The sequence below is a fragment of the Lichenostomus cassidix genome, chromosome 4 (genome assembly GCF_008360975.1).
Source record: "Lichenostomus cassidix isolate B80296 chromosome 4, HeHo_3.0, whole genome shotgun sequence".
Lineage (NCBI taxonomy): Eukaryota > Metazoa > Chordata > Aves > Passeriformes > Meliphagidae > Lichenostomus > Lichenostomus cassidix.
In genome coordinates, this window is record NC_139484.1 from 50,729,687 (window position 1) to 50,801,775 (window position 72,089).

Here is a 72,089-nt window from a genome sequence, read left to right on the forward strand (position 1 = left end):
CCTGTAGCATTTTCTAAATCTTCTGAGTCACTGGATGGCTCTTCAAATGCATTAGAGGAATGTTAATAAAATTATCATATCTATTGCCTTGTATTCTGCATTAGCTGTGAATTGTACATGTGGAGACTGAAGATGACTTCATCAACTGGAAACAGATCCATTAGAACACTGGTCCATGCTGGTACAGCATAACCAAGCTACTGTGAAAGGAAAGGGAAGTAAGCCTTACTACTTTATTGCTGTGATTTCTTTAATCACTGAACTAAATATATAGTATTTTTGTTTTGAAAATACTTTCCTATGAACATTCCCTTAATTTTATTACATCAGGGTGAGCTATATATAGCCATACTATTTATCTTGCTAGTAAGAACTAACAAATCTGAGAAATTTACTACATGAAAGTGAAAATAGCTATGCCTCATCCCAGTTTATTTTCATTCTTGTATGTTTTCCTTTTGAAATTAATAATTTTCATTTGTCTTTTATAATTGCAATAAACAACATCGCCAAATGTAAAAATCACATTTCTCTGCCATCTCTTGTCACTTGTTGCTCACTTCAGATAGTTGGACATTAATTTGTCTTAGCACATGCCATGCATACTCCTTTTCTTTCTGGGAGCTGTGCAAATGACTGACAGCAACAACCAGATGAATATATTGGAATATGTGGGTCTGACACTGCAATGAAACACTTGTAATGACTAACAACAGAATGACTGATTTATTACCTGTTTGACCTTAAAATAGGATGTGGGCATTTGTTGGTGTTGTTTGGCTTTTTTTGTTCTTGTTTTTAATTTGATAGTCATACTGCATATATATGGTACTTCATATAGGCAGCCACATTTGAGAAAACTTACAGTTTATTTAAAGCATTGCTTTTTAACTCATGCCCTGTTGAGATGTCATGAGTAGCAGATGACTATGACATGCCATATTAATTTCATAACAATGGTTTATGGTTTATATATATACACTATAGAATGGTTTATGGAGGACCCTAACTCTTGTCTGTGCTGAAGAGACTTCCAATTGGACTTTGGCCATTAATTTTTTATTGTGATCCAAAGGGAAAATTCTTTTACCAAGGCTAAAATAATGATTACCCTAATTTCTGTCACAGCAGTGAGCAATTAGTCTATCTATAAAAGTAAGTATTTAATGAGAAATAATATAAATTACTCAGCAATGATTGAGATAAATAAAACAGAATTCATAAGAATTCATGAGAAATACACTTCACAACTTTCTGCATAGAAGGAGAATTAATCTATCTTTGAGTCTGAATATTTAGATTGGCACTATTCAGCATAAGTTCAAATAGATCCAAATACTTCCAGACATCTGAAACTCCATTCCCAAACTTTTGAATGTCTTCAAAATTTGAAGTGGATTCTTTTTAAAACAGACAGATGAAATCAAGAATGTTGTATTTGCCAACATGGTTGGTGCTTCCAGGAACAAGAGCTTTCTTCTACTAAATAAATTTTCTAGTAAAAAACTTTCATTTTTTCTCATGATCAGTAACAAGTGATGTTACCTTTTGTAGGTTTGTTTTCTCAAACTAAAGGGAATAAATGGACTAACCTCCATTGTATCTTGTTATTATTCTTATATAAATTGCTTTTTAAAAATTTTTATGAAAAATTACACATTTAAAAAATGGAATTGATGGACATATATAGATAGAACCAGTACAGTTAAATCTGCCTTACAAACATTAAAATCACAAACAGAACATAGGCACTAGGCACTAAGAGATCTCATTTTCACACTAAGATTTTACTTCCCTCTTTTCTCAATAAAGACATTTCAAAATACAATGGAGCATATCACTTGCTCATTCAGCTTGATGGTGCATTTATTTATATGTGCAAGATAAATATGATTATTATCATTAAAATAATTTTTAAAAGAGACAGCTAGTAAGGGAAGGTGTCAAGAGGATGGAGCCAGGCTCTTCTCAGTGGTGCCAAGCAGTAGCTCAAGGGACAAAAAGCAGAAGCTGAGGCAGCACCTGAAGATGAGGAAGAACTTTTTTACTGTGCAAGTGACCAAGCACTGGAATAGATTGCCCAGAAAAGATGTGGAGTTTCCCCCACCTTGTCCTAGGTTACAATATAGATGTATTCAGTATTCTATTACCACCAGCTGTGGGCCATTAGCTGTTATCTCCTGCTATGACTCACCCCTGATAACAGACAATGAGCCATCAAGAACCAACCCCATGACTCATGGATTTATCTCATCTTATTGTGAGATGCTCCACCCAAGAGGGAGGAGCCAAGCATTCCCACCTGGATATAACCTGGCCTTGGAACTGCCCAAGTCAGCCCTGTCTACTGGGTTCCCAGAGGACAAGAGCTACCACTGGACCTTCAGGTGGAGACCAGACCTTCCACAGGATCACTGCTTCAACTGAACTGCTTCATTTGGACTGCTACCACCACTTTAACAGGGTGTCAGGTTGTATCTGACTTTGTCAGTGCTTTTCCTTGTATTATTTCACTTATTTTTGATTTTCCTATTAAATTTTAATCCTGACTTGTGATCTCCCACTGGTTTGTTTTCAAACTAATGCACAGCTGAAATATTCAAGAACCATCTGGACACAGTTCTATGCAATGTGCTCTAGGATGACCCTGCTTGAGCAGGGAGGTTGGACCAGATGACCCATTGTGGTCTCTTCCAAATTGATCTATTTGGTGACCCTGTGATTTTGTGATTTCTTTAATTTATTTTGGGCAAAGTAAGATTCTTACCAAACTAATGTGCAGACTTCCTAAGAAGTTAAAGTTGCAGTTGATAAACTTTTCCATATTTAAATTGCAAAGTAAGGACTGAAAAGAAATCTGTAGGTAGTGGATTGTATAAAATTCTTATATATTCTACTCTTAAGCTATTTCTAGCATAATAAAAAAAAAGATTGCCATGCCTAGAAACAGCTGAAATACATTTTTTGTCACAGGTGTAGAGCTGGAGGGGAGGCTGGGGGAGAAGTGGTGGTTTTTAAGGGATTTTTTTAAAGTATTTTGACAGCAAGCATTCCATTGCAACATCCAGCTAGTCAAAGTCAATTAATTTTGACAAAAATGTTTATAGAAAGAGATGGTTTTGCTTCCTTATATTATAATTTTTGTATTTGATAAATACAGTTGACCTCACTCAATTGGAATATTCACAGTGGAAATTAACTGCTTTTATTTATGTATAATTTTTATATCACATTTTACCTTTTTAATACTGTGTTTTTGTATGTTAATTTTTAGGAAAACAAATATTTAAATATTTTCTTCATTATAAATGTATGTAAATGTAGAATTTTCCTCAGGATAAATTCTGATCCATTCTGCCTACTCTGTCTGCAGAGGTCTGAGTGACAATAACTGGAGAAGAGACTGTGCATCATGAGGGCCTTTAGGCCTGAGTTTCAGCACCAGCAGAGGCTAGGATGTCTATATATTTCCCTGGAAAACTGCAATTTTATTCATATTTAGATGCTTGTATGTAGGTGCTGAGAGCATCAACAATATAATGTCAGCATAGGGAATAAGATGACATTCTCATGGGACCATGATCTTTTGTCCAGTCTGATGGAGAACATGTCAGATCTTTTTCCCCTCAAGGCTTCATTTCCTTTCTACTACGTTAGATTTGTGACTGACAGCAATGGGATTGTTGCCAAATATTTTAAAGTAAAGTTTGCATATACACACGCAGAGAGATATGTGCATACATATGGAGGTATGTAGATGCAGCAATCATAACTTTTTTCTCATTTGACTCTTTGACCATGATCACCTAATGAACTTTAGTTATTATGCTTGCTCTCTTCTCCCTTTCATACTTTTTAAATATAATGAAATATTGCTGTAAGATATAACAGATATCGTAGTTCATTTTTTTTAATAAAATGAAAAATAAAAAGAAATTCATGAAAATTCACGAAGGAATTGTACTTCATATATTATGACTTTGATATAATCATCAATTATAAATTTGTGTGGAGAAAAGGATACTCAGGAGTGACCTTATCACTTGCTGCAATTACCTGAAAGGAGGTTGTAGTAAGGTGGGGGTCATACTCTTCTTCTCGGGAACCAGAGACAGGGCGAGAGAACACAGCCTCAAGCTGTACCAGAGGAGGTTCAGGTTGGACATTAGGAAGAATTTCTTAATGGAAAAGTTTGTTAAATGTTAGAATGGACTGCCCAGGACCATTCCTGCAGGTGTTCAAGTAATGACTGGACATGGTATTTAGTGCTAAAGTTTAGTTGACAGAGGGGTGACCAGCGAAAGGCTGGACTTGGTGATCACAGAGGTCTTTTCCAACCTAAATGTTTCTGTGATTATGTGAAGTTCTAGAATTTTGATGCTGCATTACCAGATCAGTTTGGTAGTTCTGAATAGTATGTACAAGCTGATTAGTGTTCACTGGAGAAGAAATCATAACTAGGTTGGTTGTGAGAATTCTATCTTAAATTAAACTTCGTGAGTAGGACTCTTTTATATGGTTCTAAATTAGTTTTTAGACTTTAGTTTAGTTACCATTTGCTTAGGAATTGCACGCTTGCAGATGCTTAAGTGGCATCTGTTACCTTGCATAGCTTGAAATATATACACTGCACATTGAGCTGTGATAATTAGGGAGCTATAATTCTTTAAATCTCTCTTGAAGTTTCCTTCAAATATATTTTACAAGTTAATAGATGGAGACATGTAGCAGACTTGCTCAAAATACAGTTTCCTTTTGAGAAGTGACTGTTTAAAATACTACTCTCTTACTGTGTAATCCAGCTCCCTGTGCATAAGATGTTCATATACCTGCACCATTGCATTCTATTTGATTTAATCGTAACGATTTTGTTTGTCTTCTCCAAACCAAAATTGTTGGCTTCCAGTACTGATGTGTATTGTGATAGGCAAATGGTAAAGAAAAATTGTGCTCCAAATATTTTACAAGCTAGAATTACTAGTTAGCCTTAGTTAATATTAAGTTCCTAATAGAATTAAAGGAAATAGATTGTCCCTTACCAGTGACAATATTTAATTAAGGTGCATTTTTCTTTTGCCAGCAAACAAGGGAAATCTGGTAGATGTAGAGCCCAGATCTGTCTTTTCTGCTGAAGTTGAAGAGAGTGCTGAAGTACATACCTTAACTAGCTTTTAATCAAATCCATGTATAATTTACAAGTTCATTTTCACTACGAGGAGAATAGAGGTTTTATCATTTTACTATTTGCAGTTTCTGCCACTTCTGGCACCACAATTTGCCATCTTTTGTTTCTCCGTGTCCAAGGAATGTTTTTTTCCTCAGTGCCATCTGCTATGTACAAAATTCCACTGATTCCTCAAAATTATTACAAGACATTAATGTAAGAAATCATAATTATGCCATCATTAAACAGAGTTAAAATTACACCAACTAGTCTTTAATGCTAGAGTTGATGTGGTGATATCTTTTGTCAAGAAAGAATACTGCAAAGTCCTTAGCACATGTACTAAACTGCATGCAAATAATTACACATTTGTTCAGAATATTTCCCAAAAAACCTCAAAGCTGATCTGCAACCAGGATTTAGACTTTTCTTTGATGTTAAATAGCTATATATTTATAAACTGACTTTTTACCTTTCATAAAATTTTCTGGAGACAATTATGAAAAGAACATCTCTCAACTGGGTACCCCATTTAGGTACTTAGGATTGTCAGGGACTGAAATGTTAAATGCTAATGACTCAAAAGTTTGGCCATTTGCAAAAGCAGTGGGTGCTTTGCTGAGGCCAGGTTTGCACCCTTAAGCTAAAGGGAGTAGGAGAATTTTTGGGTATGTGGTGATGAAACCTCTGCATAAGAACAGTCCAGGTGCAAAGGGGGTGAGCATCCACCACTGGGCGATGACCACAATAAACCAGCCTTTGTTTAGATAATCAATTGCAGAGCTCAACTGCTTATCAAGAACCTCAGTTAACCCTCCTTCAGGGGCAGGTTGTGACAAGGATTGATAAAAGGAAAGCACACAGTGAACCTGTGCTCAAAGGACTATTATTGTGGTTCTTTTTGGCAGAGAGCCTTGGTTTTTTATTTCTTTGGGAATCTACAAACTTTTATTTTCCAGGGAAAACAGTGCTTTTGATTTTTTTTTATGATTCAATCAGTGATTTTCAGGCAAAGGTTTGCTGTTTGGGAAGAAAGGTGGCAGATTCACTGGCATCATAATTGGAAATGGTTGTCTCTTTTTGGTTTTTGATTGTTGAATTGTCCTTGGAAAGAAAATACTTTGATAGCAGATATATACATGTCTGCAAGAATTCTCCACCTACCAACAACAAAAACCCCCAAACCTTTGTGCGTTTCTTTGTCACATTTGAGAAAGATCAAAAAGCTCTTAATTGCAGATCCTCTTAGAAATATCAAGACTAAAATATTGTGTGGCTTTGTCACGTGTTGCAGTGTGCTAGCAGGATTTCTCTATATGGTTTATGTTCCAGAAATTTCGGCCTAGCCGAAGTCTGTAAACTTATTGGTGTAACTCTCTTCCCCTCCTTATCTCCTCCCCTCTGGCTTTCCCTGGTTGGCTCTTCAGAGCTAACCACTCCCCTCTTCCCTCTGCTCTTAACCCTCTGCAGAGCTTCGCTCGGGGTTCGCCTTCTCTGATTTCCTGTCCCTTCACCCTCCCTTTTTCTCCGTCCCTCTTCGCCGTCCCTGGACCCTCACCTGTGGACCTTAATAAATTTCCTGGAAATCACAGACTGCGATCCTACACTTCTTTCATCGCTGTGCCTCTACAGTGACTCGCGTCCCCAGCAGCTCCACCGCTTGCCGCAGCCACGTGCCCGCCTGGCGTGTTTTGGCCCCAGGCGACTCCCTCCTTATGCAGCGTGGGGTGGTCGCCTGTAAATAGTGAGACTGTGCTGCTGCAGTCATGCTTCTCACTTGTAAATAAATTAACTCTCAGATTTAAAAAAAAACAGAAAAATTAAGAGTCAGAATATAAAAATTGATCTTGAAAAGTGGATGAAAAATTAAGTAACCAAAAGAACTGAAAGTATAAATATATATCTCTTAAAATTTATTAAAAAGAATAAAAAAATTAATAAAAAATAAATAATTTCTTTTCTAGCATTCACTCCAGAGATTTGTAAGCTCATGCATATTATAAGATAATACAGATTTCATGCAAATGTTTTCTCTGCAATCTGAACAATAACAATAAATATTTTCTGGGCCAATGTAAAATACCTGATGCTTGTGTAAGCACTTGCTCTGTTCAGTTTCCTTTCTGACTTATAACATTGGATCTGGTTCCTATTATAGCTTAATTTGCATAATTCACTTCAAATCCCTGGTCACAAATATTTCTGCAAACAGCACAGTATGCACTGTGTGATAGGAGTTTGTAGTGAATCGAAATTCAGGCAGTATTTTCTTCCATAGTAAGATTACAACTAAAAGGACTTAATTTCTCAAGGAAAACAAATCATCAGGGAAATATTTGCATTTTACAGTTTATTTAAACTACTTTATACCCCAGAGAAAACAGAGTACTCTTCTTCCCCACAGGTCTTTAAAATTCCAACATATAACCCTGTAATTTGAGAAAGAATAGATCACTGCCAATGATTATTCATAAGGGTATGTATCATTCAGCATCTTAGCTCATCAAAATTTATTTCCCAATTTTACAGGGAGTTGAAACTCATTCATAGTCCTATATTTTCATGCTTTAAAGTTGTGTTTATTCTGTGTTTTTCATTAATACTGTGAAGGGGAAAAATATGAACATCACTTCAAGCTATAGAAGACTTGCATAAGAAAGAACATGATTAATTGGTGGAAATCTAGTACATAATTTTTCTCGTTTGACCAAAAAAAGAAAAAGCTTAGACAGGAAAGAAATACAACTGTGCACTGAAAACAGACTAAAAAATAGTCGTGTATGCTTAATATTATAGTTACTTGCTGTTTTTATTGAGAATAACTATGTTTCTTTCTATTTTTGTCTTTTTTTTTCAGGTGAGGTAGTAACTTGATATATGTAATACTTGAAAAATTCTTCACAAAAGGTATAGTAAGGTCATACTAAACTCACACGCAAAAAGGAGAAGAAAAAAACCTGGCAAATGTTCATTAATTACATGATTGATGTAACAGATATTTCTATTTCTGAGTAATCTATTGATTTGAGACGGGTTAAAACTTCTGCCACACTTAAAAAAATATACAATTTTGAAAGATACAAAAGACCTCTTATTGTTTTCTAGGTTATTAATAACTGCATTAATGCCTACTATTTCACAAACATTTTAAAGTGAATAAAGATTGACACTACACATTTCCTCTTGAAGAACTTGCTATACCTATTGTAATGTTTCTCTCTATCCTCAAATTCTTTGTTTAGCCTTGTAAACTGAGACTGCAGAAATTACTGCAACAATAATTTCAAAAATATTTCAATGAAAAAGGTTTTGTTTTCATTTGTTTATAATTGTAACTTTAACCATTTAGACTTAAGGTCTCTTGAGGATAAACTGGTTTTTTTACAGAGAAGTAAAACTGTTGTTCCCTGGGAAAATCCATTATTTTGAAAGTATTAAAAAGCTATGAAGTAAATCTTTTTGCAGATGTGTATATGGCAGTCTATACTAGCACCAGTTACGGTAGCAGAAAAGTATTTGAGATTTGTAGCCCTAAGTCTGATTGATGTTCACAAACATCCAAATACTGGGTAACTTCTTAAGTATACAGCCACCATTAAAAGGTCATTGAACATGATTCAGCCCAGGTGGTAACAAATATTTTTATAGTACTGTTCCTCCTAGGAGAACAGCATGTCTTGTTGGGCACAAGAAAGTCTTCTGTGTTTTTGATGTTAATGAATCAGCCTCTGTAAGTTGCTGAAATGGAAACAGATGTAATATAAAAGAGAAGGAAAGACAGGCGGTAAAAGACTCGCAAGAGAAACAAAGCTAAGGGTTAATTTAAATTATGGAGAAAAGTTAGAGATAAGACAAAAAATAATCCAATGGCGCAACAAAGACAGATTTTGCCAGCAGGTGTGCTGTGCAGTGTTTCAAAATCTCTGTATCCTGATGATCTAAATAAGAAACTTAACCAAAGCATGAAGTGCCTTCTCAGAGGTTTCCTTCCCATAGAAACAAGGATTCAGAAAGAATGGTTTATACCTATCATTGATCTTGGCACAAAGTCAAGACAAATAAAGGGTGTGCTTTGAAATCCCTTCATGTAATAGATACAGACAAACTGATACCCTTCAGTCCATTCAACATGAAAAAATCAGTTGTGACTGAAAACAATTTTAAAGGAAATATTCAGCTAGGCCCACTCAGAATCTGTTTGCTGTCAACGTATATTGTCAGAGCTCTCTCAGAAGAAATTAATGTCATCTTTTACCCAGATTTTAGCCTAGTTTTTCAGTTATTTTTGCTATGTAAATAAATTACATAGTGTTTAAAACTTGTCAGCACAGCAAACACATTGTTTTTACTAGATTATAATTTGCACATGTTGTCTAACATAGCTGACGTGCTTCCTTGGGATCTGAAGGAATCACTTTGAGGTTGATCTAACTTGGAACACTTGTTCTCAATTCTGTCAGTACAAAAATAAGCCAACATCAAAATAGGTATCTTGTTTATTACTCAAATTATGTAAGTCAACTGACAGTTGCTGAAGCCATCATTTACATCAACAACTATGAAATGCTACTGTAGTAAGTAGTTATAAACTACTGGTACTATTAAACATAAAGAATCTACTAGACAGCTATCATAGAGATGTTGAAATAATTAGCCAATTTGAATACTAATAATCTGTGGCTATCTGAACAACTATTTTAAGTGTTTCCAAAAACTGATTTGGTATCTTAGTTGCAGCATCTTTTATAGCTGTACATTGAATTTGGATTTAAATCCCAATTCATACTTTCATGCTTTCTTTTGCTAGATGGAATTTTTGTTTGGGGTGTTTGCAAGTGGCTTTCCCACTTGTTTTGACCAGGAAACAACCAAGAAAGATGACACTCATCTTGTTTTTCTGTGGCAGCTGCTCTTAAAATCTTTTGGTCTGTATTTGTATCGTGAGGAAAACAGGCAACAACCTAATAGAAAGCATAGGAAGAGTTTAGTAATGAAAAACTTTGATAAATAAACTGCATTAAGGTTTTTTATTTGCAGTCTTTGTGAGGAGCTGATTTTTCATAAAGAGAAAATGTCATTGATCTCTTGGATTAAGGCCTCAACTCACCAAAACAATCTCATTTCAAGATATGGCCATTAGCTAGATGAGGAAGGTCATGATACAGGGTTTAAGGCAGTAGAAAGAAAACAAAAGTATGGCAAATATCCTATATAATCTAAAATAAATCTGTAAGATACTGGATGAACGGAAAATAAGAAAAGTAAGCAAAAAGGCTCATGCTTATGTTTTAATAAAGAGAAAAACTTTAAAAATAATCATTATTTCCTCTGAAAAAAATATTGTTAATGATTTCTCTTGAGTGAATTTTGTGTGGAATTTGTCAATAACAAAAAAGTCTCATGAAAAAGATTATAGCACTGATTGGAACCCTTCACTACTGCCTATTTATATTGTATAGAACAGAAGATTAAACTGGAAGAAGCACTTCATTTCGTCTCCCTTTACAAAATGATTATTTTTCTACTTTACCTCTCAGGCTTATCTTAAAATCTTTGAGCCTTCACAAATTAATGTAACAATCTGCACAGTAAGTACTCTGTTGGATGAGAAAGAATCAGTGGGGAACAAAATGGTGTAGTAGAACTGGGAAAAGGTTTTCCATTTATAAGATCCCTATGGAATAGTATATTGTTTTGGTGGTGGTAGTTACAGAGAAATACAATCACATGACCTGCCTCAGAATACTATTTTTTGCCACTGCCTAATGAAAAGTAACATAATTTAAATTTTCCTACTCCTTGTAATGCAACTTATGTCTATAATTTAAGATTTGGATTTGGCTGTCACTTTCCAATTTTGTCTTTCACAGATCCTAAAGATTGCCTTTAATTTTCCTTTCTTAGTATTTTATAGTCTTACTGGGATGGAGCAGTTTTGTCCAAAAGCAATTAAAAGTAGAAAGTAAGATTGATATTTTTATATCTTGAAAAGAAGATGCAGTCTTTTATTTTTTTAGATTGTTTTAATGACTGTAGATTTACAAAGAACGTGTTACAAGGGGTCAAAGTCATTTTCATATCTGAGACAAAATTAGAGAAAAAGTAATTTTTTGGTATTTATAAACTTAACATATTTAACACCAACAGCTCAAATAAATCAAGAGTGTGACTCTTTATCCCAGGATACTTATTCCAGTCCACCTACAAATTACCACAACCTGATCTAGATTTCAGATTTTTCTTTCCTCATGACCTTTCTTCATGACCTTTCTCATTTTTCCAGGATAATTTCAAACATTGTATTGTGTTTTTGTCTAATCTTTAGAGCTTGACTTTGTTCCTAAGTGACCAAATAAGTTTTGGTCAAGATTAGATCTATATTACAAAGCAACAGAAATTTTTATAATAGAGCTGCTTGAAGAAAGATAGATCATCCACAGATATCTAATGCATACTTGCACTGCTAACACAACATAATTATTTAAGAATCGTAAACTAAACATCTAATTTGTTGGGGTTTTTTTAAGTATCAATAAAATTCTTTATAGCAGCCCTGTAACTGTCTGAAATGTAGGACTTTGCTGGAACAAGTATATTATTTCCATTTTTACTCACAGAATCCCAAGATGGAGTACAGTTTTAGGATTTATTATTCAAGCTCTTTCTGAGCCCTCAGAGAAATCTTGTCATGTAGTATAAGATGTCGTATCTTGTCATGTCTGTAAGACATAATTCTTCTTCTGAAGTACCTTTTGGTTCTACAACGCTTGTGGAAACATTACTTTCCATAACATGGCTTCTTAGCACTCAGGGTATAGAATTTATTAATTTTAAATTTGTTTTCAATATGTACTGATAGGATCCTTTCACTTCCTTTTCTTTCTTGCTTTCTTTGTTTTTCTTTTTTTTTTTTTTTTAAATCATTGTTTCTACTTTATCGTTTTGAACTACAGAAGTAGATCCTGAAGTTCCTACCTGGCTCAGGAAAGACAATTCTATCAGAAGTTTGATGGATCTTGTTACTGCTCAAGGACACTCCGCTAGAAGGAAAATAAATGATCAAAAGACAAATGGGAAATCAGTCCAGAGAAGGCATGGAATAGGATTAAAAATAGGGATTGAAGGGAAAAGATGATATGCCTCTGAAAAATTGCTATCTAAATGACAATAATATAATGGCATACTGTTAATTGTGAAAGGGTATGCTTGATCGAAATACAGTTCTAAACTTAGTAAACTGACTGTGTTATGGATTAATGAACTGTCATAAAAACATATTTCAATAACTCATTTAAACTTTGCAGATTTCAGAAATTCCTATTAGTTAGGATTGCCTACTAGGCATGTGTCCTATCTGATAAACTGCTTTAAAATTGATTTCTTGCAGCTCTTACCAAAGAAGCCAAAAAAATCTACTATTTTATTTTTTTTTCCTAACTGTAATAATGGAATATAAACACCCCTCTGTCAATCTCCAATTTCGCTTTGTTCTCTGTAATGATAGAGGCTGTTTAGAATAGATTTTTTTTACAGTAAAAAGCAAACCAAAATACTGCAAAGAAAGAATGTCTATTTTCAAATTCAGAGTAACTCAAATGCATTTGCCTGCTGAATGCCTCCTTATTCTCAAACTTGAACTCCCTTTTGAACAGAAATACTTTCTAGCATGACCCATTTTGTCATTGACATGTCACTTAGCCTCTTTGAAATGACAGTTTCTATATGCCCTTCATACTGCAGTTATTGCAAAGCCCTTTTATTTTATTCAGAGCCAGCATCATTGTTTTGATTCATTTTTATCACTGCTGGCCATCCCTGTCAAAACTTCGTAGACCTAAAAGTAATCTTAGGAGGACTGGCAGAAATAAGATGGGAGTCTCATACAATTTTGTTCTTCACTTTGAAGTATTTGGCCATTCACTTGAGATGCATGATTATCTAAAATTCTTCATGCAAATAAAGACTGAATTCACAGAGTAGCTGTCATTATCAAATTTACTGGTAAGCCATTTTTACAGGGAACATACAGAAATGGATGAGAAAACAGGAAAAAAAACTTTCTAAAATTTTAGTTATGTTGAGGATACTTCTGCTGTCATGTAATATTCAACTATTGAATATATTGGATATGGGTGTGCATGCAAATACTTTCTTTTTACATACTTAAAGACTTTTAACTGTCTCTGTAAGAATGTAAGAGTACATAGTAGTGTATCAGGAATAACTTTGTACTGAAAACTTCCTAGCCTGAAGTAAAAGTTTCAGAGAACACCTCATACTGTATTCATTTAAGAAGCTCAAGCCCCATTCCATAACAACTTATGATAATAATTCTTAGTAGGAAAAAACCCAGGAGAAAGTGCAGGATGTTCACAGTTCATGAGTGTAAATACAAATAAGGTCACATGCTAAGAACAAACAAAACGAAAGAAAAATGGGCTCAAAAAGAATGGGTTTTAATTTTGCTAGTGATCATAGAATGATAAAATGCTTTGGGTTGGAATGGACCTTAAAGATCATCCAGATCTAGCCACCCTGCCATAGGGACACCTTCCACTGGACCAGATTGCTCAAGCCCTGTCCAACCCAGCCTTGGACACTTCCAGTGATTTTACTGCTTGTCTCCATATTAAATACACACATACACACCACAGTAAAAAAATTGTTCCACTCAGACATTAAGAACTTGATCAGTTTCAAGTATATGTGTAATTCAAGATTGGATGCTTGTCCAAAGGTGTGAATAAATACAAACTATATTCATTAAAAAGAAATGTTTTTTAAATGTAAAGAACTCAGGTCAATGGAACAAACCAGAGACCTTCAGCGCATCCAAGTACTTATTATGATTTAGATATGAAACATTAGATTTACTAGGAAATATCACTTAAAATGGTTAATATTTTTGTTAAAACATATTACATCTTCCAGTGAGATACTATGAAGTAGTTGGATACTGTACCTAACTTTTAATGAGACAACAGGTCTTTCATCTTACTGCCAGTAAAAGATGCAGACTTGTAAGTAGCATTTTTCATTTTTTAACTTCTTTTTTTTCACTGCAATTACTCATAGATTTCTTACCTTCTGCTATCATCATGTTAGAACAAAGATGTGAAAAAAAAAGTAAAAATTGAATGTGACATCCCTTCATCTGTTTGGAACTAATAATGCCTTCACAGCAAACAGTTGTTTTGGTACATGCTGGATACTGATGTAAAATAACAGTGGATGAAAACATATGGAATAGTTACCTAATTTGTGTGTGCATTTCCTGACATAATTGGGTCATTCTTCCAAGGTTTCCAGAATAAATTAATTCAGAGGGAAACTGTCAGATTATTTTTAAATAGGAATGTTTGCTCTATAAACCAGGAAATAAAAATAGAATATTTTGTTTCTTTGAATAAAATGGTCATAGTTGAATGATACTGTAGTCTTTTTATTACTGTCATTTTATTAACTTTCTATGCCCTAGAAATATATTCAGTTCTCAGTAGAAAGCACTACAACATATTCCACAAAAACTAGCCAAAACCTGCTATCCAGCACCTGAATATGAAATATTATAGATAAGGAGTGTAAATCTTCACCTAGGCAGGAAGAGCCCCAACACCTCCATTGCTGTGCTGTCTCACAGGGTTTCTGTGCCTCCTCCACACAAGCTCCCCCTCTAACAGCTGAAGTCTGCTTGCTGTGCTCCTGCTCACCAGCTCTACAGAGGTGTCCACCTCTGCAAAGGTCTAATAACCCAATCTTCCCTAACCAGCAGTCCAAAAAATATAGCTACTCACCTACTGGAGAAGGAACACTGCAGGTTCTTCATCCTCAAGGTACTCTTTACAAAGACCTGTATCTGTGAGGTGGGAACAAATGCACAAACACTGCCAAGCTGACGACACTATTCACCATGTGTGATCATGTGAACGCAGACAAAAGGCTTATGCACAAGGATGTCCACAGTTTCTTAATACTGTCAGGCAGCTGTGTATAACTAGAAGTCTTTAAGAGACGGTAAAAACTTTGCTTTGCATTTAGAAATGTAATACTCTTCTCTGACTCCAAGGAGTGCAAGTGTAAACTTTCCCCTAAGGGAAGTCACAAATTTTCCAGGGAAGATAGGTGTATATTGAGCATATTCCTAAGGGTGAAAACGACTTTTTAGCAAATATAATATTATTCTGTACTCCACTTTTATGCAGATTAAGACATTTTTAAAATGAATAGACAATTATCATAGCTTTCTTAATTGCTAGACTTATGAAATTAATTTACAATTCTAGCAAACAAACAAACCAAAAGGCAAAAAACTCGATTCTTTTCTGTGTTTAATTTATTTTTCATTTTATTTGTTAAATGACATAAATGATGCAATAAATACATTATAAATTGGGTAAGGATATTATTAGTAACTACCAGAGAGTTGAAAGAAATAGACTGGTCTAAAAATCTGAGCTCATTATCTAAAGGAAAAAATAAAATACCATAGAATACCTTGAAGCGTCAAAATGAAGCTAAAGGTATTTTGATTACCATCTTTGCTATTTATGAGCAAATAAATGGCAGATGCATAAAGACACATTAGGAAATGCATTAAGACCCATTATTTTCTGATGTTATCAGTGTTGTAGGTCTTCTGCACTTTTTTCTGAAGCAAGCATGTAGTTTACCTTGTGTCACTTAGTTCAGGATTTCATAACCATGTTGTTATAAAACAATGGCAGATAATCAGGGCCAAAGAAAAGAGTCATCATTCTACTCTTTACAAATAAATATGTGTGTGTATATGTTTATATATGCATATATCAGTTAGGGAATTCTAAATCTGTAATAGAAGTGTTTAGAAGATTGATAAATAATGGCCAGTTTTAAAAGTTTTAAAATTTACTTCAGTAAATTAATTTATTTACACTTTTTATGTTAGTGTTTCTCTTACATGTTTTTGATTATTGTCACTATGTGGTCAAAACTATTAATTCTCAAAAACCATATCTTAACTAAATTAATACTACTATTATAATGCTTTCAGACTACTATACTGTGGGAAAACCAAAACAAGTCCTTGGGTCGCAGATAAGTCATCCTGACCAGAAGTAATTTTGTAGAAAAGTGCTACTTTCAAGTGTTTGAACCTATTTTCCACCCTATTAAGGAATAATTACCTGAAATGTTTGAGAATAAATCTCCAGTTACTGATTTTATATGAGGGAGGTAGAAAATTAAGAGTATTCATAATATTTTGCTGTGAGAGAAAGATCTTTTCATCTCTACAGGCATGTCAGACAAAAAAAAAAAAAACAAAAAAGCAAAACAAAACAAAACAAAAAAAACCCCAAAAACTAAACATAGAGAGAAAACAAAAAATCCCCCAAAACCCTCAAAACAATGCGCCAGAGATGGGAATAGTTCAGTACCTACTACTTGTACTTTTGATTGGAATAAGATTCCAGATATTGTGGCAACTAGGTTGAAAAATGCAGATCAGAAATTTCACTATAGCTCCTTTCCTACTCAGGAAAACTCCTGAGCACTTCATTAAGGGTAGAACTGGACACTTCATTAATAATAGCAATTATATGTACTTCAAAAAAAGGTTTTGTCAGTTACTGTATTGGGTAAAAGGCTTGTTTGGTTCAGGTGGGAATGCCCAGGTACCTCCATGGGGGCAATTTTAACACTGTGGATCATGTGCAGCTGTCTGGTGGAAGGCCCCAGAAATGAGTCTGGGGGTGCTTCAGTGGTCATTGGTGGGTGGTATCTTTGTGTGACTTGTGATATCTGGGACAGGCAACTGTGCCCTTTAAGAACTTACAGAGAAAGGGACTATGGACATGTGAAAATTAAAGAACTGTAATTTCTATCCTAGGTATATATCAAACACATATCTCAAACATCATTCAACGCAGAATTATAAAAGTATTGATTTTCTATCTCAGGATCAAGATACACAGATAAAAGAAAGTCCATAACTGCATATTTTTAATACAGTGTGCACCGACTAAAGTCGGTGAGAATATGTTTGATAATTTCAGAATTGGAATATACTGCTTCATGAGTTCAATTTCATCTATGGATTTTTTAAATGTCTAATGCTTTCTGGACACTTCTGATGAGTGTGTGTGTATGAAGAAAGAAATAGACATGTATATATGAAGAGCTCTCTTACCACAACTGCACTTCACCTAAATACTTCAAGTTTTATTTCTGCAATGCTGGATAAAAAATGTAAAATTACATAAAACTTCCAAAGCTGTAATGAATTGAAATTATAATCTAAATAACATATACAGTTTCCTTGTGACACAAAGGGATAAATACAGAAGTGAAACATTAAGGATTCCAGACATTTTGTAAGCATATTCAAGGAATTAGTGTCTCTAGGGTTGGAAGATATTGGTAAAAGTGAAGTACCTCAGTGGTTATTCAAACCTTTTATTTCACATATGATGGAAAGAGTCTTATGCTGAAAATGTCGAATTTAGAAGGGAAGCTAAAATTAGCCCTAGGCTATGCCTAGAGCTTGTAATATCACAGACACACCTTTAGAGCAACCACAAAGTTTCCAGACCTCAGAATTGTGAAGAAAGTTTTCTAAGTGCTAAATAACTGCAATACAGCATTATAGTGGGTCAGCTGCAGACTGAGAGCCTGAGGCTTGGTTTATATTACAAAGTTTTGCTGCCAGAGCTGTATCAGCCTGCACTACAACAGCAACAGCAAACAAAACAGCTGAAACCCTCTGTGACACCTGTAGACTGGCAACTCTTCCACATAATAGTGTCTGCAGAAGAGAATTTATGGCTGCCCACAGCAATGCATTGCTAGGCATGTAAGAAGGTAGAAGTGATATATTTTAGTGATAGAAATGTGCTGATGGTTATTAAAGTGTAAACGGAGAATAAGTGTACGTTGGTGTGGACAGAGGGTGACCTGGTCCTCCGGGATTCCCTTAAGCTTTGCTGCCCATAGAGTTTGCAAAGCTCACTCTGAAAACAGTTTCTATGTGTGAAATGTGGTTTTTCCCAGTTGTTATAGCTGCAAGTCCAGATACCCACCCAAAGCAGTCCTCTCCAAAGCAGAGCCTCTGCCTTCTGCTAGCAGTACCAGGCCAAAGAGGGTGCCCTGACCTTCTAAAGGGACCAGCACCTCCCGACTGCCCTGCAATTCTGCTTCCGATCACACCGTTGAGCTCTGATGAGACAGTGACAATTTTTGGGCACGTGTTTTTGGGATATGGAAAACTATAAAATTTGGGTTACCCAGGACAGCCCAAATTGTGGTTTGGCCATACAATAACTCATCTCATGTTTCTAAAATTAATTTTGCCAAAACCATCTCACAGTTACTGACTCAAGCTATTATCTAAATGAAAACTGTGGAATTTGTATTTCACAATCTCTGATAAATTTGGAGATAATTACAGGCAAACCCCGCAGGTTTATTTTTTATGAAATTTTTATGTATTTTTCAGTACACCAGTAGCATAATTATACACTTCATTTCAGCTACGTTACAGTTATTGAGCTATGAACTAAGCAAAGAGTCCCTGATGCTGTGATTACTTCAAAATAGCAAATATCAAAATACATCTCTGGCAAATATTAAAATACATTCTGTTAAACATGAAGTTTTACAATAATAGGAGGAAAAGAAAAGAAAAGAAAAGAAAAGAAAAAAGAAAAGAAAAGAAAAGAAAAAAGAAAAGAAAAGAAAAGAAAAGAAAAGAAAAGAAAAGAAAAGAAAAGAAAAGAAAAGAAAAGAAAAGAAAAGAAAAGAAGGAGAAGAGAGGAGAAGAGAAGAGAAGAGAAGAGAAGAGAAGAGAAGAGAAGAGAAGAGAAGAGAAGAGAAGAGGAGTGAGATGAAAATTTTCAATTACCTTCATATCTTACTTTGATTGCTAAGAAGTCAAACTATCATTTTCTATTATTATACAAACTATATGGGAAATAAAATCCATAGGCATAATGAAGGAAATTAAGAAATTATTATGACTAATGCATCCTACAGTATAGAAATGATAGACTTCCTGATAAACAATTTTGATTTCAAGTGTTGGGATCTGGGGGGAAGTGGGGTAGGGGCAGAAAATTCTGTGGAGAAAACACAAGTTTCATCAGATCTTTTAAAATTATTCTTTCCCTATACAGTTGCAGTGACTCTAATCAAAATATCCTTAAACCTGAGGAGTTAGTGAACCTGACTAGGCTCAGTCCTGTGCTCTGTACATGTATGTCTTGGCCATCAGACATGTAGCTCTCTACTTCAAGACAAGCTCAGTCAGGAAATCCTGATGGGGAAGCCTATAGCTGTTCCCATTAGGTACCAGTGATTATGCTACCTATGTATCTATCTCATAGCAAAAAAGCATTTTCTCATGTGGACACTTTTACTTAACAGTAAAAACTATTGATAAAATTGTTTTCTACTAAGAAAATTCTAGAAGAGCTCTAAGTACCAAAATGCTGGTGAACCTCTCTGTGAAGAGGATCAGGGCAGCCTTGCTCTGATCAGAGGTGCTTTGCTACATGATGCTGTCCAATTTGGGGTTCCCAGAATATGAGGCAACATAGGATTATTTATGCTATTTCTCTTTTTCAGTCTAATTTTAACTCTCATAAATGTTATCAATATCTTTTGGAATCTACAATCTGTTTTTTTTACTCATAACAGACACTAGCCATAGTGTATTAAAATAACCATAGAGAACTAATTCACCTGTAATATACTTTTCTGCAAAAGAAAAGAAAATAAATTATTTCCAAAAGAAATAAAAAAATGCCGTTAGTACAATTTACTGTACAAGTAAGATATAGCATTAAAAAGATAACCTTAATATTGAGTTTACACTTTTAATATATCTTATAAGTGATTTAAAGCATATTGATAGTGAACATCATCATTCGTACTTTCTCAATAATTGAGTGTGGGTGGGAGAGAAAACCCAATTTTTGGTTTAGCAGCTATGGGAAAACCTCCTATCCTCAAAAATATGTTTTCTGGTCATATTCACTTTCTGAAGAACTCCATTTCTGTACCACATCAAGACACTTAAAATATTATTTTTCTTACTGTCTTCTAGTTTCTAGTCAGAAGATATTTCCCAGCCTTATTTTTCATGGTACAAAAAACACTTAAATGTTAGATACAGCGTAGTTTTCAAGCAGCTCATCATGTGAACTTGCTTGTGAGGTAAGCATTTTAGTTTTAATCTGCACATAGCAACATTATTAGCATCAATTTAAAGCTATAGTTGGGGGAAAAATACACAAATAAACCCTTAACTGAAATAAAAATAAACAAATAATTATTAGTGGGAAAGATGATTATTAATTACCATCAGCTAAACTTTGAAAGTTGTGTCTTGAATAAAAACAGTCAAAATCAGACAAGGATATTCAGTATAAATTCAATAATCTGAGATATCTAGCAAAGTCAAAATGCAAACGAAGCATGACACCATTCTTCCCCATTAGTTAGCATGGATATTTTCTTCTTTGCCTGCAGTTAGTAGATGGGCAAAAATATAAACTATAACAAATTTTGTGATGCTTGCCTAGGAAGCTTAAAAAAACCCACACTGCACTAATGCATTTCATCTGTCAAATTGTCACTACTTCTCTTTGGAAAATTAATAGGAAACTAAGCAAATCTCATGCCTTGTTTGAGGAGAAGCATTATTATTTCATTTCAATTTCCTTATTTGCAACAGTATACAAACACCCATCTGAAGCTCTGAGTATCTGTAATGCAGTAATAAAACCTCATCAAACCTGTATGAAATTAACGGCAAAAGTCAATAGAAGATCTCATGAAATATCAATAAGACAATATAGTCAGAATATTTCACAATTTGCTGGCATTACTTCTTAATAACTTTCCTAAATGTTGCTAATGTATACAATTGATAATGGCCGACTTGTTCTCCTATTTTGCAGTTCCAGCTGGACAGACTGCTTGGTCCAGCAGCCCTATAGCTTATTGGAATTGTACTCAGCTGATATTACTTTTGCCTTAACTCTTTGTTCATTGAGCTATAATAGAGAGAGTTCAATATAAACCCATCTCTCTCTACAAAACTATCAAGAATCTTCAGCCTGGAAGATGTGCCAAAATATATTCTAGGTCAGACTGAGTGAGCATGTTTGCCTTTTGCCGACACATCATGTAATTAATTATATTAGTAACTGGCACAGATGACAGTATAAATGTTATTACTGTAATATAAAATTCTCTGCAAAGAATGGAAGAAAGGAATAACAATAATAATAAGAAGAAAAAAAATGAAGAGATTTATATGTAAAATCACACAGGAATTAAGTGGAAAAATAGAATGTCACTCCTAATGCTTTGTAATGTCATATCGGGGCAATGAAATGTTTACTAAGGTTTAGCTTACCTGCTTTCTAGTCTCCATAGTTTTGAAAATGTGACATGAGATATAAGACAACAACATGGAGAGCAGCTCTGATTTGCAGAGTTGTCAGACAGACTTTCTGATAGAGAGGATAAAAGTGAAGTTGATGCCTACAGGGGAAACTAGAGAGGGGGAAGAAAATAATACTTACCTTAAAAAAAAAAATTAGATAGCAGAATTGTAATTTCTCCCTGGATTAAAATAAATTGTGAAAATTTAGAACTGTGTTCAGAGAAACTGAGAATAGTTACAGCTTGGAGCATAACAGCGAAGCACTAAATATTCTATTGTTTGAGTGTTTTCAGAAAAAAATGCCTGAATATACCTTTGGTCAGAGTCATAGATATGATGCTTGTTCAGGTAATGGAGGAGATCATGAAAACAGAGTGGTTTTTTGCCTCCTTCATAATGAATTTTGATGAATTATCTATCAGCTTACGAATGCTGCAGGTAAAATTGTGCATGGTGTATCACATTTATATGGATGTATATATCTGTATGAACATGCACTTCTGTTACTGATATTCTCTAAATAAATTAGATGGCCAGCTTCAGTCTTCGTGTCTAATAACAGTCTAATTTCAAAGTTAATGGATAAAACCACAATGACCAAGAAGAAACCTAGAATTATTTCTCTGTTTTGTGAACATGCTTCCCTTTTTTCGTAAAGGCTACTCTACTATATTGAGACTAATTAATCAAGAACATAATGCACATATCACAACAGATACTAAAACACCTTTTACTCGCAGCAACAACAGTGCTCCTGAGAACAGTAGACATTTTTATTAATGTATTCTGTAAAATTTATTTAAATAGAGAAATAAGGATAAATACGGACACGTCTATCTAAACTGTTTTAATTCTTTGTGAAAACAGCTTTCCCTCAGCTCTAGATCCAGATTTTGATGCATTGTTTTAAACAAAATTGTGTATAAAAATATTAGGGATTTGTTAGGCAAAATATTTATATTTGAAGATAAATATTTAATACCTGTGGATCTTAACATAAAATTAAGAGAAACAAACTATATCAACCCAAAAAATTCTGAAAAAATGGAATACTTAATGGGTAAAGAGAAAGGACTAAATATGTGATTTTTAATTTTAAGAAGGTTTTAACACTGTCCTAAAATATGGCCCAGATTAAATCACTCCATACTTTCAATCATTTTCAATTAAAAAGAAAAAACAGAATGTATATTAAATATAAGGGATCACAAAATTAGGTGCCCTTGTAAGGCTAGTCACTTTTTATGATGGGTTAATAGTAGCCTCATATATGAGATACAGAAGGTAAATAAACTGTTATGTTCTCTAGTGTTGATTACAAAAATGAGTGGTTGAGGTTGTTCTCCAATATAAAACATTTTCAAAAGATAAAGAAATTAGAGAGTAAAATGACTGAAAAAAATTAGAAAATACGATGCCTGATGAAAAGGTAAAGAAGGTGTTGGACTGGGGAAAGAAAGAACAGAGTGACATATTTTGAAAATGTAAAGAGTTGATATAAAGAAAGTAATCAGTCATTTGTCATACTCACTGTGTGGGTAGCACATGAGGACATTGTTTAATTTTCAAATCCATAAAACTCATGTTAGCAATTCCAAATATAAGGAATGTTTAGAGATCTAGGGAGGCAGGGACATTCCCCATGAGAAATATTTTAAACAGCATGCCAGACAAACATCTACCCCTGTTTTTTTATATAAAGTACCGAAAGAGTTCCCACAGGACTTTTCTAATCAGAAAATATATAACCATTAAGGTCTCTCTCTTTAGGTTCTTGTAGTTGTACTTTGTTCCACATCAAGGAGGATGAGTATTCATCACTTGCCTATCCCGTGGCAGTGAGAGGAATTTCTTGGAAATGTGTTATGAAAATGTATTGGTTTCATGCTGATCTCTTGTTTCCAATGGAAGTTGCCTACGCAATTAATTATTGTGCAAAATATGTTCTTTCCCTTGGGTCTGCTTGAAAATAAAATGATCATACAGACATTCATCTAGAAAGAGTTAGAAGAGTCAGTGCCTATCTATACAGTCAGTGGGGATAAAGCCTTGAAAAGAAATTCTAGGAAGCTAAACAGACCCTCAAAACTCCCAAAAGTCAAAAAAGGAAAAGCCATGTGTTGCTAGGGCATCTCCGTGTTGAGATTTCAAATGAGTTTGATGTCAAATGAAATTAGAAACTCATAAAATTCCACAAAAATTCTGTAGAAACTCTAAGCTAGTTTTGAAACCATACAGCAGGGGCCAGAGCAATAAAGCAGTGAAGAGTCCCCAGGATTGGAATGTTAAGTAATGTTAAGTAAAGAGAACCCATGAGCAATTAATTGTTTGAAGAGGTTCAAGCAAAAGCTGTAATAGAGTATAAGGTTAAATAATAACTTGGTGATAGCTGAGAAGATGAAAATACAACCCTGAGTACCCTTAGATGATTAGACAAAAAACCCACAAACTCATGAGAATTTATGTGCATATAGATATATATACACGCACACATATATATATATGAAAATACAATGAAATTGACTAAGATCAGCACATGCACACTAAGAATTCTGTCATAGGCATGATCAAATATGAGTGACCAATCACCTCTGCTAGTATGATTATTTCCTTGTTACCTTTTTTTATCAAAGAATGTGCTTGTTTCCTGGGACATGAGCCAGCAGTGTGAGGTGCCTGGAATCCTGTTCTGAGGAACTGTAATAAAAGAAAGTATGTCTACTTGTTGAGTTGATCACCTCTTTCCCACCAGGTGTCCATTTTAGGATAAACAAGTTGAAAATCATAAACTTGGCAGAAGCACCTCCTCTTTGGCTATCTGTCAGTCTCTAGCCTCTTGTGCCTTTATTTTCATGCCTGACAGCACTGCTCCTTGGCTGCAGCAGGGATGTCACAGCCTTCCCTATTGGGTTCAGGGAAGACTTGGTCAACTGCCAGTCACCTCTGTGTGAAGGGGTGAGAGTGAGTAAGGGAGTCATTACACCAGAAGATGGAGTGGGGATGCAGCCTTGTCAGATTGCATACATAAATGGTGTCAACTGGGGAGCCTGGCATTCAAGGGCAGCTGCTGGGCAGGTTGATTATCTGAGCCCACTCACTGAAGGAATATATGTGTGTGTATGTGTGTGTGTGTATATATATATATATATATATATATATATATATATATATATATTATTTTTTTAGACTGACATCCTGTGCCATAAAGCAGAGCTTCACAAACTCCTCAGACATCTTAGATAAATCAACAGAGTTGGAAAACATCCCATGCCATGAAATGATCTAAACTTGAAAATTCTTAAAATCAAATTCTGTGTATCACTGTAGAAAAATACATTAATTTCTCAACTATTTAGTAAGCCATCTTTTTTCTTGAAATTGAAAGACTATGATGTTTATCAACATGCAATGGTGTTTGTTCATTATGTTGACTTTTATTACAGGATCCCACAATTTGAAATAATTATGAAGGAAACAACAGAAACAGATTTTTGATTGTTCATTGTTTGTGGCATCTGTAGGAAATATGTCGGCTTGACATCAACTGTTAACAAGCTTTATTTAAAATTTAGGGAAAAACAGTTGTAAATTATAAACATTGTCTATAATAGAGCTTTGTAGTTTACATAATTATATTCTGTGAAAGAAGGGAGGCAAGCTTGGTCTGACTTCATTTTTCCATTAGAAAAGATTCAACTGTCTTCATCCCATGATACCAGCTGCACTGTGCTTTGTATGAGATCACTGTGCTTAATTTCAATAGCCTGCAGAAAGAGTTTATTTTTTAAGTCCTTTCTTTTGCAGATGTGCCAAGGGAAAGATAATTTTGGTTTCTCTAATCATATGCAGAAAGCTAGCCCTGTTCTTAAGCTTTACTTTGCATGGTGCTTCCAGAATAGCCCTATATAGAAATCATAGCTTCAAATTGAAGTATACTTTAAATCAGCCTGTTTCCCAAAAGGATTCTCCAAAACTACTTAGAATTTCTACTAAATAAGAATACTTTTTTACTCGTGGGTATACTAAATGCTATTTGAAAGGGAATGTGTGTAAAAAGACTTTGCAAATACAAGACAAATATTTTTTAAAAATTATATTAAACGGTGATGACAGGAACATAAAATTTGGCTCAACAAAACTTTTAGATACAACGTCCTTTGTATTTTCTTCAAGAACTTTCATCAGAGCACTGAGCCCAGCTCTACAGTGAATAAAACAGAACAAATTATCCTTTTTCAAGATAAATTCTTATTTTCCTATTCTAACTTAGGCTAAATGCTTATGAAACAAAATCTATGAATTTGCAAATTCTTTTAACTCCCTTTACTTATCTGAAGGTATAGTGTATGTATTTCCCTGCACACAAATGCTTAAAAATAAGTCCATAGTTTTATTTCATGTTTCCATTAGACAAGGGGTAGTCTTTAAAGTAATGTCTCTTGGACCTATGATTATATCCTGTGAATGTTAAATGAAGGTTTTAAACTTCTGTCTTGGCACTGCAGATGCTCAATTAAATAATTTTTTGCTCACAAACTTTACTCATTTTAACTGAAAATCAATTTCAGATTAGTTATTTCTTAAATTTTTGGGAGAACTGGTAAAGTGTTAATTAATTACCTAAATTGCCCAATTGTCAAAGCATTTCAGATACTAAAAATGGAAAACTAACCCATTTCATTTGAATAAAATAATAATCAGTAACAATGTTAAATGCACTAAGATTAAATTAATCTCTGTGAATTTTTCCATATGGCAAATAAATATTTCTGATTGTATCTTTATTTTTTTAATTACTGTTTTTATTAACAACAGTCAAACTTTGAGTGCATATGCATGTGCTTGGAAAAAATTTGAATTTATCTGATTAAGTTAAGGAAAATCAATTAGATTAGAGAAAGGGGCATCAATTCAGTCAATTTTATTGTATGGATCAGACAGCAAGACAGACCTGCACCTAGTGGCAAAAAACTCCGAAGAATTCACAACAAATACAAATAGCACTAGTAAATGCAGCTATATATAAAACACACTTCAATCATAAAATTATAATGTGACAATACTAAGTTAGCTTGTGCAACATCAATAGCAAAGTAAGTTTTCTAATCTTCAAATATTATTTGCGCCTTGAAATGAAGGAGCAGAGAAATAATGAGACATTTTTTTTAATGTTAATCCTTTCTTAGAAGATTAGAAAGTAAAACTAACCAAGCAGATCCTGACTATTTCTTAGAGCAAGCCTTTAATCACATTATAATGTAGCTGAACACAGCTTGGATGGATACTTATTTAATTATAATTAAATGCTTGCAATACATGTGTCAGTGACAATATCCCTATGCTAGACATCAACACTAGGATATATGTCTAATGATCATTCCAGACTGAAGCTGTTAGGAAGTGTCTTGAACATCATCTCTGATGGGTCATATCTGAGAAAAGAGATTGCAAAGAAAAAAACCCTAACAAAACAACCTTAGTAGAGTATTACCAATGATTGGGAAAAGTGCTGGAATGACAGCCTGAGACACTTATAGACTTTATTGGCACACAGATTTATCACTGAGAAATTTTCTCTAAATTGAAGTGTTGTCTGCATTTTAGATTATTACTCTCAAAATTTTGAAGCCCTAGTCTAGTTTAGGTAGAATAGGCATTCCAATCTGAATCCTATAGCTATGCCACATTTACTGTCAAATTTTCCACCATCCTATGATATAGCTCCTTTCAATTTGATTTAGAAAAAAGATTGGAATATCTTAGTTTAATCCCAGTTTTAAACATGAATATTTGAAGTTTTGCATATGATTCTCTTCCAGCTTGAGTAATTACCTGGAGGTGTTTCTATAAAATCATTTTACTTCCCCCAATGACTAAACTGTTGCTGTGTCACAAGGAGATCTATGATTTCAATGGGTTTTATAGCGACATAAATCAAGTTAGTGGAACAACAAAGAAATGCTACAAAATCTGGCAGATCAGACAAATGTATGTGTAAGTAGACTATATATATCAGCTGTAATCAATATACAGAGCTCTTTGAACCAACTGTCTACACACCATCACTTAATGCACCTCAGACACAGTCTATGCCAAATTGTCTAATGGTGTAGACAGCTCTTTCAGAAAAGACTATGCAGAACTTCCTGCAGTCTAGTAGATGTGTTAAAGGCTTACTCTGAAGGGTGACATTTGGTAGTCACTGATCTACAACAGTTAAACACTGAACTACTATTAAACCCTGCTATTGAATACTGGATGTCCCCTAATTATCATGTGACTTACATTGTAAATGCAATGTGGGCCTTCTTCAGATAAATAAGTCATTCCAAGGAAGGTAAAGTTTCTTTTAATGTTTCTGAATTGCCACACTGCAGCATCATTCAGCCCTACTTGTAGGGCTAGGGACAGTATAAACAGGTGATGGTCTGCAGTCTTTACCAGGCTCTATGACATCATAAATGTAAGATCCCAGCAGGTGTTAATATTCTCTAGAGGTATTGTCTGGGCAACAAATAGGATCTTCAGTGTCTCTTGGCAAGGAGTCTCCAGTTAGAGAGTTACTAACATACTCTTCTGTGACAGTAGTTGTAAAGCAGGTGGGTGGTTAGACCAGCTTTATATGGCTAACCTTTCCTGGTTCTAGCCTGATACTAACTCTCCTTTTATTCTCCAGCCCCAAGGCATCTTACCTGTTATGTAGCGGCACTTCGGGAGGAAGGGTGGGATTCTTCCTGCTATGAGCAGAGACAAGAGTTAGTCTCCTTTGTCTCATGAGTTGCTTGAGCCTTTCACCTCAGGTGTAGAAGCAAGCTTACCATCTGCTTGCTAAGTCTGAAGCCAGGGTTCTCACTCAGCTTCTGGTATTTGTAAATTTGACAGGTGGATCACTTGGTGGGTAAGAAAATAGCAGGATGGTCACACTCAAAAGAGTTGCAGTCTGTGCCTTGATATCTGGGAGAATTTTAACTACAAATGGTGTCCCTCTGAGGTGTGATTGGGATAAGAATTACTTAAATTTTTGTTGTGGACCTGGACAGTGGGATCCAGTGCACTCTCAGCAAGTTTGTGGATGACACCAACCTGTGTGTTGTGGTTGATACTCTAGAGAGAAAGAGGGGAAGTGACAGCATCCAGAAGATGCCTTGACAGGTTGGATAAATGGGCCCATACAAAGTTTATGAAGTTCAACAAGGCCAAGTTCAAGGTCCTGCACCTGGTTGGGACATGCCAAAGCACAAGTACAGACTGGGCAATGAGAGGGTTGAGAACAGCCCTGCAGAGGACTTGGGGGTATTAGTGGCTAACAAAATTGTATATGGGCTAGCAATATGTGCTTGCAGCTCAGAAAGCCAATAGTATTCTGAGCTGCTCCCAAAGAAGCATGGCCAGCAGGTCCAGGGAGGTGGTTTTCCCCCTCTACATCCCTCTCATGATGCCACCTGGAATACTTGATCTGTCTCTGAGGTCCCTAAACGTAGGAAGGATATAGACCTGTTGAAGCAAGTCCAGAAGAAAGCCACTAGATCAGCAGAGGACTGGAGTACCTCTCCTATCAAACCTCTAGGTTTTATTCAGCCTAGAGAAGAGAGGGTCCAGAGACACCCTATAGAACCTTCCAGCACCTAAAGGGAGCCTAGAAGAAAGCTGGAGAGGGACTATTTACAAGAGCATGTAGTGATGAGAAAAGGGGTGGTGGCTTTCAACTGAAATCCTTTTGATAGGGTATTATGAAGGAATTCTTTATTGGGGGGAGTGGTGAGACACTGGAACAGGTTGCCCAGAGAAGCTGTGGATGTCCCATCCCTGGAACTGTGTCTAAGCTTAAGCCTCCAGGAAAAATCTCAACTTTGCAGGTCCTGGCTCTCACGGAGGTCTTCGACCACACTGTTATGGTTACAAGGCAAGGGGGTGGAGCTTCAGTGTTGAATATTCAATACCATAATGCAGTTGTTGTGAGCATGGCAGAATTGGGGGCCAGGAAAGGGCAGATTTCAACAGGGAGCACCGAGACACAGGAAGCAGAACATTTTTTGGTTTGCCCTGTTCATAGAAGAGGAATGGGGGTGTGCCCTTTAAAAACATGGAGTTGAAATGTAGGGAGCTCTTTTTGCTCTTCCTAGCTGTAAGGCCCCAGAAAGCTCTCTTGACGAGACTATTAAAAGAGCTTACAGTTTTTTATGTACTCTGAGTCAGATGCAGAGAAGAAATACTGACAAGATATTCTCAAGAGGTCAAACAAACATCTTGCCTTTTTTTCCAGGGTGGGCATGTAGAGTTGCTTGGGAACAACAGACATCTTGTTTTGCTCTCTTTTTTTGTGAAATGATGCCCTCTTTTTTACAATTTTCTTTTTATTGCTTTGTTTGTTGCTATCTTCTTTAGTAAACTGTGATTCTGGTGTTTTTAACTTCTCACAGGTTGCTTTTCTTTGTTTTTTCCCTTCACACTTGTGCAGGAGGAAGGAGGGCATCCAAGCAGTCTTAGCCTTCTCCCCACTGAGGGTTTTTCTTTTCTTTAAAACCAATAAAAACACAGTATCTTCTGGAGGGAAAGCTTAGCCAAACATAAGCAAGCCAGGAAGCTCCTGAAGTGCACGGATGATAAATTTCTCCTCCACCCACTCAGTTTTGCATTTTCTGCAAACTTGATGAGAATACCCTCTGTCACAATGTCCAGGTCATTACTGAAGAACTGAACAGTATTGTACCCAGTACTCATTCTTGGAGTACACCACTATTTACTTGTCGCCAACTGGGCTTTATGCAACTTTTCACAACATTTGAGGTGTTGCCAAACAGTCAATTTTCAGTTCACCTCACTGTCCAATTGCCTGAATAGTACTTTCTCAGCATAACTAAAATTCACAGTTATAAAAAGGAGAAATAGAGCACTGGCATGATTATCTTAAGTCTTTTCTGCTGATGCAGTTAAAGAATTTGGATTTCATATTTTGAAGACCTTTTTTTTCTCTTTTTCTTAACTAAAGAATTCTCTTCAGTTAGTGTTTTCTCTCAGGTAGTTCTAGTTTTCAAATCAATCCATAAAGAGCTGTCAACGATTTTATTTGACAGTCCCACACATACAATAAAAAAAAGAGAAAAAGGACCCAATATCATCTACTTGAGCCTAAAATAATAACCTTGGGTGTTATTCTGTACTTATAATTATCAAAAGCTATGGCATAACCTTGGAGCAAGCATGAATGATGCTTTAACCTTTCTTTTCTACCCTACCTTAATAGAAGTGCAGTCTCTTGTCCCTTGGTTTGTTATTTAGTTAAAGGACAAGGACAAGGAACCAATGACATAAACCTACTGTTCATTGATCTCATAGCAAAAGAAGAAAAAGCTTTCTAAAAGTCTGTAACATTTTTGGGTGCATCTTTAAAAAAAATAGACTTTATTCCTTGATGCTTTTCATCTAGTTACATTTTCACACATTTCAAGACTTGTCACTTGTTTACATTTTCAATTTTTTTTCTAATGAGTGTTAGATAAATGATTGACCTGCATTTGAAAAAAAAAAAGAAAAAGGGTTTACTTGGGGTAAATTATCATCTAGAGCATTTTCAAAGGGTTGTCTGAGTCCTCATTCTGCAGATCCATTATGACAGACTGATGTCAGTACCTCACATTTGGCTCAGAGGTACATGTAAGCAAAAAAAGCAAACCAATCTGGCTTTAGACGGACTGTTTTAATCACCAGCTGGCTAAGACTACTAAACTATACATTTCCCAAGGAAAGATTATAGAGTAGAAAGCCCTAATCCCCCTACCACCTCCAGATTCTCATGAATTAATGCATTAGTTCATAAATAAATTACATACTCAAACCTCTGCCTAAACTATGTTCAGTCATTTCCTTGCATCCCTATGGGTAGCTGAGTGTTCACTCAGATTTTTTTAATTACTAGTTGACATCAGAAGGAACATTGAACTTTCTCTCTTCCCTCCCCCCAGACGTACACTGCACACTGATATATTTTTAGTAAAACCAAAAGAATGGGTGAATGGTAATGAATGGACCACATTTTTACTATTTTCTGAAATAACACTTATTAATTATTGAGATGTAAATGTTAAAGGTCATTTCTTATGGCAAAAAGATAATGATACTTAGGGTATTACAAGCTTTTAATAGTATTTTTCTTTTTTTCTGTAATTTTTTGGGTCAGTAGTGCAATATTTTCTACTATTTTTCATATTTTATGCTACCTGCTAATTAAGCACAAATCTATCAGTATTCAGTTACTCAGTTCTCTGGAAGAGTTAATAGAGTAGGCAGCCTATGATATTGGTAGGCACCATTCCATTCACTGAATGTCTTAAGAAAGAGTAACAAGACTAGTTCTTTGTACTCACTTGTATTTTCAAAGGCTGGAAAAGATTTGATGATTGAAACAAGAGTTTTACTGTGGCTCTCAGACTGAGGAAGAAATTTCAAGTTCTGTGGAGAAGTAGAATTTCATGTGTTTTCCCTTTATTAACATCATTTAAATGACTTTGGCATCTCTACATGGTTGGTATTTTTTCCAGGCATCAAGTACTTATGCATTTACCAGGTAGCATGAACAAGAAAATTAACTACATAAAGGTTCTTTTCTCTTTCCAAGACAGCTCAAAAAATGCTTCTGGGGTTTTTTTTAGTAGAATAAATTAGTAGAAAAACACTAATAAGAACTTAATATAATGTCTTAGATTATCCAGCCAGTTTCATTTTGAACCACAAATAACTATATTCTGTCAGGCAAGGCTGAGGAAAGTAACTCAGTGGATGCTTAGAGGGATAGGAGTGTTTTTCAGAAAGGAAAGTAAAACAGGTAACATTAACATCTGCATTCAGGCTTTCAATCTACAAAATGAAGATCATCTGAGGACTGGATCACCTCTCCTATGAAGACAGGCTGAGAGAATTGTGCTTGCTCAAGCTGGAGATGAGAAGGCTCTGTACAGACCTTGTAGCAGCCTTCTAGTACCTAGAGGGGACTTTAGGAAAGAGGCCTACAGCCATGAGATATGCCATGAAATTCATGGTGAAGAGATTTCCATGGGCATGATGGCCTGCTGCTGGGGGTGATAGGTTTTCAGACAAAGGCCAGATGGCCATTATCACTGCAATCAGCCAGGTGGAAGAGGGAGCAAGGCTAAGGTGTCACAGTTCTGTTCTACCTTTGCACAAGACTCACAGTCTTTATAATCCCTCTCTTTGTAACTCTCAGTGTTTCTCATTCACATATAAAGTGGCTGACCCACTACCATTTATGGCAGCAGTAACAGATGATTTGACTACAGTTTTTTTTCCACTTGTCCAGAAAGTATAAATTGGCATTTGAAATCCTCCATGGCAAAGGATGAGGATACAAGCATCTTGCAAACAAGTTGACATGCTTGTTCATCACTGCTCCCCAAAGCAAGGAGAATTCTTTGCTAATATTTGAGTCCCTGACTGCATTGTAGCATACCTGGCAACACTGATACATCACATTATGCAAAACTGGATGCACCCATGGTGGGGTTGCAACTTGATGATCTTTAAAATGATCCCTTCCAACCCAAGCCATTCTATGATTTTGTGATCTAGAAGTCCTAGACAAAGAACTGTTGGTGAAATGGTAGTACATCCAAAGGCTGTGAACAGCAAGGAGGCAGTTAATAGGAATCTGAACTTCTATTACTAGGATGATGTAGATGAAAATATGTAGAGAGATTTTCTACTAATATCTACTTGGACAATCTCTCTGTATTCCTCCCAGACTACCTGCCATTTCTTCCACTCTCTGTAGACTTCCTTTTTCTGCTTGAGTTTATCTGGGAGCTGCTTGTTCATCCACACAGACTTCTCGGCATTTTTGCCTGACCTCCTCTTTGTTGGGATGCATCATTCCTGAGCTCAGAGGAAGTGACCTTTCAATATCAGCTGGCTTTCTTGGGCCCCTCTTCCCTCCGGGGCTCTGTCTCCTGGTACTCTACCAAGCAGATCTCTGTAGAGGCCAAAATCTGCTCTCCTGAAGTCCAGGGTAGCAAGCTTGCTGTGTGCCCTCCTTGCTGCCCTAAAGATCTTGAATTCTATCATTCCATGCTCACTGCAGCCAAGGATGCCCTTAGGTAATGGATTTTAAACAATTTTTCACATTTACATGGCAGATGAACATGGACAGCTGTGACACTCAGAAAAAAATGATAATGGTGAAATACTAACTGGAATATGTTTTTTAGAAATTTCTTCATTAAAATTCAACAGACTGTAATTAACGAAATTCAACTTTGAGATACCAGTTTAAAAATTCAGACTGATATTGTGCTAAACAGAGATCCCCATTGTTATAACAGATCTCTGATAAAGATCCAGCAGATCAAATTTAAGCCCTAAGTTTATCCAGCTTTTTCTGTTCGTGATGTAACAACATTAGTAGTAACACCAAAAAAATCCCAAGCTTTTTGCAAGTTGTCTTGTCAGGCCATAACTCAATAGATACACATATCTACAACTCTATCTCATGTAGCCCTTCATCAGAGCTCAAATAATACTGCAATATAGATAGACTACCAGACATTAGCTGATAAACTAAAAATTTTTCACAATTATTTCCAATTTTATTATTATATTTTACATTTTCAATGAATGAACATTAAAAAGAATGTCAAAAGAACTTATATTTTTAGTTATTCTATTTTACAGGTAGTATCCATGTTCCATAATTAAAATAATATTGACTAAATATGTTTTCCTAACATCACAGAAATTTAAGCCTCACATAGGTGTTTCAAGTTACATACTCTGTATGATAATGGACAGTGAATAAAAATTATATTGATTTTCACTTTCTTATTCCAGCTTTACTGTCATGGAAATGGAACTACAGACTGACCCATGTGATGTTCAAATCTACATTCATACAATGGAAATTCTTATTTTCCAAAAAGAATATTAGTGCATTTCAAATCCTTGAACAATGGGACTTGTACTTTTATTTCCTTTAATTTTCCAATTAAATAAATTATACCTAGTTCTTAGTCCCCATGGGAATACATTTTTAGCTATGATACTGCATATTTTTTGCTTTCTCTTAGGAGGTATAAATTGTGAGTTAACTTCATTAATATTCAAAAAATCCAGTAGCTTTCTGGATCCATCTTATACTAAAAGCCTAAGGAAGGTCAAACAGAGAGGTGAAGCAGAGAAAATTAATTTCTTTTGAAGAAAGGGAAAAAGAAACACTGTTTCTGCATCCTGTCTTCAAAGTCCTAGCGAGAAAATACCTAGTTTTACATTGAACAACTGGGCTCACAAGTCATTTTATAATGCAATGGTGAAGTATTAAAGTTTATTATTAAAGATCCAGGAGAACATACTTTATAAATGTTTTGCACTTTCCTAGAGTAGTTTATTAGATTTCATACAGAAAATTATAGTTCATCTGTGGAACAGTATTATAGAATTAAAAAAAGACACAAACGTAAACCAGAACTAGCACAAAAATAGTGACATATATGACTTACTGATAAGGCCAGGATTTAAATAATCTACAATGGCGGGCTGACCTTGGCTAGTTACCATATACCCACCCACTCACCCTACCCTTCAACAAGACAGAGAGAGAATATAAGATGTAAAAGCTCATGGGTTAAGATAAAGACAGGGAAATTACTTACTAATTACCCTTACAGGAAACCAGAATTAACCTGGGAAAAATTAATTTAATTTATTGCCAATTAAAATTAGAGTTGGATGGTGTCTTGGTTTGGAAACAAACCAGTAGGAGATCACAAGTCAAGACTGAAATTAAAAATAAGTGAAATAATACAAGGAAAAGCACTGACAAAGTCAGATACAACCTAACACCCTGTTAGGGTGGTAGTAGCAGTCCAACTGAAGTAGTCCAGTTGAAGCGGTGATCCTGTGAAGGTCTAGTCTCCAGCTGAAGATCCAGTAGTAGCTCTGGTCCTCTGGAAACCCAGTAGACAGGGCTAGCTCAGGCAGTTCCAAGGCCAGGTTATATCCCGGTGGGAACACCTGGCTCCTCCCTCCTCGGCAGAGCATCTCACAATGGGATGAGATAAGTCCATGAGTCACACGGTGGGTCCCTGATGGCCCATTGCCTGTCATGCGGGGTGGGTCATTAGCAAGTGATAATAGCTAACGGATGGCCCATTGCCTGTCATCCGGAGTGGGTGATAGCAGCTAATGACCCACAGCTGGTGGTAATAGAATACTTAACTACATCAATATTGCAACCTAGGACATTATCCACCCCTTATTCTATTACCATCTACACAGTTCTCACTTAAGATAAGGTCTCCTTGTGGGACACAACGGGTTTCTCCATCTGCCTGCATCACCCACCAAGTATAACCAGGTCCTTGGGCAAAAACCACTCCACGGATGGGTTTGCCTTTGCCTGAGGTGGGACTAATCCAAACAGTCTTTCCTAAGAAACCTCTTACGTGTACCACAGGGACTTTATCTCCATCCACTGTGTGCAAAGGTTCAGACTCGGCAGGACCGGCTCGATTGATAGAACCCCTTGTGTTAACCATCCAGGTGGCCTTTGCTAAGTTCAGTTCTCAATTTTTGAAGGTTCCCCCGCCAAGTGCCTTCAAAGTTGTCTTAAGTAGTCCGTTGCACCGTTCAACTTTCCCGGCAGCTGGTGCATGATAGGGGATGTGGTATATCCATTCAATTCCGTGTTCTCTAGCCCAGGTGCTTATGAGGCCATTCTTGAAATGGGTTCCATTGTCAGACTTGATTCTCTCAGGGGTACCATGTCTCCACAGGACTTGCTTTTCCAGACCCAAGATGGTGTTCCGGGCAGTAGCATGAGGCACAGGGTAGGTCTCTAACCCTCCCGTGGTTGCTTCCACCATGGTCAACACGTAGCGCTTTCCTTGGCGGGTTTGGGGAAGTGTGATGTAGTCAACTTGCCATACTTCCCCATACCTGTACTTTGACCATCGTCCACCATACCACAGAGGCTTCACCCGCTTGGCCTGTTTGATTGCAGCGCAAGTCTCACAGCTGTGGATGACCTGTGAGATGTTGTCCATGGTCAAGTCCACCCTCGGTCACGAGCCCACCTGTATGTCGCATCTCTCCCTTGATGACCAGAGGCATCATGGGCCCAACGAGCTAGAAATAACTCTCCTTTGTGCTGCCAGTCCAGATCCACCTGTGACACTTCCACCTTGGCAGCTCGGTCCACCTGCTCGTTGTTACGATGCTCTTCATTAGCCCGACTCTTAGGTACATGTGCATCCACGTGTCGAACTCTCACAGTCAGCTTTTCTGCCCGGGCGGCGATGTCCTGCCAAATCTCAGCGGCCCAGATGGGTTTTCCTCTGCGCTGCCAGTTAGCCTTTCTCCAGCGATCTAACCATCCCCACAGTGCATTGGCTACCATCCAGGAGTCGGTGTAGAGATAAAGCCTTGGCCATTTCTCTCGTTCGGCAATATCCAAAGCCAGTTGGATGGCTTTAAGCTCTGCGACCTGACTCGATCCACCTTGTCCCTCGGTAGCCTGTGCAACTCGTCGTGTGGGGCTCCATACTGCAGCTTTCCATTTCCGATCTGCGCCTACAATTCGGCAGGAACCATCGGTGAAGAGGGCATAGCGTCTTTCACTCTCTGGCAGTTCATTATACGGGGGTGCTTCCTCGGCACGTGCTACTTGCTCCTCTGCATCTTCTGAGGATAATTTAAAAGTCTCACCTTCAGGCCAGTTTGTTATAATTTCTAGAATCCCAGGGCGATTTGGGTTTCCAATACGGGCGCGCTGTGTGATGAGGGCAATCCATTTGCTCCACGTGGCATCAGTGGCATGGTGGGTAGAGGGAACCCGTCCCTTGAACATCCACCCCAGCACTGGCAGTCGGGGTGCAAGGAGAAGTTGTGTTTCTGTGCCAATCACCTCTGAGGCGGCTTGGACTCCTTCGTAAGCTGCCAAGATTTCTTTCTCGGTGGGAGTGTAGTTGACTTCAGACCCTCTGTACCTTCGACTCCAGAATCCCAGTGGTCGACCTCGGGTCTCACCAGGCACCTTCTGCCAAAGGCTCCAGGACAGACCATGGCTCCCGGCTGCAGAGTAAAGCACATTCTTTACCTCTGGTCCTGTCCTGACTGGTCCAAGGGCTACCGCATGAGCGATCTCCTGTTTGATCTGGGTGAAAGCTTGCTGCTGTTCAGGGCCCCAGTGGAAATCATTCTTCTTGCGGGTTATGAGGTAGAGAGGACTCACGATCTGGCTGTACTCAGGGATGTGCATTCTCCAAAAGCCTATGGCGCCTAGGAAGGCTTGCGTCTCCTTCTTGTTGGTTGGTGGAGACATCGCGATGATCTTATTGATGACCTCAGAAGGAATCTGACGCCGTCCGTCTTGCCACTTTACTCCCAGAAACTGGATCTCTCGGGCAGGTCCCTTGACTTTGCTCTTCTTGATGGCGAAACCGGCTTCCAGGAGAATTTTGATGATTTTCTCTCCTTTCCCAAATACTTCCGTTGCTGTGTCCCCCCACACAATGATGTCATCAATATACTGCAGATGTTCTGGAGCCTCACCCTTTTCCAGTGCAGCCTGGATCAGTCCATGGCAGATGGTGGGACTGTGCTTCCACCCCTGGGGCAGTCGGTTCCATGTGTACTGCACACCTCTCCAGGTGAAAGCAACCTGAGGCCTGCACTCTGCTGCCAGAGGAATGGAGAAAAAGGCATTGGCAATATCAATGGTCGCATACCACTTTGCTGCCTTGGATTCCAGCTCGTACTGAAGTTCCAGCATGTCCGGTACAGCAGCACTCAGTGGTGGTGTGACTTCATTCAGGCCACGGTAATCCACCGTCAGTCTCCATTCTTCACTGGACTTACGCACCGGCCATATAGGGCTGTTAAAGGGTGAGTGAGCCTTGCTGACCACCCCTTGGCTCTCCAGATCCCGAATCATCTTATGGATGGGGGCTACAGAGTCTCTGTCAGTGCGGTATTGTCGGCGATGCACTGTTGCTGTAGCAATTGGTACCCGCTGTTCTTCAATTCTCAGTAGTCCTACAGCAGACGGGTTATCTGAGAGACCAGGCAGGCTATTCAGTTGTCTTATGTCTTCTGTCTCTACGGCTGCTATCCCAAAAGCCCAACGATGTCCCTTTGGGTCTTTGAAATATCCACTCCTGAGATAATCTATGCCGAGGATGCATGGGGCGTCTGGACCAGTCACAATGGGGTGTTTCTGCCACTCATTCCCAGTTAAACTCACTTCAGCTTCCAGTACAGTCAGCTGCTGGGATCCTCCTGTCACCCCAGAAATGGAAATGGATTCGGTCCCCACATACCTAGATGGCATCAGGGTGCACTGAGCGCCGGTGTCAACCAAAGCCGTGTATCTTTGTGGGTCAGACGTGCCAGGCCATCAGATCCACACAGTCCAATAGATCCGATTATCCCTTTCCTCTACCTGGCTAGAGGCAGGGCTCCTCTAATCCTGTTTTTGGTGCACGATGTTCTTCTCCTGTAAATGTGTTCCTGAGGTCCCTTCAAGAGGATCAGTCATATTATCACTTCCATTCTGTCTGGAGTTCTGTCCACAAGAGACTGGGGCAGTGTTGTACCTAGATGAGCCTCCTGAAGTGGATGTTTCCTTTTTCAATTCACGTACCCGGGCTGCTAAGGTGGAGGTGGGTTTCCTATCCCACTTTCTCATGTCTTCCCCATGCTCCTGCAGGAAAAACCAGAGGTCACGTCGCGGGGTTTGTCTTCTTTCCCTGGCTGGGGAACGTCTGCTCCTGATGGCAGAGACTCTGGTTGGTTTCGGTGTGACATGGAAAAATCCTTCTTTGAACTCTTTCCTTAGTTTCTGGAGGCTCTCTTCAATCAAGCTCCGGACTTGCTCGGCCAGGTTTGTTTCCACTGATGAGACCTGGGTGCGTAGTGGGGCGGTGACAGTGTCCTCATAAATTCTCAGTTTGTTTGTTAACACGCCCACCTGGTCTTCGCCTTCCCTCCACTGCAGTGTTGCCAGGTAACGAGAGTATATCTCTGGTCCGAGCCGCGCGAATCTTAGCCACATTTGTGAAGTGCACCGGACTTTATCTGGGCTCTTGGGGAATCTCTCGTTGTCTGAGAAAATGATCTCTAGCACGGCCAATTCCCTCAGGCATCGGATACCTTGTTCTATTGTGTTCCATTTTCTTTGGTGCATCTGGAGGTCTTCTTTGCACAGGTATCTGTCCCGTACACTCGCCAGCAATCGCCGCCAGAGGCTGAGAGTTTCCTGGGTTTTCCCAATCCCCTGGTCAATAACCACATCCTGGGACAGGGATCCCAGTTGCCTGGCCTCACTTCCGTCCAGAATGGTGTCATTAGCGGCGGCGTCCCAGATACAGAGTAGCCAGGTCAAGATGGACTCATTCGCCTGCCGGGTGAATTCCCTCCGTAGGTCACGCAGCTCCCCCAGGGATAGAGAGCGAGTGATGATCTCCGGCTCTGTCTCTTCTGCTTGGTGAGATGGTCCTGCCGCATCCTCATCAGTCGCTGTGCGGACTGACTTGCTCTTGGATTTCTTTTTCTGGACGGGGGCAACTGCTACAGGCTTCGGCTGTTCTGATTTGGTAATGGTCTGTGTTGAGACGTCCACTGCTCTTTTAGTTCTTTTCCTCTTTCCTGCTGATTTGCTTTGTTTCTCCTCCTCAAAAAGACAAGATATTGTTCTGATCTTCAGCATGAGGTACACAGTGCTGGTTGCAGAGAAAAAGGAAAACAGAACTAACAAAAAGATTATGCCATCCCTAGCATCCAGAGAGAACTCAAAATCCTCAAAAATGGCTGTGCCTGACCTGAAAGGCTGGAAGAAACCGCTCTCTCCTCCTAACCCCAGAGGCTGGGTATGATTGCTGAGGAGGTCCCAGATGTAGTGGCTCAGATTAGGCCAGGCAGATAAACTTGAGTATACGTTCCGAATGGTATTCATCGCCTCACAGGTTACCACGCAATAGGCATAATAAACCAAAAGAGCAATTTTCATGCCATTCCCTGGTCGCAAGAGGGCCAATACGACAGGCAGATAGTTTCCCATTTGAGGAAAAATATAGAGAGCGAGATACAGCACCCATATAGATAAGCTGACCATCATGGTGATAGGATTTCTGAGTTTCCCCAGGTCGTGCCCCACGTTGGGCGCCAAAATATGTCTTGGTTTGGAAACAAACCAGTAGGAGATCACAAGTCAAGACTGAAATTAAAAATAAGTGAAATAATACAAGGAAAAGCACTGACAAAGTCAGATACAACCTAACACCCTGTTAGGGTGGTAGTAGCAGTCCAACTGAAGTAGTCCAGTTGAAGCGGTGATCCTGTGAAGGTTTAGTCTCCAGCTGAAGATCCAGTAGTAGCTCTGGTCCTCTGGAAACCCAGTAGACAGGGCTAGCTCAGGCAGTTTCAAGGCCAGGTTATATCCAGGTGGGAACACCTGGCTCCTCCCTCCTCGGCAGAGCATCTCACAATGGGATGAGATAAGTCCATGAGTCACACGGTGGGTCCCTGATGGCCCATTGCCTGTCATGCGGGGTGGGTCATTAGCAAGTGATAATAGCTAACGGATGGCCCATTGCCTGTCATCCAGAGTGGGTGATAGCAGCTAATGGCCCACAGCTGGTGGTAATAGAATACTTAACTACATCAATATTGCAACCTAGGACAGATGGTGAGGAAAGAATACAAAAACTGAAGACACCTTTACCCACCACTCCCTCTCCTCCAGTCTCAACTTCAATCCTTCATTTTCAACTCCTCTGGCTCCCCAAAAAGTACAGGGGGAATGGGAAGTGAAGAGCTGTGGTCAGATCATAACTACTTCTCTGCCCCTCCTGTCATGTCTGCTGTAACATGGGTCATTCCCATGGATTGCAGTCCTTCAGTACAAACTTGCTCAAGTGTGAACATGGGCATTGGTTTATCGGGAAATGCCTGGCTGCTCTGGTCCTCCACAAGCTGTAGTTTGAATATTAGCTTCACAATGGTCCTCTCCACAGTCTGCAGAGGAATCTCTGCTCCAGTACCTGAAGCACCTCTTCCTCCTCCTTCCTCAGTGACCTTGGTGTCTGCTGGATTGTTTCTCTTTTTTTCCCCTACTCACTACCTATGCAGTGTTATGCTGTTTTCCAGAGGCACCACACATTTGACTGATGGGCTCAGCTGTGTCCTCCAGTGGATCCATTGCAGAGATGGCTGGAATGGGCAGTGTCCAGCGTAGGGCAGCCCCTGACCTCTTCTTATGGACCCACCACTGCCACTCTCACTGGGTGTTAACATCTTGACATTACAAGCAATACATACATAGCCTGTGTTTCTATTCATAGTAAGAGTTGGGTCTTCTGTAATATTGCAATTAAACTGTTATAAGTAGTTTGACATTGAAGATTTTTTTTACAAATACCTACATCTAATCTAATGGGATCTTGTTTATTCCATTCTCCAGAGAACCTGTAATTTAATAGCAATATTATTAAATTCTCATAGTAACAACTAGCAGCTTTACATAGGAAATGAGAAAGAGATAGAGTTTAGGGAGTATTTGCAAAAATGCAAATATCAGTTAAAAAACCTGAAAATATTCTTCTTGCACAAAAGAATTAATATTCAACCTCTAAGACTGTAATATTTTGTCTTTTTTTTCAATTTATAAAAAGTATCTTAAATAAAAAAAAAAAAAACCAAAATGGAAGACTGTTCTATTCAAACAATAAGATTACATTGTAGTCTTTACTGGTTTACTGCATCCACCCAATTATTTAAAATGTCCATGATGGACCATATGATGGAAAACAATCTTTATGAGTGGATTAACATAACTACATGGTTAAATTGCAAATCTTTTGTTATATAGAGTTAGATGTCTAGTCTAAAATTATTTTTGTTGTCAATAGCATCTCTGAGAGTAACTACTGCTATTCTAGATGTAAGGGTCAGATGGAAAGGTTATAGCAAAGTGCTACATCTGACCACAGGGAATTGGAGAATGTTAATGAAGACAGCTGTATATCTCACCTACACACATAACCTGTATGTAGCTAAATTCATGTAAAGTTAAAAAATAATTACATTAGCAGGAAGATGTTCACTATACTTTATGGATTGGATCACATGATAACATTAACTGCATATTATAAAAGTTTTTTGAAACTATTTATTTATAGTAAGCTTATTACTCATATTTTTTTTGCAATCTGGTTTTAAACTTGATGTATTCTCAATGAACAATATTATGGACTGATGATAAACAAAAAGCAGAATGTGAAATAGTTAGAAAGCCTATGTTAATTTTTACTGTAAAGAACAAATACTGTCAATTCATGCTGTAAAGAAAAATGCATGTACCTTAGACAATTTCCTCATCATTACTACCCCAAAAATGTTTTCATATAATACATAGTTTCAACAAAGGTTACATCTAGTTTGAGCAGTTTTATGTTTGGAACTGTCAAGTGGATAGTAATGTCATTTGTCATTATTGCATTTATAACTCATTATCATTATCTATAGTGTGTACAGAATTTTTAGGAGAGTATAAAAAATATAACCACTATAGAATCATAGGTTTTAATTTTGCACATAACACAAAATAAGAAGTTAACTATACAAATATCATAAAGTAATTTTTGCAGGTGTTTTGCTTTCTTAAAATTATAAGGACTTAATAATAAGAAATCAAAATTCCAAGCCAATAAATATCTAGATCAATAAAATAGTAAGATCTATACATGTATGTATTGTGCTGAAAATTTGTTTTCTATTAAAACACAATTTATAATGGAGATAACTCTGGTATTGATTAGGAAAAGGCTCATCCTTTGCTACTATCTAATTCTATGAAAGTAAATAGAAAAGAATCTTGGTGAGGTCAAAGGTATTAAAGACAGTTTTGTAAGGGAAAAAATATTAGATATAATTCTCTTAGTGCATTACAAAAATACTTAGCCTAAAATGTAATAACTTTCCTGTGGCAAGAATCTCTCCCCAATCCATATGCTGTGCCATTTGACCACTGAGAAAAGCTGCTTATTTATTATAGCTGAAAGCATTTTAAATGGACAGAAAATGAGTTGGTCAGAACTCCTTGGAGGAGGAATACAGCAATATCTTGAGCTTACACTTGTTTGCAGAATAGTGCCTATAAGCTACCATGAAAACTCTAAATTACTAATCTTCAGAAAGCTAAAGCCCTTGGCTCCAATCATTTCACCTATTTAGTGAAATTTTATAAAGCAAAATTTTAATTTATAATTTATTTTCTCCCTGTTAGAATTTTTCACTTTTTTTCTAAGTGATTGAGTGATGAGTTTTCATTTGAACATCTCTGTCAAAATAATAGATTAGTGATGGTGCATCCCCTCAACCACGGGTTGATAAACTTAGGACAGGCAGATATTTGGCTGTTTTCTAGTGGGACTCATGCTCTCAGTAAATACATATGATGTTCATTCATGGTCTTGATTTCCACACACTCAACCATCTGTTAAAACAACACCTTGCCTGTTAACAAGGTAGTTATATTGTTCTAAAATATATGGAAATCAAGTAAAGATAGGGGGAGGTAGAACACCTCAATAAACATAAAAAATTACTGCTTCCACTAAAACTCTGTCCATTTAAGCTCTATTGTATCATATTCATCTATAACTCTCTAAAAGCCTTAAAAATAGTAATTGAATAATTATTTTCAGATTACCATTTGGTATAACCTGATAACTGTAGTTGAAAGTAAATTATTACTGTAAGTCACACTTTTTTTATCTAGGAAAAGAAATCTGACTATAGTTCTAATATCATCATAACATGAATGAAAGCCCAGAAACATCAGCAGAAACTAAACCAAGTTCAACAATAGAAGTACCCCTGAAAATATGCATACTTCAATGTCAGACAAAAAGTCCATATATAAATTAAATATTTACAGGGCACATTCTGGAAAACAAAGCAATTTTACCAAAACTCTGTGACAGATACCTACAGCGAAACAGTTTAATTTACTTAACGTTTGCATTTCATGAATTGGAAATATTATTAACTTCATCATATTTTATTTTTTATAATTTTTAAAATCAGTACCCATTTTAAATCAGGCAACTCATCTGATATATTCATTTATCCAACACTGAAAGGATTCCCTTTGCTGATTTAATTCTGCAAAAAGTGAATTCCTGAGAGTGATAAGAATTATTTACATCTTTTGTCTTTAAGATGCTGATTATTGCTCTCCTACTTTCTTTCCAGTCTCATCTCTCTCCATATTGCTTGCCAAGGAATTTATCCTACTGCTCTAGATGTGTCTGGCTAATGTCAGTGAGAGAGTCAAAGTCCATTACTTTATATTAAATTGAGGTAATTGCCCTGTTGTCCTGTACTAAACTGTAATGAGTGCCCTGTCTCCTCCAATACCGGGTACCAAAGCTTTAGACTGATAATCTAAGAAAAAGCACATTGTGCTTTAGCTTTACACACACTCTTTCTCCATCTATCTGTTTCACTGTCTTGTGAGGGTTGGTAGAACCTGAAAGAGTAGCTTTGTGGCTTCAGTCTTTTTGCAAAATGGAGTTATGGCAGGTAAAATAAATGCTGGATCTGCTGAGGAGAATGAAGAGGAAGAACATTGCAGAGAAGAGCAAAATAAAGGGCTCATGAATGTAGGCTAAACAGATCAGGCCAAAAGTGTGGTGAATATATGCCCAAAATGCTTATATAGCTTGTATAAAAGGAAAATGGTTAAATAATATGGGGAAAATTAATCAGAACTGTAGAGCCATTGTACTCTATGAATTGTTTGTTATCTAGAAAGGATACCTACCTTCAAAGAACTAGCTTAGAGAAAAATTACCTATGGATATTCTTATCAGTTATAGGAAAGTCGAAGAGCAATTATTAATTTGGGAGAAGAAGGACAGATTTCTGTTTAAGATTACTGCTTATCCCCGTGGTACGCTGAACAAACTCTTATTTTCCAAAGATTGTGACAGCATTCTCTGGATCTAACAAGCTTGTAATCAAACAGCTGCTCAGAGATCCTTATTTTCTGCTCAGAGATCCTTCTTTTCTTGCCCTTTTTCTTTTTTTTGAGACACACACTCTCTTTAAAAATACCTAAATTAACACTAATACTGTTATCACTAGCTCAGTTAGAGCATGGTGCTAATAACACCAATTACTTTTCCACCAAGTACTGCATATTTCTACTGATTTCCTTCCTGGTGGCTATTGTCCAAACAGCCCATTCATTTTGGGATTGTCTTCCCTTTTCCTTAAAAGATTAGTCAAGCGTGAAACATTCACAATGCAATTGCTTAATCATAACTGTCCAGCTCCAGCTACTGATTAACAACTAAAAAAAAAAATTGCCAAGTTTGGTTCAAATCTTGAGGGACTCAAATTTTAAGTTGCTGAATATAAGCATGATGGGTAAAGGCCATGATACTACTTGTAAATTACTGTACTTCCTAAAGCTAGAAATCAGTCAGAATCAGGCAATGGTTTGTAAGTCCTGAGCTAATGAGGAGATATCATAAAAGTAGCCAAACCTAGACATGGAACAAATAGTAATTTTGTAAAATAGGTATCTGAGCCATTAGCTACTAATCACCAACACAGTTCCTTACAATTAGCATTGAATTTGTTACCCAGTATAGTAGAAAGAAACATTCCGTGTAGCATTTAAGTATGCATTTAACATTAAATTTTCCCTTGATTATGGATTGACTTAAATAAATGGTTAGTATTTTCTTGCATAATGTCCCTAGGCCAACAATCCAAACTGGGCAGGATATTGTAGGAAATCTAGCATCTTAGAATGCATTCAAATATTGCATGACATTTTCCTGCAGCTTTGCAGAAGAATATCCTTTGAATAGGGCTCTTGATATAAATCAGTGTGTCTTTTACAAAGCCACAAAAATTTATTTATATTTACATGAAAATTGGAGTGAAGGACTGACATGCTGGAGAGAATTATCATAGCTGTTTATTTGATTATGTGCCATCAGTAAGAAAACCTAGTAAAAAAAAACAATGTATGTATTTATTATATGCCCGATTCTATTATGGCTGATAAGCTTTTATACTGAGGGTCTTTTCAACCTTATGGCCAAGTCAGTACATTGTTTTTTACATAAGGTGCACACTTCTTCAGTGCTCAGTGAAAGCTTATTACATATCTACAGTGAATACCTATAAAACCCCTTTTACTATAAAATACAAAGTTCTTGTAAAACTTCTATTTTGCTGTATTTTAACAATATAAATTAGATGCAATAAATAAAACCAATATCTTTATATATCACGTATTGAACTATTTATCTCCCTTTTTTTTAATTTCTCAAACCTTTTCTACATGTTAAGAGAAAAATTGTGATTGTTCTTTCCAATTTCTTTTTTAAAGCAATCCATATGAAATGTGACTTATGAATCCACCAGAAGAACTTCTGAGCTCTTTACTCCAGTCTATTGCAGTAGTCAACCTTATTGCAAAGGCTAAGCAAGATACATGCTGCCATGCATTTTGCACCCCATAAACCTCTTCAAATCACAGGAGAACTGATCAATAAAAAACATCTAGAGGCTTTATGAGTTTCACTCTTTAAAAATTTAAATTTTCACCCACTTTCCTTATTAAAGAAATTTTGAGGGGAGTGTGGTAGGGAATCAAACTGCATTTTGAAAGTTGTTTGCATCATAATAACTGTTTCTCCACAGTAATCTCATATTCTCTCATTGCTTTCTAATTACTACTTAGCAAGCAGATTAAGTTCCATTGTGTTCCAAAGTAGCTTTAACTTGCTGTATTGCTTATCAGTATAACCAGCTGTTCAGTGGTAGATTCGGTGATGACGGCATTTTTAATTGCTTTCTTCGTTTGGCTAAGTAAGTTCAGATGGTCACTAATTAGTTCTGTCATGCTGAGGTAGTTTTGTTATGAACAATGCAATCAGTGTTTCATTGAAAAGACAATTTTCCTGAGATCAACGCTGCTTAATTATCCCTAGGAATCTGTCCTCAGTTTCTTTATTTGTTATCACTGTCATGAGTAAGGTGATATGAATTAAACTGAACTGCCACTTAAAAGAAAGCTTCTACTAGTGCGCATAATGATTTCTCATTTTGCTCTTCTCAAAAGCAATCAACTGAAACAGTCATAAAGACTTATTCTTTATTAAGGTCTATGCCTTGCTTTAGGGCAGCCCAAGTTATTTCAAAATTATAAGGCATTGAGGCAGTTTATGATATTCACACTTGTGTCTGTGTATCTCTTACATAAAGCATCATGAGATGATTGGCTTTTTCTTAGGTATCTTTCATCTTAGTCTGTGTAAGAAAATAGTCTTCTTGAAATACCAAAAGAAAGTAGTAATGGCTCTTTCCTTCAAGATGAATAAAAAGAAATAAAAAGTCAACAAATGCTATAGAAAAATCATGAATATTAGTTATTTTTTTCAATATTTTTATTAAAAATCCAGTGCTGATTTTTTAAAATAATATAGTAATGAGTTTGTGTCCTATAGTACAAAAAGCTCAGTTGGAGACTAAAGGATCACTGGAACTCCTAACAGACGTTTTACTTACAGATTTTTAAATACCTGTTTGGGGTTTTTTAATTCTTTATTAGAGATCCTCTTTGACAGACATAATACCTTTTGGTTATAAAAGCAGATGCATACTGATTGAATCATTACTAAAGATTTACTTGACATGTATCATTTCTGTGGCCAAGATACATAAAACTTTTTGGTAAACTTCTCTGAAACACTAAGAAAGTATCTAAAACTGTCCAGAGTTCAGCATTTGTGTAGTAGAAATTTTTTCATTAATCTCCTAATTCCTTAGCAGTTTGTGTAACTTTAACCTGAAATATGTCTCTTGACATTCTCACAAAACTGTATCTGTTTCAGTTTTATGTTTATAAATATGTGGAAGTACTCTACAGTATTTTGTGAGACAATTTATGTGCTTGGGCTAACAATAACTGTTTCTGTTGACTGCGGAAACAGATCACTAGAGAATTTTTGATGAAAGATGTGAAAAAAGTTGAGATAAAAATTATATCTTGCAGGAAAATAGGTTGTAAGGAAGACTGGGAAAAACATGCTATCATGATCTGCCTGGGGAATATTCAGCTGCATTTAGTCATTTTGGGTTGAATAAGTCATGGAAACTCCATAACAGCAATTTTCATCTGAAGAGTCAGATGTGAAGGCAGGACAGAAAACATAGTAATGATTATGTGTCACTAAAGAGTGACTACACCAGTAGCAGACAAAAATGGGTTTATACCCACTCAATGAGAAGAAAATTGAAAAATCCAGCTGTACAGGTAGTGACTCCATCCAGTCCAAAGCATTATTCTAGTATTAGCTGCTGAATCAGAATTCCTTGTTTTTCATAAACTCCTATTCATAGGCCAAGAATAGTGAAATCTATTTTACCAAGTATATAATACTTTTATGCTTGTGAAAGCAATCAAAAAACCTCTTTGCATTTGTTCCATACACATATTTGATTACTCAACATTTCTCTGATTGTACAATAATTGTTCCCTGTAGACAAAAATGATGGAAGTATAAATCAGGAGTACCAATAACAAACAGCAGGAATAGAAACATATTAAAGGTACTTGAACACAATTCTTATCAAAATATTTTATATATATATTACATATATGAAATGACTTTTCAAATAAATTATTTATAAATTCATATCATCTAATAGGTGAACTTTAAATCACACACCTATTTCAGAATTACTAAGCATTTACTTTGACTTAGAAGAAAACTAAAACTTGGAACACACCTTTCAGTACTATAACACTGTGATGCTTTATCCTTGTGAAGATATATAAATTGTGAAATATAGAATAATCCTATTCTTCTAAACAAGGTTAATTTTTCAGTCTACATTAACCCTAATCAGTATGCAGCTTCTTTATGGTCCTGAATTTTCTATAGGATGAGTGAAATGTGATTTTTCTAAAATAATAAACCATAGAATCATAGTATGTTAAGGGGTTGGAATGGAACTTAAAGGTCATCTATCTCCAATGCCCCCTGCCACAGGCAGGTACATCTACCAATAGATCAAGTTTCTCAAGGCATTATCCAACCTTGCCTTGAACACTGCCAGGCTTGGGCCATCCACAGCCTCTCTGGACAATCTGTTCCAGTGTCTAACCACCCTCATAGTAAATAATTTCTTCCCAATATCTAAATTAATTTCCCATCTTTCAACTTGCACCCATTACTCCTTGTCCTACCACTACAGTTCCTGACAAAGAGTCCCTCTACAGCTTCTGTGTAGGCCCTTTCAGATACTGGGAGGCTGCTATGCGATCTCCATGCAACATGTTCTTCTAAAGGCTGAAGAGTCCCAGCTTTCTCAGCCTGCCTTCCTTGGGGAGGTGCTCCAGTCCCCATATCAAATTCATGGCTCTTCCCTGGACTTGCTTCAACAGTTTCATGTCTTGACATGGTACCAGATCTTATTTTTCCTTTAGAAAAAGAAAATGGATATATAAACTAACAGTAGGAATCTTATATTCCTAAAAACAGTTTAAGATAACAATGCCAGTCTTTTATCCAAAACAAGTGACATAGGAAGGTTTGTTAGGGTGTTGGTTGTTTCAGAATGCAATCTCTATCTCTTGCCACCTAATTCATGCAACTACTTCGAGCTGAGCAAGAAAAATATTGAGAGAGATGCTATTTTTACATTATGAATTAAGCAGGGTTAAAATATGAGCTCAAGTATTGTTCTGCAAGTGGCTATACCTCGTAATTAATTTAATTGACACTTCCTTTAAATGTGTTCCCTTTTGCCAACTGGAATTTTCACAGAAAATCCTAGGCACACTTCAGGGCACATACATCACATGTACTATTCCCAATGGGTACTTTGAATGTGGCAGTCTGTCTTGGAGTAAAACAAAGTTTAGTTATGGAATCACTGAACATTTCCTGTCAGTAACACCTGCCTTGCCTGAATTCTATACTAATTCCAAATGAAAGAGTGTAGAGAAGCACATCAGTCACTTACTGTTCAAAGCATGAAGGCAATCATTTACACTTTTAGAACACAAGTAAGTTTGCTAAAAAAGACTGTACTATATTCAAGACAAACAAAAGTGTCATCAAGGATTTGGTTTTCTTCTTTGCCTAAGGATGACAAAAGGATGGCAACATGAGTTCTTAGTATCCAAATACCTCTGCAAGAGGGGTATGATATTAATAGATTCTTCTTCCTCACACTGGGATCTGCTTGGAGGGGTTTTTATGCTTGCTGGTATAATTTCTACCCTTCTTTTTTCCATTATCTGCAAATCCATGTAACTGATTTTAGCACGTACAGCTTGGTTTACTTATGTTTGACCATATTACTTTACTCTCTGTGTAAACAACAAAAAATTTTGTCCAGTTCCATATCTCCATTTCTTCAACTGAGCACTAGGGAATCTCTGGTGTGTGCTTAGGCCTAATGTCCTACTATCTCATGCCTGCAGTCCAGCACACCACATTCTCTATCATCACTTCTTAAGGTGTCTATCACCATACCAGGGCCGACCACTGTACATGACTAACTTCATGTACTGTGTCATTACCCTATAGTCAACATCTTATTCTACACCTAACAACTACATGTTGCTATTAATTATATATTAAAAATATATAGTTTTACCATACTAAAGTAAGTAAAAGGAATTTGCCATAACCACCTGGTCATTAGGCAAATTGTCATTATAGATAAACCAAGTGAAAACATAGCTCCAGCCAGGTCACAAGTTCAAATTGCGAAATCTGTCTCCATTCTAAGACTTTGTAAAATCAGCACAAAGCCTGAGGCTTCATACTGTCTGTGGCAGAACTGTATTACTGGGCTATGGAGCTATATTTATGGGATGTAAAAGGCACAAGGTCAGTGGCAGTCCTCTATAATCACATGAATTTGTATCATTGTGGAGAAAGTAATCCAAGATGCACTGTGACAGTAGGAATAGAATTCTTAGCTTATAGCAAGAAAAATATCTGCAGGGTAATTAAATCTTATATCCTGTCCCAGAATTATTTCTGCTGGTTTTCTTTCTTATAGGATGAAGCTATACCATCTTCTCAAAGGGTTGAAGATATGGGATTTAAATCCTTGCCTATGTTTAGAAGTGCCTTGATGTGCCCTAGGATTTCTGATGATAATACCTTCATGCCTCTGGATTTTGCTTTCAGCCAGGTGGGAACGTTCAGTATCAAAACTTTAAAAGCTGCATCTGTCCTACTTTCAGAAAAAAAACTAAACATGAATATAAGACACTTTCTATACATTTCACAACAGATATGCAACACACCAGGCTAATTCCAGGTGTTAAGAAGCACGTCGGTCAGAACACAAAGGCAATCATTTACACCTTTAAGAACATAGTAGTTTTAAGAAAGACTGTACTGTTTTGTTTTTAGAGAATAAACTATATCTACATATCTGTAGTGATTTGGTCATATGATGGAAGTGAAAGAGGTAAATTATCATTATATATGATAAATTATCATTATATATACTGGTATAACTCAGATTTCTGGCTATTTATAAAATGTTACATCAGTAAGAGACCTGTTCATTATGTCTGGATAACAACAATTAAGTAATTTGTAAAATGTATCAAATTTTAGAATGTTGTTTTCAGAATGTATTAAACAATAATATAAAATTAGTTTAAAATTGTTATGGTTTTTTACATCAGTCTTGGTAATGCTTTAGTATACAACTTTTTCTGAGCTGTAACAATGCATAGCACAGTACAGGAGCTCAGAAGTGACACCATCCACTGGGAAAACATGCACAGACTACTACAAGTAAGTCAGAGATGGAAATCAAACTGGCTACTCAATATCAAAACCTTCCAAATGTATTTTATCAGTTTATATCACCTTGCCTAGCAAAAAGACTTGACATTTCAGTAAGTGTTGTGACAGTGTAGGAAAATGGCTTTAATGTATTTCATTGATGAAATAGCTTTTGAACTGCATGAGAAAACATGCTACAGTGATGAACCCCCAAGCTGTAGATGGAAAGACAACTCAATCATTCTCTGCACTACCCACTGCAAGCTTGACAGTAGTACTTTTTAATGCATATAATTTTCTGGGTACTTCAAAGCAAAAGTACATGACAAACCATGATAAATGAATATTTTTAAAGTCCTTTCTTGAACCCCAAGAACTGATCTTTGCTATAACAGAAATTGGATTATTGCTACTGTAGGAACTGAATGGTAACAGTCACCCTAGAGGCTTATTCTGTGTTTACCTCTGTGAACAGTGAATCAACAAATTTTGACACCTTAAACACAAACTCATTTGTTACACTTTCACTTTTTATAATTATTACTTTCTGAACTCGGAGCAAGGTGCTCTGGATGGACACAAAGAGTGCTGTTTTCACATCCTGGTATTTATTTCAAGCAGGCAGTGGGGCAGCCGGAGACTGTCCCAAGGTGAGGTGTGGTGAGGATGAAGCAGGGCAATGGGGCTGGGCTAGTGGGGCCAGGGCCAGCCCGTGGGGGAGGCCTGGCTGGGCAGTGCCCGTGGCCAGTCTGGGAGGGCTGTGGGGAGCAGCTGGAGCAGAGACTGATGGCCATGGGCATGAGGGAGCACTGAACTGGGGTCTTGGGCCGTGGACAGGTGGGGAAGGCCATAGGGTGATGGTCACGGACTATCAGGCCTGGTGGAGCCCTCAGGGCCCTGTCAACCATTTCACCTCACCTGCCTCGCCTGCTCTGGCTAGAACTGTATGAATCCCTCCAGTCAGGAACTTAGTGTGCAACAGACATCCTTTCTGTCAGCCAGAACTGGGGGAGGAGCATATGTTACTTCTGAACCTCAGCTGTGAAAGAGTGAGATAAGAACATATATTTAAAAAACCCCAAGCAAATATCAAGAGAAAGACATGAGGCATGTTGGTGACTTCTTAGAAAGCCCTTTCTTCTTCCTACCATGAAGACTGCAGGACCCAGAGGGACTTTGTAAGGAAGAGCAAAATGCTAGAAGGAAGTGATCTATACTAAAAAGATTTGTATACTAGTTTTAACCATTTTATAAAAGGTCTTTTCTGTATTAGTTGGATAGTTTGAGAAATAGTGTTAGTATTGTAACTTGGTTAATTAAAGGTGAGGGGTTTTTTCTATTTTAATTTGACTGCAAAAATATTAGCTGATCTAAGAATAAATTCTTGGCTTAAGAAAAATTCGAGGGGAAAATCCAGAAAAAAAATCTAACTTTTTCATTTCAGATGTTATAGACCCCAGAACCTGTTGCAAAAAATCTCTCTATGACATAAATAGCAATAAATGCTGTGATACACACAGAAAAAGAAAAAATAACTTTGTTAAATTGAACGTCCATGAAGACAAGAATTATGTAGTGCACCTATAAAGAGAAACAGGGGAGAAAGAAGCCTTGCTCTTCAGGGTATGCAACATCAGTCTCAGCTAAAACAAAGAAGATTCTAGATCTTCAGGGTTGCTCTGCAGATAATTCCTTTATTTGGTATGGTTTATGATATTCAGTGCTTTAACAATTACAAACAGATTTAAATTATATTTTTGTATAAGTATGCACTATTAGTGGTACTTCCTAGAAATTTACTCGAGTCTGAACAACAGAACATCTTTTGCAAATTACTCAGAATCAATTTATATCATTACCAATAATATACAAAGATTACAAAAAGTTTTGGGGGATTATTGAGAAAACAAATGCAAACTCATTTGATGCACTCATGCATGTTAATAATATACCTTTAAATAAGAGCAAAATCAGGACTTGAACACATAAACACATTCTTTTCAGGTGGCCTGTGGCAGTTTGTACATATACTTTTCCTGTGTGGTAACCTCTGTGTAAATAAGTAGTTTGAAATACTATATTCTTTGGTCTTTGAAAGTAAGTTACTTTGCATTTATAAATAAGCATCAATACAGTTCCATGGAAACTTATCGCTCAGTGGATGAACACATGATAATGTCTAAGACATGACAAATTTCTATTTTACTTTGTTTAGATACTAGTAAGTAAGAATACAGGCCATACTTGGAAGATAGTTGTGGCTAGCACAGGTCTTTCCCATGAGAACTTTCTCCTGTGTTTTATAAACAAAGATAGTTTGGATGTTATTAAAACAGTGTCTCGAGATTTGGACAGTTCAGGCCTGGCCAATCAGGCCTAGGGGGAGGTTTCTGACTGACCAATCTGGGTGACATCTGAAAAGGCTATATAGGTTGGAATCAAAATAATAAAGCTCTCTTTTCTATGCCACGCTGAGAATCCAGGTCTTCTTCCCTGCTAGCGGCTCAACAGCGACAGATAGTCTTGTATTTTGACAAAGCAGGATGTTTTCTTATATACAGTGACTCAATTAATGAGGTAATGAAGGTAAAAGTTTATTACTACAGGTTTATTACTACAAGCTAAGAGAAACCAACACAAAAAAAAGTTACAATATATAAATGACATAATGTACACTGGCCAGTTAGGTTCTGTGACACTTTCTACTCTCAATCAACAGTTGAAGAGCAGAGGGTTGAAAATGACAAAAAACTGCAGGAAGGTCTTTCATTGGGAGTAACAATAAACTCATTTTTTTCACTTAAGAAATTTTTCCACCATAGCTATCCACCTACATATTGATGTGGACAAACAGGAACTCTGCACACAAGATAGCACCTGGCAGGAAAAAGTATGACTTAGTAGTGCTTGATGCTGAAGAAATTCTGACTGCACAAGGTATTTGTCCTGTGAGGTGCAGGCACATGTACTTGGTGATCCTCATGGGTCCTTTTCATCTTGAGACATTCTGTGTGTGTGATACTATGACTTATTGCTGGGATTATTTTCTCTACAAAATCTACATGGTTTAAAGTGAATCAGGAATTTTAAATTCATTCATTTCTAAGTCACTTGTGATTTTTATGGGAGGTCAAAGTAAGTCATCACAGTGATGCTTCCTGGCCCTGTAATTTACAAATACATAAGAAATAAATATTAGTAGGTGTAATATTAAAATCTTGCTTCAGAAGTTTTAGTACTCTTGAAAATCATAAAACATTTATAAGTCTAGCTATGAAAATAACTGTGAGTTTCTGAAAACAGCCATTAATTTCTGAAGTATGAGGATACCCCAGATTGCTGCTTCTTAAACCATGTAAATTTTTGGTATTAGATTTGTGTTCCCTGTCCCAGATAAATGAGGAACAGAATTGCTTAAGTGTCTGTCTTTCATGCTTCCCAATATTTAGCAGCTTTAACATTGCATTAGAATGATAGAAAAGGAGGCACAGTACATAACACAGACTTTGTCAGTGAAATTCACCGTAGAGAGCTTTGCAGGCAAATGCATCTGGCAAAGAGGTAATTTACTTGTCCTAACCTCTGAATTTCATATCCTGTGTTTGAAAGCCTTGTTCAGATTAGCAAACAGTGGTGATATGCTATTATGTCCTACATTTAATCTTGGTATGACACCAAATATTAATGATGATACTTCTAAATATTTTTTGCAGTGTACCGCAATACCTGCTTAAAAAATTCCAGACTCCTTGTACTTTTTCTGACATTTGTCTTGACACTATTTTGCTAATTGGGGTGCACTGGCATCTTAACACAATCACTTCAAACCAAATTAAGTTATGGATGAGTGTTTGATTACTTTCCAAGGAAAGTGAATTCAAGACAGCATGGGAAGTATACTTATTTATTATGCATGCTCTAGTTCTCAAAGGCATACACATTCAAGAATTTACAAACTACAGACTGTAAATGTGCTATGAACTATTATTGTATATGCTAGCAACAGAAATGGACCTTTAAGGTCCAAAAAACATATAGTTGTATTTAATGCACCAGTTGTCAGCAATAATTATTGCATAAGGAAATGAGAAATACTTTGTGTGAGAAATGGCTGAAATGTAGGAGCTTAGATTTGTGGCACAAAACATTTTACAGCATAGTGGCAAAGTTAGTAGTAAATAGTAAAATTAATTAGTAGTGGTAAAGGAAACATGTTTTAGAATTGCATATTCATTCTTACCTTGACATAGCATCTGATGCCATTGATAAAGTCTGCTCATATTTGCTTTCTAGACTCTAATATAAATTTCATCTTGTGTATAAATACACATTAATAATAGGACTGTGGTGGGTCAACCTTAGCTGCCCTTCAAGGGTCAAGTAAGATGTCCTCCCACTCACCTCATCAGCAGGACAGGCAGAGAAAATAAGATAAAAAACTTGTGGCTTGAGATAAAAGCATTTTAATAAAGAAAATCAAAGGCTGCACACAGAAGCAAATGCTAACAAAAATATTTATTCTCTACTTCCTATTAGCAGGTAATGTCCAGCCACTTCCTGGGGAGTAGGACCTCAGTATGAGTAGCAGTTACTGGAGAGATAATCTTCATGCTGGGCAAACACTGCTAAGCCATAGTCAAGACATTGCTGGGTTATTGGTACTATCTGAGCAATACAGCACCTCTCAGTAAGAACTGCTTATAAGTATGGCACATCCTTTACAAAAGCAAATTAAATATATTCTTAAATTTTCAATCATTTGAATCAATTCAAGACTTTAAACACTGAGTCTTAGCAATCTAATATTAGCAATTATAGAAGATTATCTGACTTTTGGAGAGGAACCATGAAATATTATTTTTCATTTTCATTACTATTTCTAAATTGAAACATTGTATTTTGCATAGATGCTAAGTCCCAACTACAATGAAAATAGATATTTTATCGTCTTTAGTGGTGCCATTCTGGTGATTGACTATAGTCCTCCTCCAGCATTCTTCTAATTATCTATCTGCATCATCATTTATTTTGAGCAGTTTTCTTGGCAGGTAAACTCTTTCTGAAAATCACTGCTTGTGGAAATAAATCAGCAATGACGGCAAGATATAGACCCCTTCATTACCATGATATTGATTTCGAATGAACATTTGTCTTGTTAGTGTTCTTTTAATTGGAATTAACATCATTACAATGCGGATCAATTACTGTATTGTAATTTCAAATTCTGTTCTCTCCATCTGCCCAATTAACAAGAAAGTGTGTTTTGTTTTGTTTTTCTAATCTTAGAAGCTAAGTTGAAACAGATGCTTAGTTTCTAGAAATTAATCCATCAGACACAAGCATTTTCAATATGTGTTATTTCAAATATTAAAATCAGTTCTATTGTACTGCAATCACATTTTGAAATGGCTTGATATTTAGTAGGAATAATTGAAAATAATTTTTAGATATATGCAATTCCAAGATTTCTATAGTATATAATTTATTATTTTTATTTAGTTGTATATCCTGGATGGTCACTCCAAGCACGACACAGGATTTGGGAACACAAACAGAGACAATCAAGAAACAGAAAAAGAGGTGTTGTGGAGAATCTCAGTTGATGCTTTCACCATATGAGGAATCACACATTCAATAGATCCTCAGGAAACAGCTGATTGTTTAGGGCTCTATCACACTGCATGCAGTTTTGAGTTCAGAGATGTTTTCCATACAATGAGAAATACCTACTGTTAAACACTATACATTTCAAATTATAGGGCCACAGTAGGTTCATGGCATCCCAAAGTATTTTCAAGATTGATATTCCTGTTTTTCTTCACTTTCTCGATTGTTTCATCAGTATGTATTAAACTTTGATTAATCTATTTAATGCATTCATTTAGATTATTGTAACTTTCAGATGAAAGTTACATTCCAAAAATGATTTTTTTCTGAGGGTCTGAAAAATTTATTTTCCTTTTTTTAATCTCAAAGTGTACCTATTACAAAAAAGGCAGAGTACAACGGAAGCCTTAATGCCTTCCAAGAAAGGCTCCAAATAAATATGGTGAGAGTTTATAGCAACAGAAACAGAGTGACACTGACTTCCAGCTCAAGAAGAATAAAAAACTCCATCCAGCTGAGGAAAAAAATTTGACATCTTTCTTGGGATTCCTGAATAATTCACTATGATTTTGTCAAGCAAAATCTCTTTGCAGAGTTTGTGGTCATCTTATGGAATGCATTTTCCTTTTTAAAGTCAATGCTCTATTTAGTAGACAAAACAAAGTGTCCCTTTCTGTACTTTCACATGTGTTCATGGTTGTTATGATCTGCCCCTGAAATCTGCAGTAACTTAGGCTCTTGTTAATGGATCCCTTGGGGCAGATTAGAATGAAATGACACTGAATGATCTGTGTTTTCTGAAAACATATACATATATATACGCATATATATATGTAGGGTTTCTTGTAGCAATGTGGATTTTCATATCTCCATGTGGCTTCCCTTTGTTCCCCTGCCCTGTACGCTATTGGCTGTTTTTGAAATATGCATCCTGCTGTACCTGAAATCCATTGGTGTGTTCCCTTTGTCCGTCTTGCCTTCAGAACTCCCAGGACTGGCTCCGGGAGAGCTAGTCCTGCCCCCTTCCTTTCCCTTATAAGCCGATGCCGGCAGGACTTCAGGGTCCCATCTTTGAGCCTGCCAGCCCTGCTGACCTAACCCCACTTTCCTCCCCCTCTTCCCGGCCCTGCAACCCTCCTCCCTCTACCCCAGATTAACCTCCCTGGCAGAACGGAGATGTGTCCAGTTCTTTCTTTCGTCCCACTGCATTTCCTGCAGAATTTACATGACCGGAGACTCACGCCACGCTGAGCGCACCCAGGGGGCTGCCTGCCCCGAACTCGGTGGAGATACATGCCCCAGGGACCTCGATTCGGGGGGCTACCGGGTCCTGCAGCCCTCCCACAGCCCGTTACACCAGTTTCTTTTAGAACAATTTGGTTGCAATGGAAAAGAGGTATTGGTGATTATTAATAATAACATAGCAATATAAGAGCATAAAAATAACACTTAAGAAAATGGTTAAAGAAAATAAAAAGAAAGGATAAGAGTAGAAAGATAGTCACTACCTGTGGATCCTGTGGTGAGACTTGATTGTTGCAATTTAGATGTCCATCGGTAGAAATTATGGTTGCAGTCTTGATCCATTGCAGGTGGGGGAAGCCCAGGATACACAAAGTTCAATGGGTTGATATACACTTAGGTTCACATGGGAATGCCCAGGTACCTCCCCTGAGGGGAGTTTTACACTGTCTGTTGCAACACTTTGGATCATGCACAGTCCTCTGGTAGATGGCTCCAGGAATAAGTTTTGGGGACATTTCAGGGGTCTTTAGTGGTTTATGACACCTTCTAAGACATGACAGCTGCCTCTCGTGGTGCTTGCTTCCACTAAAAACTGCAGACACACTGCTACATATATGTATTTAGATAGAAATCTAAAAACACAGTATGAATTTAGATGTGTATGATTATAGTCTGAGTTTTATTAATTTAAGGAGCTAAAGTGTTATCCAAATTATTAAATTGTTACTAAGGAGACAGTTCTGCATGTCAGTGTTTATTTTGAAAGTACAGTTTTCAATTAGAAATTTTCTATCCTAGCTTTATCTTATTCCATTACAGCTCCATGACTTGTAGAGGATTTCCCAGAGTGCAACAAAAGCACTCAGATGTTTTGGGTTTTTTATACAGCGCACAGTTCAACTGATAGTTCATAGAGGAGAGACACAGAGATGCATGTGAGCTGCTTAACAAAAAGTGCCCTTTCTTTATTTTCTGAGATATTTCTCCAGTTTTTAAGTTTAGAAGTTGAAGCAAAGTCAGTGAAGAAAAAAACAACAAAATATTTTAGAATTCACAGAACCACATTTGAAGCTGTACTTTCAAATTCGTACTGTCTTTTGGAAGAATTTTTGCAACCTGTTTTCATTCCATGAACACTTTTTTTCTATCAGCTAGACATCAGAGCATTTGAACTGATGCTACAAAATAAGTTTTTTCTTCCCTCTTCACTTCTCAATCTGTCATTTGCATTTTGAGTCTACTTCAGATATCCTAGTTTTGGCAAATATACCCTGAGAAATAATGAAACTGACAAAAGTAGTGTACATAATCTGAAATTTCATGTCCCCTTGAATTCACTTTTGTGAAAGTTAAGGCATATTTCAAATATGGATCTTGAAGTGAAAATTGGTTATTTTAGGAAACTTTCTTAACGCAACAAAAAGAGCACATCTCAACAAGATTTAACTTTAAGAAGGAAATCTTTATTAATACTGTCGTAGAATTTCCCATGACACAATTAAAGTTCTAGAATGTTGAAGGCTAAATAAATCTCTCTGGTATTTGGGGATGTACATATTTTTATTTTTCTGTTTTTAGTAATGATTCTATTAAAGAACAGTAGGCAGTGGGATAACAAATGAAAAAAAAATAGCTCTAACCATCTTAAGTTTGCTAAAAACCACAGATTAATCAATATGGAAACACATGTGGGGCTTTTGTAAATTTATTAGGTTGTAAAGATTAACAGGAAGTTTGTTCCCTTTTTTTTCCTTTTTTATTTTTTTGTCTGTGTGTGCAGGAATAAAAAAGAACTGGCACTATTTGTCATGGTGCAGCAGGTATTTATGTTTGCAACTCACTTACATGGAAATGTGTAAGGTCTCTAAATGTGTCAGCATTATTTGCATAATAATTCTAAGAGGGTCAAGAATCAAGTTTAGAACCTTAAGGCATTCTATATTTGGCATTGCACAGATCTGGAAAATTTTTAACCCTTTAATTAAGTCTGGTTCAATATTATTTTGGGCACGGAGCTACACCCCTATATCCAAGGAATGGTCACTTAGACTTAAAAGCATTGTTTTGGAGATGCTAAATTGTTAACTGTGCCAAATAAGACATAGAGTCTTTTCAAGAGAAAATAAATCACTCATTTGGAGGAAAATGGGAAGAAATAATACATCTGTTTCTCAGTTTGTTTCATTCCATCACTTAAAAAAACCCCAGAGCTTTAAAAAACAACCAAAGGTATTCCCAATTATAATAGACACTTAATCAAATACTCAGATTTCATTACAAGAAGTGAAGTGCTTTTCTATATAGAAGTGTTAAGAAGGTTTACTCCGAGTGCAGAGAAGCAGCACTCACAATTTAATCAGTTTCCACTAAGCAAAAATCTTCTACAGTTTGAATCTCTGCTTTTGATATTGTTTGCGTACAAAGGCAGCAGAATAATTTGTAGTTCCATATCTTGTTGTTGTTAAGATCTCCTTACTTCTTTCCTTATCTCCCTAGTATACACAGTAAAGTCATCACACTTTATCATCCCTTAGCTATTGCCAGAACAAAGTTAATATCCTAGAGGAAAAAACCTCATAACATTCATATTTACTTGGTCAATATATACACAATTATTCTGGTTGTATCTAAATGGAAGTGGATATTTACATACTTGTAAACTCAATGATAGAATAACAAACTGAACTAGTATCAATATTGGTAAATTTTTTAAAATTACTTGCAAATTCTTTTTGCCAATGCCCTGTATTGAATATTGAATATGTAGTATAGGTATAGGCTGGTGAAGGGAGAGAAAAGACAATCCACATTCTTGGAATTATTTTCAGTTAAGTGTCAAGGCCAATGGGCAAGGTCAAACCATTTTGGTATTTTACTTCTGTCATGGTCTGCTAGTGCTGTCTTTGAATACTCATGATGTGGCCTGGTAGTGCTTTCTACTATAAAAGTTCTTGTTCTACTGGATAAGTGGGGAAGGATTACTACAAGGAAATCATCTTATTGCTACCCAGGAGCCACAATCTGAAGGGCTGGGTTGACAGAGAGGAGTAAACTGATTTTCTTAGGAACCTGTAGCCCTCATTAAAGGCTGTAATGAGATATAGAAGCAGATTATCTTCAGTCAGATCTCCATTGCTACCATGGAGATCTACCAGTCAGATCTCCATTGCTACTCTAGTCCCAGAATTCGTACTTTATTTCTAATAGAGAAGCAATTAAAATATAGGTATGGAGAATTATTTTGTTGCTTGACATTCTGCAGGAAAAAAAAATAATACTAATTCTACATCACTGTTATGGATGGACACAGCAAAATGTAATGTAAAAAGAAAATGGCTAATCATGTGAAAAAAATTCATTAAGTAGGTTTCATTGGTTTGCATGAAATCGTCACAAGACAGTAACTCAGTCTCCTCATATAATTTTCTTACAGAAGATAGACAAATTTAGGCAGATATTTGTGTTAAAAATACAAACTGGACAACACTTCCTTCAAACAGAGCTAAAGGATAAGATCACTGAAGACAGTGACATGTTCCCTTAACAGTTATATTTTTATTTAGTAGAAATAAAAATAGCACATTATTTTTACCCTCCTAGGATTTTTAACCTAATAATAATGAATTGTTTTTTGCAACAAAGATTTGCCCCAAAAATGTAAGAGGGTGTAAGTACAGAACGTGTTTATTATTTTCACATAACAAGTATGGTCATTTGTCTTATTAAAACTCAAACTCTACATACCATTTAAAATGTGTAATTTTTAAAAAATTGGTTGGCATTAGTATTTACTCAAAATCAACTTAGGAATAAGCATAGTTTTGTGACTGGAAATACTTGAAATGCTGAGAGTCTGTAGGAAGTTTTTTTCTTTTCTGTTATAGTGAATTTAAAAGTGCTAGACTGTTAAAAACTGTCCATGTCCAAAAATGTCTAGCATCCCCACTAGTGCAGAAACCTCTCTATAAAAGGCTTTTCATTCACTTTTGTTATTTTCAAATATTTCTTTTTTTTTCTGAGGAGATAGCTATAGGCACAAAAGTCAGGGCTTAAAAAACATCTGTTGAATCCTCTTATCAGGAAAATATCAGGCTTAAGGATCTATTTAGCAATGTAAATTTGTTTATTTATTTGGTTTAAGATAATTTTAGAATAGATCATGGTTATAATTATTTTAGTTCCATAACACTTAAAAAAATATGAGACTAAGATATCAGAAATGGTAAATGACCCCAGACATTTCCATAATGATCTTCTGTAAGATTTAAATTATATGCAGTAATGGGAATAATCTGTATATGTTCCTATATTATATATTACCTGAGAGATTATTTGTTAGGAAAATATTCCAAAACATTAAATGGATTTGAAAGTCTTTGAATGTTGTTAGATTTGGAAAAAAATTGCATTTTGTAGTATTCTTAATGTATTGCAATTACGCATTATATTTGAGAGAGGACCAAAAATCTGAGTAGCAGTCATTATTTCACCCCTATTAATGGAACAGAAGTGTTGGTTTTCCCAGAACTTCCTATTTTATTCCTGAAAATATTTAAACATAGAATAATTACAGTTGGAAAAGACCTCCAAGATCATCAAGCTCAACTGCTAATGTAGCGCCATCATGTCCACCACTACATCATGTCTCCAAGTACCACATCCACAAGTTTTTTGAACACTGCAGAGATGGTGATGCCACTGTTTCTACAGGCAGCTTGTTCCAAATAATATGTCAAAAAATGTTTTCCCTTTTTTCATAGTACAACATTAATTTAAATATCCTAAACTAGTAAACATCATAAGTAGCAAACAAGATATTAAAATAGTACCAAATCCACATTTGTTGTTAACAATGCTTTGATTCATTATTATGCTTCAAAGTTATAATAAAATGTTTTGTAACATAACTAAAAGGCTGGTTACCAAAGGTCTTAAAATTATACCTATCCTGAAGACCTTACTGAGTGGAGTACTTTGGGTGAACAGATTAACAGTGTTCTGGCATGTGATGCCATACTCCATTTAAGCCAGAGGGACCTAAGTTTAGCAAGAAAATGGGATTAGCATTTGCTAAATTTGCTTAAATCAATGGAGATGTATGTCAATGCCAATGACTATTGAATAGCACCTATTGAGTCATGAAGGTGATTGGTTTTGTCATTGAATGTCTGCTAAAATAATTGAAAGTGTTTAAATTTAGCTATCTTCATAGGATTTTGAGTCAATATATAATTTTCAGGAGTAATAAGATTTGGGTGTCAGATGTTGATTTAAGCAGAACCAAAGCCACAAATATTTTTTTCTACCCACAATTTTTAGTTATTAATTTAGATTATTTATATAATGACTTGATCTAAATTATCTCTAGTGTTTCTAACAGTTTTTTTTAAATTTAAATTGTACTTATATAAGTTACAAATATGTAACTATATATGCTTGATTTGTCATTTTGTTTTTTTCAGATCACATAAATTTAAAAATAACTGATTCATGAAGCAAAAGCTAGTGCTTAATTAATCTTTGCTGGTATGTTGTTGGGGTATTTTTGTCACAAACTACAGTTTTTTTAAAAACTTAATGGCAAAAGATAGAGAAGGGAAAAATATTAAACTAATTTTTTCAGTGTTTCTTCAGAAAAATTAATTTGTCTAATTTTGGTCATCTAGTTTGTCATCTACTCATATTAAGTGGTTTTTTTTTCCTTTCAAAATTTGTCATGTTTCTGTCATTTTAGAAAAGGTTATGTTAGTGAAGGTTAAGAAACTGGCATCCTGTTTTCTCTTTAACATTTTTTCCCTGACATAATGAACACCTTTTCTCCACTTCTGCTACAGTCAGCACTGACCTGGATCTAATAAAGCAAGGTCTTTAACAGCTTAAAATTGTCCCTGCCATTGTCCTGTCAGTTGTATTAGACCTTGAATGGTATAGAATATGACAGTCTTTCAAAGACATTTTGATGGAGTGGCAGAATGTTTATAAAACTAGCAAAATTTTATATCACTTTAAGAAACATAAAGTAACATGAAAACTACTTGCCAGACTATTGGATGTGCATTGACAGTGTAGATTCATTGCCATACATTCAAAAGCTTAAAGGATATCTCATAGCAGTTTTAGATCAGCAGCTTTTTGTATAGTTTTTCTATGCTTTTTGAGGAACAAAGTGCATTCGTATATTCATGAGCACAGTATTTGTCAGCTAAGTTCTGTAAGGCCTAAGAATGTGTATAAATTTAAAAGCACTGACATGAGAAGAGATTTTTTTTTATGTGCCACAGCAAAAGTTTATAAAATATGTCTTTAGATTCTGTGTGCATTGTTTGTGCAAGAACACAATTCAAATTAAACATTTACCAAATTTGCAACAGAAAATATTATGTTGAAAATCATGGGAGAAAAGGCAGATTTTCCAAATTTATTGCCAGACTTTTAGAGTAATTCCAATTTGAAATAACCACAAACAAGTTACTCGTGTCCTAACAGCATATATCAGTTTCTGTAAATTAAACACTTAATTCAATAACACCATGTAAATTTGCCTCAGTGGATGTTCGTGATTTTAGTTTTTTACTTTATGTAAATGTTGATTTGGACATTTGCCAGAGAGAGAAATCCACTCAGATTTTATTCTCTAGTAGTAATTTCTTTTGCTATTTAAAACAGAGTCTACCATACAGGAAAAAAAAAAAAAAAAAAAAAAAAGCAGTTTCTAACTTTGATTTTCATTTCTTATAAAAAGGAAAGATGAAAAATATGTATCTCAGCTTGCTTTGCATTTTTGCAGGAATACTATATGAAGAAGGGAAGAGATGCAGATAAAAAAATTGAAATAATTTGGTTGATGAAAGCTGAAAGTGACAGTGTCCAATAAAAATAATAACAGGAATCATCTTTATCATCATCACCACCATCACAATGAAAGTTGGGAAAGAAAATATTTCTGATCCTCCATTTGAGAAGGCTGCATAAACTTCTATGCAGGTAAATTATTCCCTAAATTACTTAAAATCATACTTTCAAAAGGAGGATATTTTCTTGGAAGTCTAAATAAAGCTATACAATATTTAGAATGTGTCCAGCCTATTAAGGTATGTGTCTAAAGAAAGTATTGATGCAGAAAATATTAGGTCATTTTGTGTCCAGCAATATGACACTTTTTCATTCCTTGTCACTAACTATACTTGAAAATACAATGAAACCCAGCATCACAACCAGAATCCCAGTGAAAGATAGGCTAGGAATTTTTACATTTTTTGCAAGATTTACGTGTAGCTAGAATATAAAAGACCAGAATTTCTTATCCCTTCATTAAAGTCCACCATCACTCCTATCAATTCCACTTATACATGGGACTTCACCTCATGGAAGTAACAAAATTTTTGGTAAATTTTATTGAGTACCCTCGAAGTTTCCTTTCTGTTGCCTACAAATTAACTTTTCACTTATATACAAGAAAACATACGTTAAAAACATAAAATATATATAAAAAGAACTATAATAATATATTTTTATTCATCAGCCATGCAGTGATTTTGCTAATTTTAGGGATTTTATCTAGTCAAAACTGGGATTAAGAATGGTATATTCCAATAGCTGCATTTCTATAACCTCAGGACAGAGGTACCATCTGGTACTTCCTGGCTAAACTTGTGCCCTTCACAAACACAGTTTGTGATTATAGATGGTCTCTTCGATATTTGTACTCATGTCCATCTGTTCATATGGCATTATGCCTACATGCAAGTCAGTCTTTTCACTAATTCACTGGTGCTGGACATCGATAAGTTTAGATTGGCCATCTGGATAAAATTGCATTTGCCATGTTTTTTAACTGCACATACAATTCTGCCTCAGTGACATCAGTTCCGTGATGGACTGACATACTGCTGGACATATAATTACAGAGTGAGGAAATTACACCTTCAAATCAGTCAATTAATACTCGTGAAATTCTTATAAGGAGTGGTAAATTTCTCTAAAGCAGAGTAATCTGGTGACCAAAAGAATTAACTTCCTCCTATAATCCACCCAACACCATCACAAGTTACCATTAGCTGCAATCAAGTGTAGGCCAAATGAGAAGTATGTTGAAAGAATGCTTGTACTGGGTTTGGCTGGGATGAAGTTATGAAGTTAAGTTTCTTCACAGCGGTGCATGCAGTACACTGCTTTGCATTTCCTGCTCAGTGTCAGTAACCACCATTGTTTTTCTTACTACTGTGCTGGCAGAGCATCACTTCTCTTTCTTCCCTGCCTCCCTCAAAGTGAGTATGCTAAGAGCCTGGGAGGAGGCACAGCTGGGACAGATGAACTGAACTGACCAGAGGAATATGTATGAACACATACCAGCTCAGAAATAAAAACTCAGGTAAAAAGAGGAAGAGATGTTTGTTGTGGTGGTTGCAATTGTTATGTCCTGCTTCCTAGGACATGAGAAACCTTCCTGCTTATGGGAAGTAGTGAATTAATTTCTAGTCTTGCTTTGCTTGCACATACAGCTTTTGCTTTTCTTATTAAACTGCCTTTATCTTGATCCATCAGTGTCTTCACCTTCCTTCTATCTTTTCTTTCCGTCCCCTGGGAGAGGGGAATGACTGAAAATTAGGGTGGTTTTTGGCTTCTGGTATTCTGGCTGTGGTCAACCGACCACAATTCTGAAATAGCATTTATAAGCAGAAATTTTCTTTGGAAAAGATGAACTTGGAGACTATTAAAATCTGCTCATGTCAGCAGACTATGTCTGATTTAGGAAAGTGCACATGTCCAATAAAACACTATTTTTTTCAGAAAACAACAGATTTTTAACTTGTAAGGACTCTTCTGAAGATGTGGACAAAGACCTTTTGTTTTCAGCAGCAGAATAGAAATAATTAATAGAAAGTATGGAAAATGCTAATGCAGAATTTTTGTATTTTAACCACCTGAGTGAAGAATAAATATATTTATGCCTTAAGGCACAAGTGACTGACATTTTATAATCTTGAAGTCATGATTGAATACATACAAATCTACTGTTTCTCCTACTATTCAGTGCATTTTTTCCTATTATCTTGTGATCAGTTGAGAGATGTGGTATATGCGTTATCCAAAAGTTACTTTTTGAATGAGATAAATAAGCTAATAATCATTTACCAACAATGAAACAAGAAAATATTAAAAAGTGAAACTTAAGAGTGAGCTGGATAAGTCAATGAGTCCTGGAACTGGGAAAAAAAAAAAAAAAGGCGCACTCAAACAAATGGTCACTATGATTATAATGAACTCTGTATTCTGAATTTTAATTTAGTAAATTTACACATCAGATCTACAGAACAAGGCCATTTTCTTGATGGATTTATCTGTCAATAGGAATAAATAAATTCATCCTATGTTTCTTAAGCTTTTGTTTAAAGGTTCAAAAGATTAAAAAAAAAGATCAATCTTTTTCTCTTTATATGTGATCATGAAAACCAAAATGTTATTAATATTCTGGAAGAAGCACCATCGCCTTGATAAAAGAGATTTGACTCTATTAATTATGAAAATAATAGCATCTATTAAAAAAGAGAAAGCAACAAACATTTTTTCTTATATTTTTTCCTAGACTTTGTGAGGATAATAAATAATAAATATGAGGTAAAAATTTGGGGGCTATAGTTCAGATTTAAATACATTTGTATTTGCCATTCTTCAAATGCCAGATAAAAAAGATAGGGTAAGGTAATCTAAATGACATTTAAGAAAATGAATTTGACATGTCTTGTATAGAAAAGGATCAGAGTATTATATGCTTTAATAAATTTTTCTTTAATGAAATCTGGGGCCGTCTGCTGTACTTTAGCAGCTAAAGTTTTTCTCAGTGCTTCTAGTAATAGTTTAAGAGAAACAATGGTGTCATCATTTCAAACATGACAATATTATGATGAAAAAAATGCACAAAAATGTCTAACTAAATCTCAAGCATATTATGCACAGTGAAATAGGATAAAATCCCATACATGGAAGAACCTGAAAAATAAAGCTGTATCATTTTGTGTAAGGCACATAAAGAACCTTGCAGTACCAATTTATTCAAAAATCGTCATCTACCTATCGCTCATATATTTGTATATTAAATGGGGGGCCTTAATGCCCATTTGTGTTATTTTTTGACTCCAATATGTTAACTCAGTGCAGCCTTCATAAGGAATATCTGGATAAACTTTAGTGCTCTTGCAGTATTAATTTATGCTTGCAACATCTACTACACATTTCCTCTTGCCGTTGGTAGGATCTTTGGGTTTAGGAACTACTTAAACATTTGCCATGAATTCCACATTAGTAATAATTTTCTTCATCTCATTTGTAGTAAAATTCTTAAGTGACACCTCAGAATTTAAAAGAGAAACTAAATTTATTCATGCTGTTCTTGTCTGTTTTAATTCAGACCCAAAATTACTGCTGGTATAATTAGATGCAACTTTACATATAACAGAAAATTCTGGCCCGATGAAAAAAAAATACACAAAGATAAATATTATGAAAGTCATTATAAGCTTTTTATGCGACAATTCAGTGGAATTAAGTTCAATTCTTAGATAACTCCAGGCAATGTATATAGACGCATGTGTGAAAATGGCACTGATTTGTCAAGAAGAGGTAGTACTATAGTAGTACTCATACTAGCAAAAAAATGTGTATGAGTATAAGTTCTACAGTCTGCAGCTGGACTATAGACTTACATAAAACTGCTGAGAAATGCTGTACAGAATAACTTTGCAAATCAAAAAGAAAGAGCTGGAAATATTCATATGGACAAGTGTGTTTTCAAAACATATCTTATGGTCGCAATGGAACTGATGTGTAACTACATCTTTGTTGTTTATGACTGAAGTGATACTGATTTTTGTAGTGGGCCAAAAAAAAAAAAATTGCTATTCAAGAAAGTCAGTTGTCTAACCTACTGTCTAACAAAAGAGATGCAAAATATAGTTATTCAATACTTAAAGTGAAACAATATATTGCTAATGTTTTCATCCTAAAGATTCCTACTCATTACTGAAATAAAACACAAAGAGCAGAAATGTTTGACTTCATAGTCAATGGATTGCAATTAATCTTTCAGAAAACTGGAAGATTTAACATATTAATTGAAACCATTTCAATTCAGAGGATGGTTATTTTGGCATTACTTAATATTTATCAAATTCTACAATGAATATGCGCTTTTTTTCCCCTTCTTTTTAGCACCTCAAGCAGCAAAAAATTGTTTAATTGTTGGACCTATAAGCTGAGATCAAAATCAAGAAAAAAAACATCATTTATTTATGTCCATTATGTTATGCTATTTGCTGAAGAAATTGTCGTTTACATTCTCTTAAAATGCTTTTCTGATGCAGAATAGATGTCCCATGTATAGTGATTCAAGAAAATCTAGCAATGAGATTTTTAAGCTATTAAATAGCAACCTGAATTATTGTGCAAAATTCTCACTTAAAGGACTCATAAGGGAAACTTATCTGAAAAGAGACTTTATAGCTGCATATCACTGGTTAGTTAGAGTATTTCAAGTCTTTACATTCCTTCTTAGTGGAATATATTGCAGTTATGAAACAGTTTCCCTTAACAACAACACATAAAGCTGGCTAAAGATAGCCTTAGGTCACCTGTAGACTATTTAGGACTGGATGGCTAAAACCACTGGATACACAAAGTATCTGTACCACTGAAGATCATCCTTTAGAAAAAGGAAGACCTACAATAACTCTTACTTTATGAATTAGGCTACTTGCAAAGCAGCTAATGGGACTGAGTGTAATTCTTCTAAAGGCAAGAATCCTAAAAAATATGGTGTCAAAAACACTATGGGGGACACTGGTTATAGTCCCTTAAAGCTCAGTCCCTTATGCAGTAGGCAATGAGTTCATAAAGAGTCTATAAAACTGTATTTTTTCCCTACTGCACTAGCAGATAGAAAGAGGAGTTCATCTCTCAAGTCCTGTGATAAATGTACAAATGCCTGTTGAAAATCAGGTCACTGGATATAACAATCAACCAAAAAAAAGAGAAAAAATTTCTACAATAATATGGTTCCATTGGTGTGGAAAATACTTTTGTATCTATAAAGCTGATTTCTGAAATAGGATTTCTTGGTTGCAAACAAGTATGGCTGCATTAGCAGAGTTAAAATATCTGACATTTTGCAGCAGCAGTACTACTCAAAACCCTACTAGAATCCATTTATTTATGATCAAACCGGTATTAATCGACTAGGAATCTAGCAATTCCATTTCAACACTGCTTTCAACCAAGCTAGGAAGCAGCACTTCTGCAGTTCCATCAACTGTTGATGCAGCACTTCAGTAGCAGTTTGCTCAGTTCATCACATTCCAGAAATGTTCCTAGAAATCCAAGGAGTGCTTCAGTGAAGCATATCTTCACTCTCAATAAAAATGAATTTAATAAGTTTCCAAACATCAAGAAATCTATAACATTAATACATTTGCAACTTCATATGTTTTGGGTGTAGCTCATCTGGGAACTATTTGAGAAACACTCAAAGATGGCAGCAAGGCTATATAATACAAAACTGCAGTCTGTTCTAATTCTCCTAAACTATGTAGTATTCTCAGTGGAATTAGCTAAAGTGTACCAGAAAGAAGTTTGAATCACATGTGAAAGAAAAGAAGAAAGGAAGAAAGACATTATAATTGAGTGTCTGCTACAGTGAGAATAGTTTTTATGAGAAACTGCTGACAGTTATTTTTTCCATGTTTTTAATCAGTAACTCCTCGTATATGATTCTAAAAAGAATGTTTTGTGTCAGAGAAACATCTGA

The 72,089-nt window shown here is 36.1% G+C and overlaps 1 long non-coding RNA gene across 1 annotated transcript; it reads left to right on the forward strand.

Annotated features, from left to right (window-relative positions):
* The first annotated feature begins 28,137 nt into the window (after nucleotides 1-28,137).
* Nucleotides 28,138-58,218, forward strand: LOC146438474 (uncharacterized). Its single transcript, XR_014852079.1, has 6 exons — nucleotides 28,138-28,189; nucleotides 44,847-44,954; nucleotides 51,696-51,830; nucleotides 55,261-55,375; nucleotides 56,975-57,125; nucleotides 57,938-58,218. It is a non-coding gene; the product is annotated as an uncharacterized LOC146438474 (long non-coding RNA).
* The last annotated feature ends 13,871 nt before the right edge of the window (nucleotides 58,219-72,089 follow it).